The sequence below is a fragment of the Xenopus tropicalis genome, chromosome 8, assembly GCF_000004195.4.
Source record: "Xenopus tropicalis strain Nigerian chromosome 8, UCB_Xtro_10.0, whole genome shotgun sequence".
NCBI lineage: Eukaryota > Metazoa > Chordata > Amphibia > Anura > Pipidae > Xenopus > Xenopus tropicalis.
The window spans coordinates 116,169,835-116,241,923 of NC_030684.2; the positions used below are offsets into that span (position 1 = coordinate 116,169,835).

Genomic DNA, 72,089 nt, shown 5'->3' on the forward strand with positions numbered 1-72,089 from the left:
ATTATCATGAAAATGTAATATACTGCCCTGTAGCATCAGTTTATATTACAGACAAACCTCAATAATTTGTGACAACCCCTAAGCTTAGCTTCTCAACAACTGCCCAGAGCGTGTGGGTGTCTCTGACACTTTCCAAGATATATAAAATATGGCATTTCTAGTGATTTCCATTTTAAAGGTTTGGGTCTCCTTTAAATGGAGTGCCAAGGTGAAGCATCTGAGCCCAATGCATCCATCTGTAGAACTAATCCTAACACTAAAGGGCAATTTATGAAAAGTGTAATGAAAAGAGTAATTTCAGGTGAAAGGGTGGTGGTAAATGACTGCGTGCAATTGGCAAGATGAGGTGGGATGGAACCAGTGGTGCCAAGTGCAACTCAATGACATCAATTTATTAAGTAACCACGGCAAACTTTGGACAACCATAACTACACCTACAGGTCATAAATGAGCCCAAATATTATGGACCAATAAAAAAGCTGTAGATTTAATCCCAATTAATCCTGAATAATTACCCCAGACTCTAAACAGAGCTAAGTGCTGACTGGTTCCTATGGATTAAAAGGCAATTTAACCCTTCCATTAGCTTAAGTATATTGTATATGGGCCAGCTGTAAGTTCATCTATACACTAAAGCTAAACTTAGTCTGTGGTTTTTATTTAGAAGCCTTGCTGTAGTGACCACAGGAACCAAAAATACACTGGCTGAGCGGCTTCACTTTTATTGATATATCTATTTTTCATGCCCTCTGCTATTCCTCTTTCCTTTTGATTTCACAACAGCAGATTTAGACTGCAGCAGATCAAAAAACATTTTGATATTTTAAAAGCCACAAGGAATAAACAAATGCTACACCATAGCAAAAGTTAATTTTAAGGGGAACAACTTCTTTAAAACTGTGGAGTGAAATATTGATTTGTTGACCTCTGTATAAACAACCCCTTCCCCCAGCAGCAGCCTGTTAGGCTGTGAGATAAAAAGCAGCTGACAGGAAAAGGATTTTACTTTTCCTTCTCCTTTAAATAAAAAACATATATGGCAATGCCATTTTCCTAGTGATATACAAGTTGTCTGGATTATGGGTTTCCAGATTTTTTTCTAGTTAATTCCAAGCACAGAGTGTATGGTTTGCCTGGTCAGCCTTCTGCTGACTATAGTTAATATATAACCCAGGGACTTTATGAAACACACTTGGTTGGGGTTGTTTTCTCTGGAAAAGAGGCGCTTGCGAGGGGACCTGATTACTCTGTACAAGTACATTAGAGGGGATTATAGGCAGTTGGGGGATGTTCTTTTTTCCCATAAAAACAATCAGCGCACCAGAGGTCACCCCTATAGATTAGAGGAACGGAGCTTCCATTTGAAGCAGCGTAGGTGGTTTTTCACGGTGAGGGCAGTGAGGTTGGGGAATGCCCTTCCTAGTGATGTGGTAATGGCAGACTCTGTTAATGCCTTTAAGAGGGGCCTGGATGAGTTTTTGAACAAGCAGAATATCCAAGGCTATTGTGATACTAATATCTACAGTTAGTATTACTGGTTGTATATATATAGTTTATGTATGTGAGTGTATAGATTGGTTAGTATAGGTTGTGTGCTGGGTTTACTCGGATGGGTTGAACTTGATGGACAATGGTCTTTTTTCAACCCTATGTAACTATGTAACTATGTAACTATGTAACTTTCCATTTAAGATGCTTGAGTGTGGGTACGTAGGCTGGGACAGCCCAGGACGGCTAAGTGCCTGAATCAGAACTTGGCTAGGAAATAAACAGGCCACTTTGTATTGAGAGCTCTCTTCAGAGAGGAAAGAGAAGGGGCAGCGCTGGAACATTTCTCTTCCCAAACAGAAGAAATAAAAAAAAAGCGTCTGGTGTCTGGACAAAGTATTTGTGCACTGTTAGTTGGCTGTGTGTTCCCTCGCCTGCCTCCTGTTTTACAATTAGATTTATTGCCTGAAGCTTATACACTGCCCTTAAAGGGGAAGGTAACCGTTACATTAACCTTGCTTTTTTTAATGTTTTTAAAATGATTAGAGTTTTTATTCTACCCCTTTCCAGTGTGCAGCTGAGAATCCTTTCTGCCTGTCTCGTTACTGTACCTAACAACCTAAAAAAGAAAACTGACTAACTAGGAGTCTTGACTCCTTCGAACCCCGTGAACTTTCCAAATATTATATAGACCTGCCCCCATGGTGATGTCAGAGATGGGCAGTGACATGTTGTGCACATGACCAAAAGGGGACAGGGGATGGGCAATGGGCCTTCAACATGCTTGTGATGGTTTGTTGGACCGAACCTGCCTGACCTGAGGATAAACTGGACAGTTGTAGTAGATCATCACATCACAGCAGTTTCTCTTGGGTATGACTGGGCTTAACCAACTAAATTCCATACAGCATGGCGGGTAACTGGTGAACGGCAACACACTACAATCTTGGGGTGTAGAACTGTTCTTATCATGTACCCTTAGGGGCATATTTATTATGCTGTGTAAAAACGGCGTAATTTTTTACGCGTTTTTACTTCCACTGGAACTTATGGAAAATAGCGGCGTAATATCTCAGGTTTCTCCTACTAAAGCCTTCTGGCAACATCCTTCTCCATACCCTGGAGATCAAAGCTCTCAAAGCTCTACAGCAGTGATCCCCAACCAGTGACTCCTGAGCACCAAGTTGCTCACCAACCCCTTTGATGTTGCTCTCATGGAGGCATTTCCATCATCAATGAACAAAATTACACAATAAAAACAAAAACTTGCACGTAAGTTTTTCAGTATGAAGTTTAATTACATACAATGTGCAATGGCACAAACCAAAAAAAATCACATTGTTTTGCAAATAGTTGTTTGCGCATGTTTTCCCCTAAACGATTACTGTTTGCACTGCTGTGCCAGTCTTTTCTTTTTGTGAATCTCAGTGAAATGCTAATTGACCGAAAAAAATTCACAAATAAGATTGAGCAGGCCCTCTTTGCGTGTGTATTGTGCGCCAATATAGTGGTAATTTTCACTTTGTGAATATAATTTCGCAATTTGTGAAATCAGTTTAACAAACATTTTTTCTTCCACCAAAGTTCTGGTGTTATTTGGACGCATAATGTGCTCAGAAATATGCTCAATGTGCGAATATACCATATTTAAAAAGCTTTCCACTGTGAATAAAACACTTCTCAATTATGTTTGCACAGTAAATGCATCATCTTGTCCGGCTCATAAATAGAAACACGGGCAGGGCAAATATGTTCCCTGTGCGAATAATTCTGTGCTGCACGAATTTTAAAAAAAAATTCCATTGGCGGGTGGGTCACTAAATACGTTTGAGGGTTTGTAAAATATATATTAAATTCGTGCAAAGCAACAATTGTTTGTATTGCCAGCTACTTTTATTACACCCCCCATTAGACTAGATACGTCTCTTCAGCTGAAACATAATTTGATAATGGGATCAGTATGGTTGTAAATATTGGCAATGAAAGCCGTCTATACACAAGCATTTTATAGAATACAAAATGTTTTCTAAGCCATCTTGGCATCTCCAGCTGCCAGGGCTTCTTTATGCCCTGTAAAGTATACGCCATCCCCTGAGTGCTGTTGTTTGCACGCCTCTGGAATCTGTCGTGGGCGTCTTCTCCGTAAAAATGTTGTTTACTTTTACATGCCTTATCCACAATGAGACAGAAATCAGATTTCGCTTTGTGTCTGCACGCCCAAACTGCTGTGGCTATATGCCACCCCTTGGCTTGCAATCAAGGTGAAAGCCTATAAATAGAGCCAATATATAATGCTTTACAGTACACAGACATTCGCTAGTATTTAGTTCCAACTAGAAGACTTTACTTTGGAAGGAAATGTCTCCAGGGTGTTATACATAGTAAATTATCAGCTGGTAAAAAATGTGAGAGTATAAATTTATATGAATCATATCATGAAAGATAGTTATCCAACCAGCTGATGCAAAGTTGCCCAGAGTGGCAGAAGGCTGTCACATGATGCTGGGTGGGGCGGCCAGTAGTGTAAAAGAAAGGACTGAATAACGGCTGAGCACCCAGAGCATGCTTGTTGGCATAGGGACAAGGACAATTTCTACTGTAGTGACACATTAGATAAATAAGAGATGTATGTGAAAGTAAATATAACAGGGCAAGGAATATAACCTATATCTTAGCCCTGCCATTGCCCCCCAGGAACCCTCCGTATCTCTCATTATGGTAGCCCCTATTCCTAATAAGAAGAAGTTCTTCCATGCCTTAAGTCACTAAATTTGTGAGCCAGTCTATTTCTCCCAAGGGCTAGGCATAACTTTCCCTTTTGGCTGCTTGTTTGGCCGCTTACTTACTTCTTTGTATAAACTCCTAATTCTAATATAATAAGGCTGTGAAACCCCTCTATGTGCAATTGAACCAACTTATCTCACAGAGGTTCAGTTGTGCCGCAGATTGGTTATGGCAACTCATGGTTTCTATGATTGCTAGTAATGATGCCATAAATATTAGTAATTGTCAAAAGCAGGGTTGTCTTCCAAGGTATTTTTATGACCCATGGTCAGAAGGGCCCCTTTTTTAATATGACATCATTTGAACATTATTCGCCATGAAACATAACATATGAGAAATAATTGGTCCACTGCATTAAGATAAAAGATAGAGGTCTGATATTTTATCCTTTGTAACTTGTCCCTATATTTTTAGACTGATGGAGAATTGTAGGGTTTTGATTGGCAGAGGGACCTCCAGCAACAAAACACTATGGCCCCTAATATTTAGACAGTGATGGTTTGATCTTTGACATTCCAACTAAACTTCTTGGATAATTGTGTAAGGTAGCTACTGCTGTATAGTGGGCTCATCCTAACCTGTAAATGGGAAATGAGGTTACTAGTTACCAGTTTCAGTCACAGACATATATAGTAAATAATACAAATAGTCTGCATTGCTGATTCCTAAAATGAAATTCCAAGCCTTTTTGGAAAATATTTAGAGAATGTACCACTAGAGATGCTAGGCCTATTTCCCACATTATGGCAAAGCAGTGTTTATTCCTACCACATCATTATGTGTTCAGCAGTCAATGGGATTTCAAAGTGGAGAGACAATGGTAAATGTACTTCATCAGACAAACATTTTCTGGTAGGCATCATTCAAATATATGGGGCAGGGCAAAGATATTTAGGTCACTGTTCTCCCCAAACAAAGCCTCAGAGATCAAAATACCCCATGTGCAGTTATTCTATAGTATATGGGCAAAAGTACACTTGCCTCTCCAACATCTCATTCTGAAACCATTGGTATTAATATAAATTCAGTTCCCTTATTACAGCTACAATACCATCTTATAATTGTGGGAAGGCTTTCCACTAGACGTTGGAGCATTTGTGGGATTACCTTCCATTCAGACACAAGAGCAGTAATGAGGTTGGGTAGTGATGTCGGGTTCGTGGTAGGAGTTCCAAATCATCCAACAGGTCAGTGAAGTCTTCTACTGCCATAACAAAAGAACTATTCTGTATATACCAGGCTTTGTGTATGAGGGCATTACACTGCTGAAACAAAATAGAGGCTTCCCCAATCTTTTGCCACAAAATAGGAAGCTAGAAATTGTCAGGGGTGTCATTGTACACTGTAGCCCTAAGCTTTGCTTTCAGTGGAACCAGGGTTTCTATCCCTAACAACAGAAAGCAGTCCAAAGCCTTTATTCCTTCCCTACCAGATTTTACCATGGGCATTATACATCCAGGCAGGTAGTGTTCTTCTGGCAAACCCAGACTTCTGTAAGATTACAAGATTGTGAAATGCCATTATTACTCCAGCGGAAATGTTTCAACTGGACTGCTTCCAGCGTCCAATGCAGGCAACCTTTACACCACTTCAGCCGACGCGTGGCATTGCTCATCGAGATGTTATGTTTGTTTGCCTTTTGATCACCCATTAAAACCCCAGGCTTCCTATGAATAGGTCTTCTAATGACATTGCTTCTGGAGGTAGTTTGTAACTTGTTAGTGTCAGTAAGTGCTTCAAAAGTGGGCATGCCATTTATCATGGTGTTCCTAGATATGTTTGGCTAAAATATTGAAACAAAGACATTTGTTAAGAAATATCTAACGGTTAAAAAATGCCACGGAAAATGTTGTTGGCGTAATGTCTGCTTTTATTTATCCATTCGATAACAAAATAATTGGCCGTTGCTTTTGTCCTGAGAACAGCAGCCCAGTCTTTGATTCTCACTTGATTTTGTTGGTACTGAATGAGTATCTGAACACTGGAAGTCTTATCTTTGTAGCACAGAGCATTTTTGGAGAGTGTGTTCATCTCTTTGCTCTGGTCTTTATCATGACAAAGTGAAGGAAACATGAGTCATTTCCTCAGATTTTAAACAATATTAATGAACCAGGACCAATGTATATGGGAGTCAGTTCAAACCTAAGAACACACACACACAGAGCAAGTTGTTGGTGTTGTACCGAGGTATCAGATGATAGATGGACCAATTATCCTGCAGTGTTAAAGATGTCTTTATAATGGCAGGTGTGGAGCTGTGTAAGACTGCAACAGATGTTGCTCTAAATCAAGGAACAGGATAATTTAATGCTGTTTCGAGCCACTAGGCTCAGGTACATCTATTAAGTCAATGAAAGAACTTCTCAACTTCCAGTAAAACTAGATCCCAAGAAACTATTGGTGTCAGAGGTCCATGGGCCAAAGTGAAGAATTTGGAGTGGGGCTCCCTTTTTTATTGTCTCCAAACAAACTAAATCTAACCCCGTCTCTCTCCATCTACTTTTGTCTGATTTGGCTCTCTCACATGCGTGTGCTTCTATAACTGAGGTCCCCAACCTTTTTTACCTGTGAGCCACATTCAAATGTAAAAAGTTGGGGAGCAACACAAACGTAAAAACATGTTCCTGGGGTGCCAAATATGGGCTGTGATTGGCTATTTGGTAGCTCCTACGTGGACTGGCAGCCTACAGGAGGCTCTGTTTGGCAGTACCTCTGGTTTTCATGCAACCAAAACTTGAAAAAAAAGATCAACATGTTGCTCGCGAGGCTCTGGTTGGTGATCACGGTTCTATAACTACACTCCCACTTTCAACCAGTGTCCCCTCTGGCCAATTTACTACATGTGTGCCGGCACTCTGGATTATTCTGCCTATCAGTCGGCATGAAGTTGACTGCTCAAAAGGAATGTCTGGAAGGATTTCTCCGTATTCATGCCACCATATCCAGACATTAGTGAAAAAACAGGGATTCCAAAGTCCAGTTGTGTGACTCCAGGCCTTTAAAATGTCAGCAACATATGTAATAAGTTGGTGGTTGCACAGGGCTAGTAGCTTAATAGGCCTAGGCCTGGCGAATGTGGCCCTATGCCCGACAACTTTTTAAAGTCTTAGCTTCACTGCCATTTAAATCAAGGCAAGACTTAAATCATTTACTGTTTTGGAAACGGTCTTGTAATCCTTGGCTCTGCTTCTAATTTGTACAGCAAACAGTGTTATCCTGACCACAAAATAGATTCTGGAACCACATAAAAATAATTGCAGTAATGGCTGCAGCTTCCTGCTGCTTGCAATCACTAATTGCCTTAGAGGGATCAGTTAAACACAACAGACTTTATGAGCTGACTAAAATGTTTTTCTTTCCCTCCAACTATTCTTTTAGATGTTTATAGCTCCAATCTACTGTCATTTGTAAGAAAAGTTATTTAATAAATGATCAGTCTTCAGCCACAAACAACACCATCCTCCATCACAAGTGAAGCAAAGGCCTGGACTGACTCCATGATGCATAAGGAACCTGCATTTAATGTATCTGTCAATACAGATTATGATATTATGTATTAAACATTTTTGAAAATGGGGTGCACACAGTACCTTCAGATGTAGACCCTCAGATATGGTTTTGAAAGTCAAAACTCCCTGCAGCTTCCAGTAGAGCAAGTATTACACAGGGCTTCTTCTCCCAGGCTGGCCCTCATTGTACTGGAGGAGGAAAGGTGAAACCCAGCTGTTAGATTGAATTTCAGTTAACTACAGTACTTGAGTTTTCATGGTGCTCCCAACATTGAAGTTTTGAAGAATTTATGTAAATGCTTGAACTGGGGGCAGTTTATGTATTACACTGATATCTAGAGTAACTACAGATCTTAGTTTCTTGTGGTGGATTTTAAAAAGCTGCCCATTCATACACAATGGTTACAGAGGGGACATGTTTTAAAGTTAGTTGTTAAGCACCAATGTGGTAATCTGTGATTGTGGCTTCTTTACCATCCTGACTGACTGACAAATGAGCAGGTAACTAAGAAAGAGCATCACAGTACAGTATGATCAAAACCACCTGTAGGGGATGTAAGGAGCTAACCATAGCTACTGTGAGGAAATGAACCAATGCCCTGGGGGAGAATGTGTTCCCATAGGCCAACAGTGATTGACTGTTGCCTAGTCTGTATAAGGGCAGAAGCACATGGTTCTGTCTGTTTAGACTCTACTCCATGAGGGTCATGAATGCAGCAGAGAGTGTGTCAGGAAGCCTCAGGATGAAGAACTGGTAACCCAAGTCTTAATGAAATTGGGAATATGGGGCCCCATGAATGAGGTAATTGTTAGAATAGCATCTGTTATAGCACACTCTAGGGGTGATAGAGGTCAGTAGATAGTCAGTAAGAGCAGCTTTGCTTGGGGTAGGTTCGCTTGTGACTCTCACTAAGCTGTAGGGGGTAGGAAGAACAGATTGTGCTACACTGGGAGCAGACACCTGTGGTGTGAGTAATGCCCACCATGATATAGTGCTACAAATATTTGGTGTACAATGAAAATACCTTGTCTTTGGGTTTTTTTAATTCAATAAATATACTATTCCTGGTTAGGAACCACTGCTGTCCAAGTTTCTGTGTGAACATGAATGTGTGGAGAGTTATAATTAGAGTTCAGCCTGGAGACCCTTCTTCCAGTACTTCTGTGAGGGCCCAGCTGAGTTGCATTTAGCAGTGCTCTACCCTTGAAAACAGCTGGATAAAGTTATCTGGAATCTATAGCATGGCACACCTTTACATGGAAGTCTAGTTATAGGGTAGGACTGTAAGAGTATTTGCCTGGAGAAAGATGGATATATGCAAACTTACAAATATTAAATATTTAGGGTTGGACGGGTTGTAGTACTGACCTGCTAGTTGGACACTCCTCATTTATGTTTCGTACCCTCTCATATGTGAACCCCATTTCCAGAACTTTAAGTGCTTACTGACAGTAAAGGTCCCCATACACGTGCCGATAGTATCTGCCGATATCGGTCTCTTGGACTGATTCGGCAGCTAATCGGCCCGTGTATGGGCACTCCTGACGGGTCTGCCCGACAGATATCTGGCCAGATCTCGATCGGGCAGGTCAGAAAACCTGCCGTTATAATTCGATTGTTTGGCCCTGGATTCTCCCGATATCGCCCACCTGTAGGTGGGGGATATCAGGAGAAGATCCTCTCGCTTGGCGACATCACCAAACGAGCAGATCTTATGGTGTATGGGGACCTTAATATGGGTTCCATGATGATCTGAAGCTGCAGATGGCATGGCTGATATATACAGTAATGGCTGAAATACCCCTATTGTTATGCACAAGTCTAAACCAGTTTTTTTTCACTGAAATAAATCTGTTTCTCTGTCTTGGTACAGTAAAGCTCAGCTAGAATCTGTATGAAAATATAAGGCTGCTGTCTGTATTTAAATCCTATATTCAGCGAGCACTAAAAGGACGTTTTTGTTCTAAGCAGTTGTGTAATTAATCGAGTGACATTCTGGCCAGTGTTAACATGAAGTCATCCATTGCATGACATATTACGAGGAAACGTCCTGCCAACACCCACTGGGTGAGGCTTTCTGAGTCTCTTACAAAGAATTGCAGAAGTCAGTCCTACACAGGATGGAGGGCAGGAAGCCCGGAGACCTAAGCAGTCAAGTTGCCATGGTTACTAGAGTCAACAGTTTCGGCTCTGCTTGTGACACAGCCTGATATGAATAACCCTCTCTTTTACACACACAAAGCATTTTCAATTCCTCTTTAAGACAAATGGATATTGCAAAAGGTTGAAGGCATCCTGTAGGCCCCGGCAGGATATTCTCTACTTGTCTTCAGAGAACAATTTGACCGAGCGCAATGTTAAATAGACATGAATCCATGTAATGTTTGTGCGGATGTGTGATTGAAGGTTAGCTGGTGAGTGCATGGCCAGATGTTCCCTGGAAGGTTTCCTTCCTTGAATGGACAATGAGGAACACCCATAAGTCATTGGTAATGGATAAACCATTCCGCAACCTTTCCACATCCAAGCGGCAAGCAGGTTTAAAGTTTATTTGGAACTAAGATTCTCTAACAATAAAGATGTCATTGGGGAGAACAGCAACATAAACTGTGGTCAGATGCAATAAACACTGTTACTGATGTCAAATAGCCGCGAGCACCTGAAACCCTTGGCAATATAATACGTGGGGGTGGATTAGAGGACTGTCATGAGGCGGGGGCAGCTATTTCTGTCTATGTAGCCTAGTGCATTTAGGCTTAGGGTACACAACAATGCTTTCTTTTTTCTACAAGTAATAAGCAAATGAAGAGAAAAAAATGCTTGCATTGACTTTTTATTTCTACTCCATATATATGTATTGTGGCATATTGGTGCCTTACAGCATTAGGGTAGGGTTACCACCTCACTTGGACAGTAAAATACCAGCCAAGGGCTAGGGTCAATATTAACAAATTTACCAGCATTGTATTTTGCCAGTAAATTTGCAATGACTATTCCTCTGTCCACGGTGCGCCTCCCATCAGCCCCGGCACACATTCAATCTGCCCCTGGCATCTGATCCCCCCTCCCAGCTCCCTCTGTCCCACAGGCACCCACTTACTAAATCCTACTGATTCAGCTGATGGTGTCAGGACTCCACCAAGTTTACATCACAACTAGTGATGAGTGAATCTGTCCCGTTTTGCTTCGCCATAAAATTCGCTAAACAGCACGAAAATTCACAAAATGGTGAAAAATTCACGAAAACGCATTTGACGCACAATTTTTTTGTCGCCCGCGTCTTTTTTGTCTCCTGAATCTTTTTTTGGTCGCCTGCATCTTTTTTTGGTTGTACGTGTCTTTTTTGGTCGCCTGCGTCTTTTTTTGGTTGTACGTGTCTTTTTTGGTTGCCTGCGTCTTTTTTTGGTTGTACGTGTCTTTTTTGGTCGCCTGCGTCTTTTTTTGGTTGTACGTGTCTTTTTTGGTCGCCTGCGTCTTTTTTTGGTTGTACGTGTCTTTTTTGGTCGCATGCGTCTTTTTTTGTACACGACCGTGCCCTTTTTTGACGTGGCCGTGCCCATTTTTGACGTGGCCGTGCCCATTTTTGACGTGATCACGGCAAATTTGATGTGTGCCAAATTCTTCTGTGCCAAATTTTCACAGAAGTTTCGCGAAACAATTTGCCAATGGCGAAATGCAGAAATTCGCTGTGAATCCATGCCTGGTGGAAAAATTTGCTCATCACTAATCCCTTCACTCATCACTAATGACCCTTCCAGCATGGACCTGTGTTGACTGGTATTATAAATCCAAAGGTGGCACCTCTATGTTAGGGTCCTAGGTTTGACTGCAGAGAGGGTACAATCTGCAGGGAGTTTATATGCTCTACCTGTTTTTATGGTTTCCTCCAGGTATTATGTTTTCCTCCCACACTCAAAAAATATACAGGCTGGTTAATTGGCTCCTGATAAGATTGACCATAAAACTAGAGGAAGAGAGTGTGTGAGATAAGGACCTTAGATTGCAAGTGACACTGGGATAGGGACTGATGCAAATTATGTATAGTCTCTGTAAAGTGCTGCAGAATATGCTGGTGATGTATAAATAAAGCATAATAATAACAATAATGTAATGGAGTAGCAGTAAGCAAAAAAAATCTTAAAATAATCTTATAATAGAGAATCAGGGGTTTTCATTAGTGTTAATGGTTGGCCCTGGGTTCAGGTTCTACACATTGTGCTATGTATATGGTTCTGGGATCCCGTCACACATACTAGTAGACTGGTTGCCTTCTAATGAAGCCCATGTGTGTATGTGCATGAGGGAGGGTCATAAGAATGTAAGCTCATGTTCTCACTCTCTCTTATTGGTTTGAATTCCATATTTACTGATATCAATATCTATTTAATATTCCCTGCATACTAATTTACCGTGAAGCACTCCATAGTGACAGGAGGTGTTGGTTTAGCTCTGACCTATCATACAGGCTAACCCAATCCTGTTTCCCTTGTACAGGAGAAATACTTCCTACGGGTTACTACACCACAGTAAAATTAACACCTGTTTTGTGAATTTACTGCCCTCAAGTTTCATGGGGTGTGCACTGAAGCTTTGTGCTTTATGTTATTTTGGCAGATTATTAGCCCCCAGGGCAGTTTAAAGCAGGACTTACCAAAGCTCTGTCCCTTCCGAGTGTTGGGATACAATCTACTTCACAGAAGTTAATAATAATGTTTTCTGCTCTTAAGACTAAAAGACCCTTTTAGAGGAGGGGTAATATTAACCTGACCTTCATACTTTCCATTCTAAGCAATTATTCCCTAATGACCTGACTATTTTCAGACTTGGCCTCTGTCGGATCTCATAAAGTTGCAAAGAAATCCAACTGAATATAAATGTAAAGCAGCTTGTACATATCAACATGTATAAATAAATGTATATCTGTATAAGTAAACTGAGTGTTTTCCATTTTATTTTTTAAGCGTTTTTATGGGAAGTTACTTTAAGCTCAAAAGCAACCAGGGTAATAGGACATGGAAAATTTTAGTGACTTATACTATGTAGAGAGGATCAAAATGCCAGATTTCTCCATTGGTCACTTCATAATGATGGCAGGGGGTAGCGCTAAGGTTAATGGCACCCAGGGCTGAGGCTGAGAACAGGCACAGTGTCGGCCTGCGTGCAGATACACATATTGGATTTAGGAGCACATGCATAAAACCATGCATTACATATGCACAGGGTGGAATGGCCCAGGATGTTGGGCAGTGCCACATGCCCACAAGCCAACCGTCCCCCGGCCACCACTGTTCTACTGTGCTACTTACTTTGTCCATTGGGAGGGAATGGTGTTAGCTGGAAGCAGAATGGGAGTGAGCAACGTCGGTGACTGGGTGGCTAATAGGTGGCAGGGTGGTCGGCCATTGGGTAACCAGTGATCCCCAGAAACTCAGTCTGACTCTGCATATGTTTTGTAGCTTCCTTTACAAAAAAGGGGCAAGGGGAAGGAGGCAGTCCATGCTGCGAACCAGAACATTATATGTAACACAAGGCGAGACCTACAATCCGGCAATGATCCAAGACATAACCAGCCAATTTGGTGCTAAAAAGTGGGGCAGTGTTTCTCTATGCAGTGGAGGAGGTGCTGGAAGTAAATAAATGCTTGGAACCATTTTAGACACTAAGGGCCTCATTTACCAAGAGTGGATAGGAAGCATAGAGCAAAAATCATAGCAACCCATCATGCTTCTTTTTGCCCCAGAATCACTGCCTTAAGTGCCGCTAGTCAGTGCAAAATGTTACACTCACTTGTGTTTAAGGAATCTTGAGCTTTATTACAAATCAATTGCAGATGTAAAGTACATGGTTACTTGGCTGTTATGGCACTCTGTACCATGATACACAAGCTATAAGGTGGAGTATTGGGAGGTATAGGACGTATAGATGCTAGGTACCACCTTTCTATATGATCGTTTGAGTACATTGGCATGTATTATATTCAGTGAGCCCTTTCCCTAGTAATAACAAACAAGACCCTCCGTCTTAGCTATACTTGCACTTCCTAACTGCTCCACATTCTTTCTAAGTGCCTATCCTTGCATGTGTCTATGGTGAATGTCAGATGGCCAATTCCTTCTCATATTTCAAACATATTGCAATATCTCTGTAAAAAAGACATTTGTTTCTCCCCATTTCTTCCTTATGATTAGAGATAGTGCAAAGGCTTTACTCCTAACACCAGAGTATACATCAAAAGCATGCAGCCTGGCTATGATCTCTGTGAGACATAGTGAGGGATGGTTATTGGGCAGCACATTATTGCTTCACACGTTATTAACTTGCTTTACCTTGAAGCATTATTTGTTTGAGCTGGGGTAACGACCTAAGGCAGAGGTTTTCAAATTTTCCAGCTTAAGTCCTCCTTTGAGGTCCAACATTGGTCATGTGACCAGTGTCCCCTTTAGCTCATAATGAGATCACATAGATATGAAAACACCTCGGTATCCGCGATCCAGTTATAAATCCAAAACTCTACCAAATTATTTCTTAGGCTTCCAGGAATGTCTGGGAAAGCAAATATGCAATATCTACAAATGTACTGGCCTTTAAACTGAGACGGCATGTAACAAATTAGCACCATGTAACTAGATCAGCTCTTCTATTACTGTAGCTTTTTTTTTTGTTTAACCTTCACTAACATTTCTCAGGCTTTCGCAAGTTGGACACCATTGGGCGAAAAAACATATATTTTGTTCCATGTCCCATGTTCTCAGGCCGGTGAGTGGAGTCAGATGTTTATCTGCTGTACAGATGTTGCACTGCGGGAGCTCTTCTTTTCTAGAATGAACTCCCCTTTTTATAGAAACACTGATCTTTTCAGCCAAGTTCTTTCCTTAATAGAGTGAAGCCTCTTGTCCTTAATCAAAACACCTAATCCATACTGGCATGAACATGATTATAAATACAGGTTATTCTATGTTCTTACATTTATGCCACAATCTCTAAGGCTGATGTCCCACGGAATGTGTTAGCCATTCACGATAGATCTCTGCTATCGCGGGAGACTAAAAGCCCTGAAATGACCTGCCATTGGCACAAATAGCAATCGCTGGTGGAAAGGCCTTTGCATCGCTTTGGTTTTCTGAAGTAGCACAAAGATGCCTTTGGAAAAACAAATAGATGCAAAGGCCTTTCCAAGTGGTTAGTTGTCCACGATAAAGATATTGTGGGCGACTAGTACGCTTTGTGAGACATTGGCCTTGGGTGAAGACACACTAGTAGCAGCTACTTGTCATGGCTACTAAAATAGACAATGCTGATCATTTACTGATAACTGTCTCTGTGTGTTTTAGCAGAGGCGATTCCCAGTATTGTCTATGGCAGGGTATTTTCTGGCGTTTTGTAGCTGTAAAAAGTAGCTGCTACTAAGTAGTGGTTGCTATTGGTTACTGCTCCTGGGCAAACTTAATGCATGTAGGGGTTTTATTTTGTATTCTTCTAGTGCAGAGGAATATATATATATTGTGACAATTTAAAAATGAAACTGGGTAAAACAGATAAAAAATGTTTTCAATATAGTTAGTCAGGCAAAAATGTAATCTATAAAGGCTGTAGTGGGCAGATGGCTTACATAATAGCCAGAACACTACTTCCTCCTTTCAGCTCTCTAACTTCTTAGTTAGTCAGTGACTTTAGGTGGGCACACATGGGACATAACTGTTCAGTTAGTTTGTAAGCACGCAGGTCAGATTCAAATGAAAACCAACTGAACAGTTATGTTCCATATGGCCCCCCTCAAGTCACTGATTGGTTACTGACTGCTAACAGCTTAGAGAGTTGTAAAGGAAAAAGTAGAGTTCTGGCTATTATGTTAGACATCTGGCCACTCCAGCCTTTATCGATTACATTTTTGCCAAACTAACTATATTGAAAATATTTTTTATTTTGTGCAGTCTGTCTGTTTTACCCAGTTTCATTTTTACACTGATCCTTTAATATAGCCACTAGATAAATGTGAAGGGGAAACAATCTGCCTGATGCTGCCGTTGCAGGAATTTATGCTGCACTTTTGTCCCATGTGACATGTGGGAATTTTCCTGTTGTGCACTAGAAAGACTTGAGGGATTTTTCTCTATGTGAAAAAGCAAGAAACCAGTCAAAAGAGTGGGAATTTAGATTCCAGGTGATTCCCTCATGAAGCAATTCCTTTCTGGTAATGTTGCAAAGCAATGTTTGTACTTGGTAGTTGTAACCAAGGCAACAGTATATTTTTCTACATTCTCCATTGATTATATTTAATATATATTCTTAGAATGGAAGAGTTCCAATGATTAATGATTGCTGCTGTCAGTTACTGCATGCATAGTATTGTATTCCATGGGACTGGAGGCTACGTGCGTATGAAGGGACCTGCAGTGTAGAACAGTCAGGCGTCTGGACAGCTGAGTTGCAATGGGCTGTGGGATGTTACTAGGGGATACAAAGTTGTCCATGGGCCATCCAAAAAATGTCTTCGTAGGGTGTAAATTAATGCATGCACAAAAGAAAGACTGATGCCCCTTTCTCCTTAGAAATAAATGAGAATTTTGGAATTTATTTATAGTCAAGGGTTTCTAATAAACTGCTGTGACCATAAGAGCAATGTGAGGGACATTCCCCAATAGGAGGTGACCGCAGGAGGCTTTGCATTGCTGCCACCTCTCCCCAGTCTCCATGGACAGTACCTATTTGGGGCTGGCAGTCTGTTACAAGTAAACCCTGACCAGAAGGTGAATAGAGAACATTTCTTGATCATTATTGGCAAAAATGACAAAATCGTGAAAAATAAATATTTTAGTAGATTTCCATCTGTTTGGGGAACTTTTCATTCCTGGCAATGCTTTTTGCTTAACCTAATAAATGTCTATGTCGTAGCAATATGAAGGACATGCTACAGCTGGAGATGACTGCAGGAGGTCTATTAGAGGGGTTTTTTTAATTCAAAAAGGTATATCGAAGAAATTCCTTAGCCTTTCTGACCTGTGATAGTGCCAAAGATTACCGTAGGCAAAGCTTTTCCCATGCTTTTCAGTGGGAAGTGGTGGAGGTGACTTACTGTATGGGCAGTTCCAGGCCTAGTCGTAAAAAGGAGGATTCAATTGGCAAGTGATGAAATGTTCTGGTGTGGCCTCCATTTCCTTTACCAAGATCCTGAACTAGTCACGTCCCTCTTCTGCCTAACCCGGTTATGGCCATGACTTTGAGTGTTTGGACTGAAACAGGTCATCCTTAGAACACCATGGCATCCAAAATGCCATTTACCAGCACCCCAGATGCAATGGCTAATTCTTGAAAAAAATATTTTAATTGTTTCCAGTCAGGTTCTGGTGAGCGGCTGCAGCCTAAGAGCTTCTAAGTGAGATAGATATTTCAGCTTTGGTACTTTGTTCAAAAGGTTGTTTTTCTTGGCATTAATCTTATTTCACACGTGCAAATCCCCTTCCGTGTTTTCTGCTTGGAGAATTGCCTTTGTGTTTATAGATGATACGGGATAAAAACAGATGCTGAGTGCAACCTATGTGACTCCATGGAATCTGTGATATATAGAAGCAAATCTGGCAATGCTCCAGCAAGGGTAGGGTGAGCACTGCTTCGCTTGAGATGGACTCTTCTGTATAAATAAGTGGCGGGGCTGGGAACTGTAAGAATGACGTTATATTGTGAAGTCTACAGGCCTGCCGAATGTCACCAAAGCCACCAGGGAGTCACCTCCTCTTTAGCCCATATCTGTTTTTGCAGCCATGTGGCTCAATGATAATGATAAGATCTGTCTCATCCTGAATAGAAGACCCATCCTAATGTCCTGCTGGTACTATCACTTCAATCACACACTAGCACTTACCTGTGATTTCTTCACACTGATGAGTAAGAGAGCAGTGGAAACATGGTGCTGCTACAGTGGTTACTGTATTCATAAACAGTCTGCACTCAAATGTAATATTCCTGCACTCTTATAAGGAATAGTTTAATACTTTATGACTGCAACCTGCAAATGTCCCATTGTCGCCATTCATTAAAGGTACTTGTGTCAAGATGCGCTCCTGCTACTTCATACATATTGCGCATGAATAGGCGCAGCACAATTGAGTAAAAAAAAAATTGGGCACGTACATCATGCCAACAAGGAAAAAAAATACAATTGCGAGCACAATTGCATTAACTATGATGCATCTGCAACAATTGGCTCAGATGCAACTCCCTGATTGCAACAGAACTGGAATTCTGCGGAAGAAAACATTAAACTGCACTTTGCACCCTGCGCTTATTGTAACTGACCCGTTACTGTGTCCCATTACAATTCAATTGGGTATATTCACCTACTTAGATGCAATGTGCAAAGTGGAGTTTTTAGAAAAATCATCCTTTTTTCCCACAATTCCGGTGTCAATTGATGCAATCCTGCAATCGCTTTGTGCCTACCGCAGTTGCATTCAGTTTGATAAAATAGACACAACAGTGCTTGTGCTTTATTACAAACCTAGTGCAGTTGTGTCAAATATTTTCGAAGTCATTTTGCATGTTTAGCATGCAAGTGACTTGTGCACTCTATTCTTCCGACGCTAGTGTGCTGCCCCTATTGACGCAGGGCACTGAGGGAACTACCACCTAGTCAGGAACTGGCATTAGCACCAGGGTTCCCCTGTCAATAGGCGCAGCAGCACCTGATTCAGAACAAAAGGCAGGAAGGACTGAGAGGAAGTGTGAAATGGGCATTTTGATGCAAGTACCTTTAATTAAAGTGGTTTTAGGTGTAACTCCCAGTGGAAAAGCACAAGTTGGCCACTGCTCTTGTGACGATCAATGAGCCCTAATGTATGTTTAGCCAGTAGGAAGCGCAATGCTGACTGGAATAAGTCACTTGCACAGAGCGGCCCCTAAAAACTTCTTTAGTATATAATTAGCCCCCCATCCCATGCACACCATCCGCTTGGCCTCTGCTTCTTCTGCTAAAGGCACAGAACTCAAAGAATCCAGCCTGTACTCATTTGACATCTTGGTGCGTAAGTTGCAGTAGACTCAATCCCTTGTTCTAGCCATGTTCCACGGTTCCAACTATTGTTGGAGCTAGTTGCTTAGCATTTGCCCATCAGAAACATGGTGGCACTCAGTGGCAAGAACAGAGCAGCTCAATGCTGTACCAGGGCTGTTGGGGATATTTTTGAGAAGAGTGATGCACCTTTTTGCACACATTAATAAAATGTTAAAGGGATACTGACACCAAAAATCATAATGCTTTTTAAACCTCTCATTGCTATATTATTGTATTAGCTTTCTCATTTCAGTGTAAAACTACTTGGCTATTACACTTATATTTCCTGTACTATCCCCTATTTAACTGCCTGAGGGTGCCGCCATGTTTGTGCTGCAAAAGTCGGTTGGTGTTTAAAGCAAGACTTTTTTCTGTCAAATATCTACAGCAGGTCGCAAAATTGACCTCTTACAGCAAATCGTTAGAGGCTGTGGTTTCTCAGAGCAGCGTGCAGGACATTGTTCTGGGCTGCGTCCGGCATTAAAGTATGTGGGAGTGGGGGAGACAGCGCAGGTCGCACAGGCACGAGCAGATAATAAACAGCATGATTAATAGACAGCAAACTCACAGTTCAGATCTGAAGGAACAGATCACTTGTTTAGGTAATGCACGGACTGTCTAGAAGTAAGGGGGGGAAAAAAAGCAGGTCCTGCCTATGTCATGTGATGTCAGTGAAGAGATAGATAACAGACAGGGAAAGAAGTGGCAGTCGGGCTGTAAAACAGTCGGGATCAATCTTCAAGGTACTGGCAAAAGCAAAAGTTTAAACAAAAAATGGTCAGCATGACCTATAGCTAACTTTTGATGCACATTATTATTTTGAAAAGTCATTTTTTTGTGTCAGTATCACTTTAAGGGGTAGTAGAAAAAAAAAATAGCAATTTACATGATATTCATATGCTAAATAAAGACACATATTACTGTTAAAGAGACAATTTATATGAGAAAATGTATAGTAAAGCCATGGGTTTCCGCTTTATTATGAATGTTGAACTAATACAGACCTTCTGGGTGACTGATTCTCCCTCTGAGGAGAATCTAAGCCACCCATAAACATAGCATTACGTTCCCATTCATCCTAAATCCTTCTGGCTGTGATGCACATTCTGGCCTCTGCTGAAGGCTAGCTTATTCTACTGTACTAAGTTATATCTGCACACAGAGCTGCTATGCTTGTTATTTAGAGCCCCTAATGAGATTCCTTGAGTTATCATACACAGACAAATGTTCAGATGCTGGATACAGTTGTAGGTATACATGTGCACTCATATTATCCAGCTGTGCATAATACACCAGCCTACATATTTTGGCCAGGAGTGCAAAGAAAATCTGTTTTGCAAACCTTCTCGTAAAACAGATGATGCAAAGTTCATGTATACAAAGATTTACCAATTCGGGAAAATGTTTAAATAGGTAATGATATGTGAAGATGTCATACTGACATTATACAAGAGTAGACTGTTTACATGAGTGCAATACCTTTTCCCAAATTAGGTATCAAAGACACAATACATCAGAATGCGCTGGAAGCACCTCCGGACTGATAACAGCTGCACAGTCACGACATAGAACCATTGAACTTTTAAAACCACAGCTGTTGAGCAGGACTTTCAGACCTACAGTATCCTCGGGGCAGAGTACAGGAGGAGCAGCAAGGGAGTGATTTAAAAACCCCAAGAGCCATGACTGGGCAGGTAATAGCATTACCCTTAGTCAGGAACCGCCAAAATGTCTGAATTACTAAAGGCCCACCTGTAGTCAAGACTTTATATGCATTGTGCAGACCTGTTAACGTCATTCAGGTTGGAGTTAGACGGCTCTGTTCTATTGCCTTTTATCATTCTGATTAATGAAAAGAGCTTCATTCAGTCAAAACATATATTCAAACGGTATCAAAATCCAGACAGTTCACCTTAAGTTCTGATTCAGACAATTCATTGCATGCAGACATGGTGAATAAGAGAGTTCAGTTAGCAGGGATCATAATGCATTCATCATCTTTAAAGAGATACTGACACCAGAAATTAAACCTTTTTTTAACATCTAACATAACATTGTCTTTGCATGATATTTATACTTTTGCCTTAAAAGTATTTGCCAATGTGTTTACTGTACCTAGCTGATCCCCCATTTTGCTCTATTTGTGCAGCAGGAGGCCGTTAGCATTAGAAGCTATAACCGACAGGCTGAGAAGGGACAGTCAGGTTGGCAAAACAGTCAGGTTTAGGAAATTCAAGTAACAATTACTTACAAAATCAGCCCTATTAGCGAAAAATGATCAACATGACCTATAGGGAACTTTTAATGTACGTTCATATTTTGAATTGTATCACTTTAAAGCATGATCCAACACAGGCCAATCAGCTAATTTGGTACCAGGATCAAGGCAAAAATACCGGCACAATGTGGCGATTCTATACAAGGTATCCACCCTTGCAGCTTTATTGGAGAAAAAAATGTAATTTCTGACGAAGGGGACAGCCCCCGAAACATTAAATTTTTTGTCGAGAATCCATATTGGTAAGGGGGTGCTGTTCCCCCATTATTACTAAGCACCAGGCGGAAATAGGAGAGGCCAGGGTGTGCAGGTGAAAAATTTCTTACTATTGTACCAGGATCAAGGGCCAGATCACACAGGGGCAAAGTGCAGATCAGGAGAGGGCTGAACATATGGCAACATTTTCTAGCTGTCCCAATTAATATCTGGCTGAGCCTATACTGCTTGACCAGGATTCATAAAAGAACCCGTAGGCAAAGAATAATGAAGATTTTTTTGAAGATTAGCCTCTCCAAAAAGAGATCAAATGCTATATGTACATTAGAATTATAGGTTCTCCAATAAATCATTAGGGTTGAGGAGACTGCCTCATGCAGATACAAATAAACAAAAGGAATTCTGGGAATAGAAATCCATATATTGGCAGCCTCCCCAAACAAAAGGTTTACCCTCCTCCAATTGATGGCTATGTTAACAGTTCCAGTATACCACTTGATCAACTGTGGCAGCCAATATCAACCTGGGTATGGACTGCTTTATTATAGAGTAGTTACCTTTAGCTTATTGTGAAATCCCTCCTTGAGAAAACAATTCAGTAGACCCAGTCTGCCCTTAGACCAACCCCGCCACCCTCAGAATCTATAAATATCAATGCCACAGTAAGGTGATGAGTGAGCTGAGCGGAAGTGGGGGATAACAAGCTGTTGTGCAAATTGTTTTTGCTAACAATTCTTCATTTCCTCTAGCTCTTTAGAATAATTTTAGAAGATTCTGAAAGATTTTCACTGGGGACTAAATAGAGCGCATTTTACTTCACTTTGCTCCCTTTCTTTAAGGGGCCATAACAGAAATTCTCACCTTGCTACATGCCCCCTTATTTACTTGCAATCAGTCTGCATCATCTGTCCTTTCCTCCTACAAATTAACCTCATCCTCCACCATCCCAGCCTTGACCCTTATTATGATCATATGGCAGATGCTACTGCTATTTCCACATTAGCCTGGAACACATTTTCCACCTTCTTCTCTAAGAATAATCCTGGTCCATATGAATAAGTAGAAGGTGTTGTGCCCATGTCGATATAACTTTCAGCAGGTTCCTCTCCTTTCCCCCATGCATACCTGCAGCAAGGAACCAATTATTTGTTCTTTGTGCAATCTAGCTTTCCAACCACCCCTTTTTATATTTATTATTATTTTTACCTTTTCTCCCTTCCTATAGTTAGAGAAAAGTTTCTTTAGGTATCAGCTCACCTTATCTTAGCCCCTAAGAGAACCTACCAAGATAAGGTGACTGAGCATTCTGCAGCTAAAGTACAAGGACAACTGGGGAGCCTCAGACTGGTTGTCTGTATCTAACAACAAACATTGTTATGAGAACTCCCTATTGTGGAGCACTTGTGTCGTTTCCTGAAAGGTCCGGAAGATAGATCCAGCCAATGAAATAAAATTTTAATGCTCACACAGCAATGATATTTTGCCAAAAAGCCGACATCCTGTGTCAACTGATCGTTTTTAGCAGTGTTTACTATCCAGAAACTACACTGGAATCCTGCCATCAAAGCAACAGGGATTTCAGTGGCTCTTAGCATCAGGTTATTGGTTTATTTTGCTTCTCCGTTGTCCAATAAAGTTGGGATTATCAGGAAGAGAAGTGAAGAAGCAATGGAGGTTTAAAGCAGCCATAACATCTGGAAAAATCTTACTTTCCATATTAAGTTACAGGTCTAATTGGAAGATTGCTTGCTACGTTTGTACCCAGGAGCATTTAGACTATTGCAGCTGCCTCCAGTATCATTGAAAACATTTATAGCCATTATTGCTGTAAAAGGAATAGCTATGTGTTGCTGGTATGTAATTTACACTAGAACATGTGTATGCTGCAAAACTACAAGTTTCCCTTTTCCATAGCTTCTGTTTCTTTCGTTATCTCAGAATCTTCCTTATCTAAACTTGAAGACTTGCAAACGTGTCAACAACTAACCAGTATAAAGATATGGTTTAGCAACCAAGGGAACAGGAGGAATAGCCAGAACTAATTGGTGTAAATATGGCTCTAGAACAGTGTCAGGGGAGGGCTAAGACTAGAGGCTCATTAGGATGAAGTTTTGCTCTCAGTTATACGTAAGGGTAAGAACCCACTGAGCGGTTGAGTCGCCCATCTTTGCTATCGCAGGCGACAAACTGCTCTGAAATGGGTTTCCACCGGCATCAATAGGGATGCCTGATGGAAAGCCCTTTGCATCACTTCAGTAAGCCGAAATCGCGATAACTTTCCCCCTGCATGCAACTTTGCGCGACTTTGGAAAAAGAAGCGTTTCGAAGGGCTTTTCATGGCCGACTCCTATTGTTGCCTGTGGAAAGCCTTTTCGGAAGCTGTTTGTCACCCGCAATACCAGAGATCTATCGCGGCTGACTCAAATGCTCTATGGGTTCTTACCCTAAAAACCAAACTTTAGGGTTTGACGAGAATGCATTTGCTGCCCTAGATATTCTTGGATCTATGGATGACAAGCTGATGATCCAGTGTTTTCCTCTATCTGTAACATCTGTATCTGTTTTAAAATGAGGGGCCCGAAACAAAGTTTGGATCTCCAGGTGGGAACAGAAATGTCTGACAGAGACTGAGATAAAGATGTGCAACTGACCTGTCCTAGGCATGCACAGATAAGGGGAGAATAATGGCACCTACTGGCACATATGTGAATGCAACAGAGGGCTTACTACATCAGAAAGAATGGTTTATGCCAGCTAGTTTATCTTGTAATCTTAGCAAAAAAAAAGTACCTTGGCTACTCTTGTATGCCCTATTGAGCTATATATACACTGGTGTCCTGTTTCTCGTTGTCATTAAATAAAAATGTGATTGTCGTTCTTCTATTTCTGGGAGTCACATCACTGCAGAGCTTATCTAGAAAGATCTGTCCAACTGCCTATCCAAGAGCAGGACACGGGAATGATGAAGCGGCTAAAGTCAATATTTTTTTCAGCATTGGGTTTGGCTCGCTCACATAAACCTACAAATAGGTGACTGTAATGTAGTAGTGTACGTAAGTAAAACTGTCTCAGGCTAAAATTTGCCAATACTAGGTGCTTTACTGATTTTAGATCAGATTTTTGCCTGATGTAGACTGTTGATCAGACACTTCTGCCTGAGTGGCTTCTGCCAGAGGGGTCAAATAACTGCACGCTTGGCCAATCAGGTACAGTGATTAAACACTATCCTCCATATGTAATAGAACAAACATTTGTAGCAACCCATTCCTATTGCCGATGCAGCAGTGACTGATGGATCTGACTAACCTAGTAGCTGGCACCCTATAAGAACTGTTAATAGAAACCCACTAGGATCTCCGATGATGAAGGTAAATAAAATACATTCCAACTTTTAATCACTTTTCATTATGTTGAATGTGTTAATCATGTTGTACCCTTGAAGCGCAAATATTCTCAGACACAAAGACACAGACGCCTCAGTTTACATGTGTATTCACTCTTTACATTTATTTAGTAGACATAATATATACCTGCTAAAATTGCTATTTTATGTTTTTTGATGGAATATTTCATATTCATTTAGTGCTGTTACATCAGTGGTATTAGAACAAAATGACCAAGTTTCTAAACATTTCTCTTACTAAGCACACATAGCAGTGCATCTGGTAGTGTGTATAGCACCATTCATCAAGTCAATTACATACAATGCTCATGGAGATAGTTCTGGATCATAATAAGGCAGGTTAAAACAAAACATTTTGCTAGTAGGTATCCATCCTCTATACTGTGCTCAGTTTCAGACCTAGAAAAAACAAAAAAAAATGTAAAATGTTAATACAATGTAATATAACGGTACTCTGTGCTCCCTTAGAGAGTCTCTTTTTAACATCCCTTAAACAGTGGCCTTCAAAAATAGGTGTTGGTCTTGGGAAACCCTCCTCTATAAAAGCTAATAGGTGAGGGTCCAATTCTTTGGTCAAAAGACATTTTGCCAAGCAGGAAAAAAATATGTGGTAAATAGTCAGGACCATCATTTGGGGTTTACCTTCATGTGGTATGGTGGCTTGCCAATGTTATGATCATAAACTAAAAGCAGCTTTTGTCCATTGTTAGGAACTGAGCCCCAGTGTTGGAACCTTCCCTGAACCTTACCATGCATGGATACACCTGAAGTATGAAATACTAACCTTTTTGGTGTCCTCAGTGGAGTCTCAGACTACTCTGCCGGCTACCCTAGTCTGCCCTTCACTCCTAGTGTGAGCTAAAGGCATGAGCTCTTACTAAATTGTCCTTTTTTAAACTGATTGCCATTATCATTGAATGTTCCCTTGTCTCTCATCAACATCCATTCCTCCCCATGAGTGGTGGCCAAAGAGGTCACACCTGGCTAAGCCCCCAACTTTTATATACCCCTAGGGCAGTGATCCCCAGCCAGTGGTTCAGAAGCAACAAGTTGCTCCCCAACCCCTTGGATGTTGCTCTCAGTGCCCCCAAACCAGGGAGTTATTTTTAAATTCCTGACTTGGGAGCAAGTTTTGGTTGAATAAAAACAAGATTTACTACCAAATAAAGCCCCCTGTAAGCTGATAGTGTGCATAGAGGCTGCCTAATAGCCAATCTTAGCCCTTATTTGGCTCCTCCATGAACTTTTATGGTGCTTGTGTTGCTCTCCAAGTCTTTTTACATTTGACTGTGGCTCACGAGTAAGAAAGGTTGGGGACCCCTGCCCTAGGGGAAGACAACCTGACATGCTTGGGCATTTTCCATCCCATCCTAAAAGGGGAAAACCTCTTCCCATCCATACCGCTAAAGGGCTATATAGTAAGCTAACAATACATACCTATACTTATCCCTATCCTTATACCTGAATATGCTATTGAACTGTGTACTTACCTATGCTTTATTTGTAAGAGTGACTTTCTGTTCCACCACGGCCAAACCCTGCAAAGGCAAATACATATGACTGGTCAGTCTGGGCAAGTGGCAAGGTAGACCTGTGTAATACCATCTGACAGTTGTACAGTAATCCAATCAAAACAGAAATCATTCAGTCTTACCTTTTGGTCCAAACAATGCTGCATAGCAAGGCTGATTACAATAAGGTTTCCCATCATGCTGTAGAAAAAAAACAACATTCAAATTAGACCATGCAATGCTAAGACATGTATATATACAGGTATAGGGAAAATATTTTACAGCCTGACAATTCTAAATTCTAAAGCTACTTCTCTTAGACATTTCATTGTGATCTTTAAATTCTAATCCTATCTGTAGCCACTCAGGGTCCCTATGTAGAAGGTAAAAACCAGAGTTCTGACTTTCTACACATCGTATCCATAGTGATGAGCAAATGTCTCCCGTTTTACTTTGCTGCAGAATTAGTGAATCTTTCAAAAGATTGGTAAAACAGTGAAAATGTTGCATGTCAAAAAAAAAATGTCTGCCATAATTATAAAATTCATGCAAAGACAATGTTATGACAGATGTAAAATAAGGTTTAATTTCAAGTGTCAGTATTTCTTTAAGGTAGAGACAGAAAACAATACCCTACCTCAGCATGGCTCCCTGGGGTAAGGGTCTTGCTGCACTTTTCACACTTCAGGCATGGTCTGTGCCAGTCTTTTCCCAGTGAGGATACCTTCTCAGCTGCAAGAAAAGAAATGCAGGGGTGAGAAAACTTTAGGCCTAGCACTTGTACTAATTTAACTTTATCAATGTATTGATTCAACTGGGAGCAAATTGATTTGATCAGCCTATTTTTTTGGGTTGTGAACCTACCACCCTTCACAGGCCCCTAACCTGAGGGCCATACTCAGAGTAGGCCCAACACGTGGGTAGTCAACAATCTGGTCATTTTGCAACCTAGTCCATGAAACAAATCTTTCAGTGTACTGTATATCCAGCATAAGCTATAGATTTCCTTAGTATGGTAAGTATGACCTGTCCTATGTGTTGCATTTTAGGGGTTATAAATCATGACTGGGCTCATTAATACTTTATTAGATGCAAGAGCAAGTCCCTTTTGCCTCCTTACCAATCTACAGTATATCTGATGAGTAAACTTGGGCTCAAGAACAGGGGAACAAGAATTAGTAATTGAACCACAGTCATATTTCAAATCATATAGGCAAAAAGGGGCCACGCTGAACTTTACCATGAGATATATATATATATATATATATATATTATATTCTTATATATATATAGATATTCTTATATTGAGATGTGGTTTGCTTGGTGCTTATACACAGGATTGCACTAGGGATTCTTCAGGGGGGTCCAAGCCTTAATGGAGGACAATTTCAATGCAGTCATTCCTACTCCTGCCTCTGAGCCATTCATACCGTTTAGCTAGTTTTACAAGTTAGGAGAATAAGCCTTAGATACCAAGGTTCCCTGGGGCCCTAGGAGTACCAGCCTGCCATTGCTTTTCTGAGTGGTGGTTTATCTCTCACTGTCAGGCTTATGCTTGTGTATGTGCAATAGTAACAGGTGGATAGGAAAGTATGGAAGCTTGGAGCACAAGCAGCAGCCAAAACACACCCCATGTCCCACTGCTCTACATATTATGGTGACCCAAATAATAGAAATGTCTATTTCCTGGGTCTTTTGTAAACTATGACTTTGAAAACCAAGAACATAACTAAACCATTGCACCCTCAGCCCTTTAACTGCTATATATTTTATTACTGCCATATATCTCCACAGTGAAACAAAGTTCAATAACACCACAATATAGCACAGATAGACTAAATAGACTATATTATTGCGTGTTAACAATTAAAACCCTTACTGTTGCCAATATTGCATGTTGTAAAGTAGAACTTTGGATGACCCAACTGGAATGTGTACAAATGACGTCTGGAATATGAGTTACTCCTTGTCTGCCAATAGATAATGCTGGGGCAGGGTTCCTAATTACAGGGGTTATGTAATAAAAGGCATTGGTCACTATAGAATGACAAAATAAACAAAGGAATAACACTTACCCCCATATGTAATAAAAGGCACTAAGTTTGCCCAGGAGCAGTAACCCACAGCAACCAACCAGCAGGTAGCATTTACTGGTCACCTGTTTAAAAGCAATCATCTTATTGGTTGCTATAGGTTACTGCTCCTGGGCAAACTTAGTGCCTTTTATTACATATGGGGGTAAGTGTTATTCCTTTGCTTAATTTGTTATTATATAGTCACCAATGCCTTTTATTACATAACCCTTGTAATTAGGAACCCTGTCCCAGCATTATCTATTGGCAGACAAGGAGTAACTCATATTCCAGACGTCATTTGTACACATTCCAGTTGGGTCATCCAAAGTTCTACTTTACAACGTGCGATATTGGCAACAATACAGGTTTTAATTATTAACACACATTAATATAGTCTGTAGTCTAGTCTGCTTGTTCTGTTATCATATAAACACCACTGCCATAATGGTATACAGTCCTGTAGGCTACTATGTGTTGTACATGGACTGGGAGGAGAGCCACTAATATAGAACAACATTCTATGAAGACAAGAAACAGAAGACAATGTGGGCACGTAGTGTAGAAAATCCAGCTTCTTAAATAACTTTATCCCCAGAGTGTCTGTATAGTTATTGGAGCCTGTGTGTTCTGCAGATAACTATGAATAACGTAAATGATGATGACTATGATGATACTGATGATTACACATTGTCAGGTTCATGATTCATTAACTAGTAGCTACTAATTCACCCCTGAGGCAGACCATTATCCATTATGGGGTCCTAATTGTGTTTTAGATAAACCTGAACAGTGATTTGAAAGGTTGAACTAGCAATTTAACCATGTAATATCACTCCAAAGGATGTAGAGCTCCACTCTTAACACAGGGTGCACAGAAAGTGTCACCCATGTGACAGGTATTGAAAGCCGAGAGAATCTCAGGTGCAGAAAGTCATGGACAAAAGATAACACTGTCAACGGTTTTCTCTGTGTAAATGTAATAACACGGTTGCAAGGTATGACCTACAGTCTTTGTAATACTCATTTGTACATCCAGCCAAGGGTTGTTATATCTGGAGTAGTAGGGATTCCCTCTGGGCTCCTCATTCTCATTAACTCCAAAGGAAGAGAGAATATTATATGTAAATACTGTATGTAACCAGATACAAGGGGCGCATATATGAATGGAGCTCAAAGTGCTCTGTTTTATCAAGAGCATATCAGTAAATATCAATCCCCCAAAAGCATTTACACATAATATTCATTAGTTACTCATTTAGTCAAATTTTAAATAGCCATATTATTATTTTAAAGGAGAAGGAAAGGTAAAAACTAAGTAAGTTTTATTAGAAAGGTCTATGTAAATACAGCCATAAGCACTCACAGAAATGCTGCACTGAGTCCTCTATCAAAAGAAACAGGATTTCTTGTCTCCTTTTGTGTATACATGTATTTTGGTATCAGACTTCCTCTCTCAGAAATATCTTTCATTCCCAGGGCCATAGTTTGCACAGCTTTCTCCTCTCTCCCTTCTCCTGCTCCCTCCCCCCATAAGAATTCATAAGTATTCACTCCCCCTCCCATCACAATGTGTGATCTGAGCTACCAACGGCTAGAGCTACAGAGGAAGCTACAGAGACCAAGCTAAAATGGCAGCTGCTATCTTAAACAAACAGATGGAGCTTCTAGGGCTGTTTATTCAGGTATGATAAAGCTTTCTGCAGAATAAATATAGCTTTCTAGCTTGCACTATTGTGGTAAATCTATTGGCAGTAAAATGCCAACATTACTTTCCTTCTCCTTTAAACTGACAAATAAAAATTCTTTAGATGATTTACCATACAATTTATTCAAACTCATTTGTAAAGATCTTTTATTTTAGGACTATGGCCCATAAGGAATTTTCTTGGCCAGTGTACTTAAGTGTCAGAAAACACCCTTGCTGCTGCAGTTGGGCACAGTAAGTACTGGTGATCAACCTGAAAAAGTTCTAGTGCATATTTTGAGACTGAAGTCAGTGGGAGGCAGCAGGAGTATTTTGGCTGCTCCTCTATATACACAATGGACAAATGCCCAGGTCGCCATTCATGACTGATAAAACCTACTGACCTTGCCCCCCCAGAGTGTCGGCAGCTTATTGGCCCAAGCATTGGGGGTGTTGCTCATGGCCTGTCTGACTAATAACTGTCTGGAAATTATCTAGATGCTTATTGTCAAGTTAATGTAACCTGTTTGTCCGGACTAATTTGTGGTGTTAATGAATTTCCTACGGGTGTCCATAGGTCCCCAGTATGATTCAACCAAACAATCTGGGGGTGGGTGGAGCTTTGTTAAGATAAGATGGCTGAACACTGTTAGTAAACACAATTGAATGGAAGATAGATCTTCAAAGAGAACATTTTTATAGGCCATAAGTAATTTATTTCACATTAGATTCATCATCTTTATGGTGTTACTGGGCTCTTTCACCACAGGCAACAAGTGCAATATGCCATAGTGTGCTGTGTAGTGGAAAGCGGCCAACTACCTACCCTTTGGCTTTTATTTTTATGTTTATGGCAAAAAGCCAATGCACAGCTTAGCAGGGTGCAGCCATGGCCCTATAATTACCTGAAGCAAACATTAATTACAGGGTACAGTTACCTATATGAGCCAGGTTAGGTGATGGGCACTGATGTGCCTGCTTTTTTACTTAGTATTAACCATATATGAATGGGACCTCAGCAGTGCACCCAAGCCCTCACTATCCACTATCCACGGCTCAGACACTTGTTGGGTGTTTAAACTGATTGATTTAAAACCTAGGAAATATGAATACACTAAGCAAAGCACAACAAGTCCAGCACTTCCTTCTGTTGATTCAAAACCGAGTCCCCCCCCTTCCTCCTCTTGCAACTAATAGTAGCACCAGCACCATCTGGCTAAAGTGGAAATGGCCGAGATGTCAAGCGTCAGTAATTGAGATAGAACGAGGGAGTAAAGGGAGAATTAATGCCAAAATTCCAGCAGCCGATGAGAGAAAAACAGCTTCATGGTTTATGAGCATGTCACCGAGGAATTAGGCTTTCATGTGGCTGTTATACTGCATCCAATAGGACTCACTGAAGTTTCTATGCATTTTTTCCCATTAGGCAGACCTTTTTCCATGTATATTTTTGCTGACAGTGAGGAACAGGCAGCAGTCAAATACATTATAGGCTCCAGAAGTGACTTTAAAGGGATGACCCTCTCAGGCTTCTGTTTTCTCCAGAACTGATTTTAGTGGTTGCACGTGGAGCGACAATCCAGGGCCACAGTCGGGTCCCACAAAGCGACAACAGCATGGAGAGTTAGATAAAGGTGCTGTAATTCAGTGCCGTAACTACCGGGGAGCAGAATAGGTTCTTACTATGGGATAGTGTGTATACACGGGCAGGAAGGTGTGAGGGGAGAGGGCTGGAACTGTGCACAGTGAGTGTGTATAGTAAAGGAAGCCCTGAAGCTATAAACGCAGGGGCTGCATGACAAGGGATCCGAATGACCAGCAGCCAGGTTACACTGGTTTATGTTTAAAGATTGAAAAATTCAGATGCAGTTGTGATTGGGTGAGAAGCAGTATGTTAAGGAGGGGGAAAGCTGGGCTGGGGGTGGAGAAGGATAGGGATATGATGTCACAAAAGAAGGAGTTCACTTCCTATCTTCTGAACAGGTAGAAACATGAGGCAGAGCTCTCTCTGTAATATAATGTTATAGCTGCAGTATATACACACTAACCCCTCACTATACTGCTGGCTTTGGGGGTAGAACTATTTGGGCAGGCTGTTTGTTAGTCTCTTGCTGTTTGTTTGCAGCTTTACAGCAGTTAATCTCACTGTAGCCACTCAGGCAGCATGGAAGTCAGCCTGGGCCCAAAAATGTACCCTCTCTATTATATAGGAATCCAGGCTGGGACATTGAGCTGCAGCTACTGCAACTCATTACAGTATACAGAGAGCTGTAGTTGGAGTATACAGAGATAGCTATAGTTGGAGTATACAGAGAGCTATAGTTGGAGTATACAGATATAGCTATAGTTGGAGTATACAGAGAGCTGTAGTTGGATTATACAGAGAGCTGTAGTTGGATTATACAGAGAGCTGTAGTTGGATTATACAGAGAGCTGTAGTTGGATTATACAGAGAGAGCTATAGTTGGATTATACAGAGAGAGCTATAGTTGGAGTATACAGAGAGCTGTAGTTGGAGTATATAGAGAGCTGTAGTTGGAGTATACAGAGAGCTATAGTTGGAGTATACAGAGAGCTGTAGTTGGAGTATACAGAGCTGTAGTTGGAGTATACAGAGAGCTGTAGTTGGAGTATACAGAGAGCTACAGTTGGAGTATACAGAGAGAGCTGTAGTTGGAGGTGGGGCTCAGTTGGTAATAAGGCAAAGCCTGAATTCAGTAACTTTCCTGGGCTTTGTTTTACTAACACTACGTATTATACAGTAGTTCTATAGATATAATCATTTGATTCAGCAGCCTGCTGTCAGAGTTTGACCTCTAAATTTACTGGGCCTTATCCAGTTGCGGATGTCATCTATCTATATATTATTAACCCATGCAGAACCTGCCAGATAGCCATCTAGTTATTTGGACAACATTCCTGTAGAGGCTACACTCAGGCTGTGTACCTAGGGCAGAAGTAGTTCTACTGTGTTTCGGCACACACACACATATATATATATAGAGAGAGAGAGTGAGGGAGGAGGGGATTACAGTACAATTGCCCCTGTGAGTGTATCATGGACCATGTACAGACCTCTCTCTTTTACATAATGTTATTAGTTGAAGTATATACAAATTTACTCCTCATTATACTACTAGCATTGGGGGTAGAACTATTTGGGCAGGCTGCTCAATAGTCGTTTCCTTGTTGTTGCTACAGCAGTTAATTGCACTGTAGTCACTTGGGCAGCAGGGGAGTCAGCCTGAGTCCAAAAAGGCATCCTCTCTATTAAATATAGAAATCCAGGCTGTTACACTGAGCTGCTGCTACTGCAACTCATCAAAGTACACAGAGAGCAGTAGTTTGAGTTTACAGAGAGGAGCTTAGTCAGGAATAGGGCAAAGCCTGAATATAGTAACTTTCCCAGGCTTTGGTTTAAGAAGTCTGTACATTGCATGGTATTTCTATAGATATAGTTCTCGATTTAGCAGCCTTTAGTAGGTTCCTTACCTCTAATTTATTGAGTCACAGATTTCAGGTCATGCTCAGAGGACAATCCGCTGCTACTGCAGACAGAACCTACATATAGTATAATCCTCTATTAGTACAACTAGTAGGAGTCCAGATACTGATGGGTAAGTATAAAAAACAGAGCCTGCCTATTGTAGCTTAGCTGGGATGCAGCCGACTGTTAGCGAGGCAGGTGCTTGATGGGCTTGGGTCCCACAGGAGTGTTGACAATTGGCTGCCTGGTTACACTTGCCCACCCAACCCCTAGCGGTTGGGTGGCTGGCATGCCAGGTAGTCCATGAAGGCGGATGGTGGTTTATTACTGGCAAGCATTCCCTCTGAAAAAAGTTTTGTATAAGAAAGCCACAGCGCCTGTGAAAATACCATACGCTTAGCACAATGTCGCTTGCAGTTTCAGGGCACTCAGCTTGCAATTGGGGGGTAGATACAATTTCACCATATCTGTGCAATTATATAGAATTAGCAACCCCAAGATTATATGATAGAGGCCTGCTTACTGTAGCTTATATGTGTATATATGTATGTATATATATGTATATTTAAGCTGATCACATAGCTCCCTGGCACAATGCTAGCCTTTAATTCATAGAACTTATTTTTAAATTTTCTGGGCAGAAAGCAGTTCCCCACTGTCAGTATATGATTTGATCACCTGGGGGGGAGGGCGTACAAGCAGGCAAGAAACTAATAGCCCCCATTCTCGACAAGGTTATTATTTCTTTCTTTCTGTGGCTAGTTGTCACTACAGTGACTATAATATCAAAGCCTAAGAAAAAGTGGTTGGTTGGCCTTTTTTTTTCCCTGAGCTGGGCCCTTATGAGCTAGGCTTGCAAGGTTGGATGGAGGTCTCTGCACAAAGGGATGGGCTGTGGCAAAAAGCACAGTAGTCTGTACGGGAGCAGCGACAGGAGCAGTTTGGCCTTACCCTCAAAGCTGGGCATTCACAACGTGGAAGGGCTGCTACGGAAGCAGCATGGTGGAGTGGTTGGTTGGCCTTACCCTCAGAGCTGCGGTAGTGTGTACAGGAACAGCGAGTGTACTGGAGCAGCAACAGGAGCAGTTTGACCTTTTCCTCGAAGCTGGGCATCCACAACGTGGAAGGGCTGCTACGGAAGCAGCTTGGTGGAGTGGTTGGTTGACCTTACCCTCAGAGCTGGGGTCTCTGAGCTGGGTCTCCACATGTGTGGAAGGGCTGCTATGGAAGCAGCATGGTGGAGTGGTGGTTGGCCTTAACCTCAGAGCTGGGGTCTCTGACCTGGGTCTCCACATGTGTGGAAGGGCTGCTATGGAAGCAGCATGGTGGAGTGGTGGTTGGCCTTACCCTCAGAGCTGGGGTCTCTGAGCTGGGTCTTCACAGTATGGATGGGCAGCTACCGGACCAGTATGGCAAAGTGGTTGGATGACCTTACCCTCTGAGCGAGGCAAGTACAGCCGGAGGGAGGTCTCCACAGAGAGGACAGGCAGCTATGGAGCAGCTTGGTAAGTGGTTGGTTGATCTTGCCCTCTGAGCTAGGCGTGTACAACTGGAGGGCATGGTAAGTGGTTGGTTGACTTGTGCTCCATTGTTATTAATAGAAGTGCAAGTTTGGTACCCAGGATGGAATCAGATTGCCTTTGAAAAGCCGTGTTTGCATCCTAGTCTACCACATGGGCAGAATACATGGTAATTTGCAGCAAAATAATGCTACAAATTTTTAGTCTCTTGGCCAATAGAATGCTCCAGTGGGAAGTTTTGCCTTGCTGTAACGTGTCCAAAAATATACATCCATAACTGGCCATGTTGGTAATTGCACATGGTCATGGATTTAAAGGTATTTCAATAAAGGAAAGTATTTATTTATGTTTTGCATACACATGATATTTAAAAAAAAAAAAAAAAAAAAAAAATGATTTATATTTATACCATAGAGCTAATGGCCAATTTTATTCTATCCTGTGGTACAGTATGTGTGATACAAAAAGAAATGTTTTATAACATAGTTATAAATTTATGGTGGGGACGAACCCAACCGAAGGTTTTCAGTTGGGCTCGTTGTGGCGGTAGGACCTTGCCAGAGTACTGCACAGGAAATTTTAGAAGAGGGAGAAAGGAGCTTCTCTCCTTTGACTGCACGGTGGGTTGATTGATACAGACGCTACTACTGCTTGTGCTAGGTGACAGCCTGCTTGGATTTCCTATCATCGAGGCACTGCAGATTCAGGACCGGCAGCAGGGCTGCTGAACTTCTCTCATGGTGGGAGATGCAGCTCCTGCTGGTAGCAGAGTTTGGGGCCATCCTCTCTGTAGGTAGAGGCAGCCTAATACTCAGTGGTGGATATAATGACATAGTGCTGATCTCAAGTCTTCAGTAAGGAACAGCAGAGCATAGTAGCGATCTCTTATGGAATTCTGGCTTTGAATATTGCCTTGGGGTGAGGCTGGCAAGGTCCTATTTATTTGATAAAATGTAAATAAATGCTGTGGCCTCTTTTTACCCATTTCCGTCTCCTGGTGTTTTATTAATGTATGTAACAATGGGGTTCAGAGGGATGGCTGAAGGCGAAGGGAAATTGAGGAGTCCCCTTGTCAAGGAAGCCCTGAAGCTATAAACGCAGGGGCTGCATGACAAGGGATCCGAATGACCAGCAGCCAGGTTACACTGGTTTATGTTTAAAGATTGAAAAATTCAGATGCAGTTGTGATTGGGTGAGAAGCAGTATGTTAAGGAGGGGGAAAGCTGGGCTGGGGGTGGAGAAGGATAGGGATATGATGTCACAAAAGAAGGAGTTCACTTCCTATCTTCTGAACAGGTAGAAACATCCCACCCACCCTCCCCTCTTTTTTGCATATTTTGTAAAATGCCAGGATATTTTCTTCTTTATGCTCTCATATTATCTGTTGATAACAGAATGTGAATGTTTTCCTATATGCACTGTTATATTGTGGTTTCGGTAACACTATACAGTATGAATGGGAGAGTCTGCATGGTATTATTTATGTTAAATAAAAGTCAAATCCTTGATCCAGGGAATTTTCCGATCGCCAGGTGGGGTCAGGAAGGAATTTTTTCCCTCTTGAGGCATAATTGGCACAGGCTTCAGGCTGGGTTTTTTGCCTTCCTCTGGATCAAAACAGTGGATATATGTTAATGTATTTTAAGTTGTTTCTGTCACAGCAGCAGTAGGACCTTGCCAGAGTACTGCACAGGAAATTTTAGAAGAGGGAGAAAGGAGCTTCTCTCCTTTGACTGCACGGTGGGTTGATTGATACAGACGCTACTACTGCTTGTGCTAGGTGACAGCCTGCTTGGATTTCCTATCATCGAGGCACTGCAGATTCAGGACTGGCAGCAGGGCTGCTGAACTTCTCTCATGGTGGGAGATGCAGCTCCTGCTGGTAGCAGAGTTTGGGGCCATCCTCTCTGTAGGTAGAGGCAGCCTAATACTCAGTGGTGGATATAATGACATAGTGCTGATCTCAAGTCTTCAGTAAGGAACAGCAGAGCATAGTAGCGATCTCTTATGGAATTCTGGCTTTGAATATTGCCTTGGGGTGAGGCTGGCAAGGTCCTATTTATTTGATAAAATGTAAATAAATGCTGTGGCCTCTTTTTACCCATTTCCGTCTCCTGGTGTTTTATTAATGTATGTAACAATGGGGTTCAGAGGGATGGCTGAAGGCGAAGGGAAATTGAGGAGTCCCCTTGTCAGGCAAGATGCTGGCTCTATGCGTAACCACACACTGCACTGTGCATACGGAAATTCTGAGACCTTTCAAGGCAAAATATTTGTGGTTGTGTTTTGTAATGTAAACAGTTAAATGAATTAACATGCAGGCAGGGGCCAAACATCTAACAGAGAAAGGAAGTAGGGGATTATCAGCAGCTCAGCCATCTTCCTCTCACAATCAACTTCATCTGCAGAACAACAACAGACTTTATGTCCAACTTCATTTTCCATAATCAACTCCAATTTTACAGGAGGAAAGGCACTACGGAAGCTTAAACAGTGCCCTGGGGAAGATTTACTAACACACTGCATGCAAACTTCCATAACTAACTGCATAAGAACATAACTGCCTGCACAAGAACACAACTGCCTGCACAAGAACTCAACTGCCTGCACAAGAACACAACTGCCGGCACAAGAACTCAACAGCCGGCACAAGAACTCAACAGCCTGCACAAGAACACAACTGCCTGCACAAGAACACAACTGCCTGCACAAGAACACAACTGCCTGCACAAGAACACAACTGCCTGCACAAGAACATAACTGCCTGCACAAGAACACAACTGCCTGGTTCCTGCAAACTTCCTGTTTCACAGAAAAACCACCAAATTTGCATTTGAACTCTCAAAAGTTCAGAAAGTAAAGTACTACTCAAACTTAGCAACCACCATCAGATAGGAGTGAGAATTAGATGTGCTCAGCCCAACTACAGAGCTAAAAAGAATATTTTCCATACAGGCAGGGGTGCTGTTACCATGAGGTGAGTTGAGAAACAGCAGCAGCAGGAAAGATGCCGCTCCTGGTAAATTTAAGAGCCAAAATTCAGATTTTTAAATTGTAATTTCAGCTCCCCCACAGGCCCAGTAAATAGTGACTGACTATGGCATCTTACAGCAGCCCCTCTGGCATTTGCCAGAACCCACAGATTGCCAGGCTGGGCTTGAGTGCCACTGGGGCAGAGACTGGTGTAAATGATGTACAATCTCTGTTAATCAATCTGGAACATATATATGCTATATATAAATAAATAGTAATAATAATAATGTGATTGAGATGAAATAAAAATGTCCAAATGTTAGTGGGTGGGGCTACAACCAAACTGTACTTAGAACAATTATAGGAGCAGTTCCAACAGTAACAAATCAGAGCATACCAAGCTGTAGCCAATAAGAACATAAATGGAGCAGATCCAACTATAGCCAATAAAAAACATTTGTGGAATCAAAAGAGAAGCTGTAACCAATAAGAATATTGAGCCGTCACAAGGGCAGACCTAACTGTAGCCATTAAGAGCATTCCAGCAATCAAAGGGGGCAGACCTAACTGTAGCCAATAACAACAACTGAGCAACCAAAAAGGAAAACCCAGTTGTAACCAATAAATAAATCTGAGCCATCACAAATTGCAGACCCAACAGTAACCAATAAAGACATTAAAGCAATCTCGAGGGGAGACCCAGATGTAAGCAACAAAACATTTGACCAATAATAAGGGCAGACCCAGCTGTAGCCAATTTAAGCATTTGACCAGTATTAAGGGCAGACCCAACTGTAGCTATAATACTAATACTAATTGTTGAAAGGAAGGTTGCATAGTGTTAACAGTTATATTGGTCCTGAAAATATCAAGTTAGTTGCAGCTGCTGATAAGACTGAAGGTGACACATGATTGGACTTTTCTTTGGTGATACATAGGGCAGTAACTGATAAGGTAACTTAATGGAGGGGCCCTGATATAAGCTGGTGACGCTAGCGACAGGTTCTCTAGCTGACAGGTTCTCTAGGCAACAGGTTCTCTAGCCGACAGGTTCTCTAGCCAACAGGTTCTCTAGGTGACAGGTTCTCTAGGTGACAGGCTCTCTAGGCGACAGGTTCTCTAGCTGACAGGTTCTCTAGCCGACAGGTTCTCTAGCCGACAGGTTCTCTAGCCTCATTCTGACTAGCACTAGTGTATGGGACAGATTGTCTCATGACGATATTCGGCTTTTGCTTGAGAATCATTACTGGCCTGACCCCAAACACCTGCATTTGCCTATACTGAGCAGTCCAATGGTAAATGTAATCCTACCAAGCAAGCAATATGGCAGCCCCAATGTGTGTACCATTGCAAATAAGCATTGTTTAATATAAACACATAGGCAGTAAGTACGCAACCAGTTAAACCAGTTAACCAATAAAACTTATTTTCAGGTCTTTACTGGCCCCACGGATAAACAAACTTCTAAATTAAATGTGTGCTTTTAAAGGAGGGGTCATAATTTGCTTGATATATTGATAAAGACAATGTTTTTTTTAACAATTTAACTTTATTTTCCAGCTGTGCGGTTTGGAAATGAAACTGCTATCCCATCCTTACTAATTTAATTAGTTGGTTTGATTTTATATTCCCATGGCTGCAGAAGTCCCTGTTTGAACAAGTCTCAGCTTAGCTGTAGAACCTATTGATCTGACACAGGGATAAATAGTAAAGTGCAAATAAGGGTGTAACTCACAAAGGGTGCAGGACATTTCTTTTCTACGTAGTTTACCTTTATATAGTCAAGTAGAAGCTGCCATGTTGTTTGCTTCATCAGAGCACTCCCCATAGACAAAATGGACACAGCAAACTATGCAGATACTAAACTGCCTTATACTTAACATCACTTATGGATTGTCCTAGTGCCTGTTCTGACTGTGTCCTGCTCATCCAAATAATTAGCACCCAGAATCCAGCCAGCAGGGGGCGCATCTCTGTCTGTGCCTTCCAGTTTTAGTCTCACTCTGAAAATCATTCTCGTTGTGGTTTGAAACTCAGCTCTGCAATAAACAATCCTTTCCCAAGGGTACAAAAGAGGCAAAGAATATATTATTTACCATCTCTGCCAATACCAACGCTGGCCTATAATTTAATCTATAAATAAAGGTGAACAACAGAAAGTGACTAAGACTATGCTGCAAGCATGCCATTTGTTAAAACTCCCAGCAGCCCCTGATAGCCAATTAATGGTATATGCAGTTCAGCCGAAGATAGCATACCACAATATATATATATTTTAGCTGCAACACACTCTCTTACTCAAAAATGGCTACAGAACTAAAACAACAGATGAGTCACAAGAAGCTAGGTCTTGTTATCAAAGGTCAGTGAAACACCCCCCTTGGATTCCCTGGTTCAAAGTCCTTTGTAGACTATTAAGTTGGGCTCTTGGAATGCTGGCATTACACTAGTTACTCATTACTTCATACCAGGGAACACCCTTGGCTGCTCCTACCTGCGCACAACCTGCCATGTTTATCTTTGTAAGCAATCAATCTGAGTAATTCATAGGATTTGACAGTCTGCACAATAGTTATTGCTTCATCGCTGCCTGTCCCCCTCCCACTATTATCTGATCATTATTACATACATAGTCAATGGCTGTCAACACGGCCTGTATAGACATTCCTGAAAGGTCACTATACCCCAACATTGTAACTGCTGATTAGTATTTTTAAAAAAAAAACAATATCTATGTTTGGAGTAATTTTAGCGTATCCCTCTGTACTGGATATAAGAATTAAATTTTTTTCCCTTGTGCATGAGCGGTCTCCATGTTTTAAGGCCACACCCCATAGGTCACTAGGACATGCCCCTCCTAGTATAATGTAAAGGCAATATGACAAAAGATGGCTTTGAGGTTATAAAATGGTTGTTGACAGTGAGCCTAAGTCAATGGCGGCTTCAGCAAGTCTCAAAGTAGTTTTTAGTTTAGACATTAAAGAATAAGAACAGTCTTTCTGAGTGCACAAAAGGGAGCGAGAGCTGCTGTACTGCTTGCCCCCGAGAAGCAGCATTTGTAGCCTTTAGTACTGTCTATATGTAACAGCTAGGAATGCTAAGCGACAGTGGTGTGAATGCTATTGCTAAACCTAATCATATGTACAAATGCAAACACAGAGAAGCAATGTACACAATAAAACCACCCGTATGGAAGATAAACACTACCTACAGATGGAGCACATTTTAGTGCTACTCATGACATTCCCAGGCATTTTCACTGGAGCATTACAATGAATGAGTGACAATGGGGTACACTCGCATGTATACATAGCAAAGGAGCAATGACTGCATGGATGCACTAATGGCACATTGAGCTCCATCTGTTAGCAGCTCACTTAATTCCCAGTTTATCTGCACAAGATCATGCAGAATGACCAAGCATTGGAGTAACTTTTAAAACACAGATGTACAGATACTCAATGCAAAGCTTGTTAAGCACCCGATTTCCTTGCAGAAGCCTAGTAAGTAGGAAATCAGAATTCTCAAAGCTGTGATTCTCATTCTCCTTTGGGTGGGGCAATAGCAGTGAGAAAGAGAGTGAGTGACAGAATGGGAGTGAGTGTATAAGTGAATGGAGTGAGTGATAGAATGGGAGTGAGTGTATAAGTTAATGGAGTGAGTGACAGAATGGGAGTGAGTGTATAAGTGAATGGAGTGAGTGATAGAATGGGAGTGAGTGTATAAGTTAATGGAGTGAGTGACAGAATGGGAGTGAGTGTATAAGTGAATGGAGTGAGTGATAGAATGAGTGTGAGTGTATAGTTGAATGGAGTGAGTGATAGAATGGGAGTGAGTGTATAAGTAATTGGAGTGAGTGATAGAATGGGAGTGAGTGTATAAGTGAATGGAGTGAGTGATAGAATGGGAGTGAGTGTGTAAGTGAATGGAGTGAGTGATAGAATAACAGTGAGTGTATAAGTGAATGGGTGAGTGATAGAATGAGTGTGAGTGTATAAGTGAATGGAGTGAGTGATAGAATGGGAGTGTATAAGTAATTGGAGTGAGTGATAGAATGTGAGTGAGTGTATAAGTGAATGGAGTGAGTGATAGAATGGGAGTGAGTGTGTAAGTGAATGGAGTGAGTGTATAAGTGAATGGAGTGAGTGATAGAATGGGAGTGTATAAGTAATTGGAGTGAGTGATAGAATGTGAGTGAGTGATAGAATGGGAGTGAGTGTATAAGTGAATGGAGTGAGTGAAGAAATGAATGAGTGAGAGGCTAAGTATGTAAGTAAGTGGTTAAGTGAGTGGCTGAATGAGGGGCTAAATGAGATACTGAGTGAATGAATGGAAGAGGAGGGGTAAGATAGACAGGGGAACCACAGAGTGGGCCAGTTGCCTGACTACGCACAGGGAAAGGAACACGGGTGCGGTTTGTGTGCTTACTTTGAAGTTTCAGAGCTCCTGGCTGTCAGTCATTTTCAAACAGTTACTTCTCACCATACACAGAATAACAAGTTCTCTCTGGCCCATAAAAAGAATTCACTTGGTGGGCACAGCAATAAAGGGAATAACTATATAATGCATCATATTTACTGGGCTCTAATTCCATCAGAAAGCTGTGCATGGGCAGGGACCTACAGATTTAGTTATAATATACATTTTCTGTCCAGCTTAAGATCTGTGCAACTTTGGCACAAAGTTGAATTGGTTGTAAGCTCTATGGGTCCAGGACTCAGTGCAGGTGTTTTCCTTTCCAGAGGGGACCATACAAGACTCCGCTAATCCAGAGTTGCAGTGGCAGTAGAAGGCCTACACTTCATAGTATATAGCAAGGCTGTAACTAGTGTGTGTAGTAAGGCAAGAAGGAATCAGATGAAAGGGGCTGTTAGGGTGTATATAACTGTCTAGAACTCTGACCAAAGCAAAGCAAAGTCTGAGATCAGAACTGGATTATACCCATCTGCGATCCAGGCTATATTTAGCCAAAGGGCTTTATAGAAAGATGTTCTACAGGTTCACAATGGAAAAAATGCATAGAATGCTGCAATGGAATCTCATATACCCCACACATCATAAACATTCCCTTTCAGTGGTGATCTGTGCACGAGTCCCTCGTCAGGAAGCTGTGCATCAGCAGGGGCAAGTACACCCCGGAGGGGAAAGCAGAATCAGCTAGTAACTCCAGCAATGCAGAATGGTAGTTCCATACATGTGTGCCAGCCTTATTGAACCATTGCACTTACATTATAGCCCCCTCATAAACCAAAGCCCACCCTGCAGACTTGTCTCAGACTACAACTCCCAGCAGGCTTTGTGGAAAGGATAGAGGCATTTAGTGAAGCAGCAGCTGCAGGCTATAGCGCAAGTAGCTATCTTGCTATCTCCATCTCCTTCTCTCTGAAATTTATATCCCCTACTGAAATATTAATTACAGGAGAATTTAGGAAACACAACGAATGATTGTTCTTGTTTAGACTCCGGAGCCAATATGTTATTCCTTTCCATCTATAAAAATGTCAGTGAAACACAGATGCACCACTATTCACTTCCCTAGTGCAACAGTTAGTAGAGCAGGAGTAGTGATGAATCAAGTACAAGCACCCTGAGAGTCTGTGGGCGGCAGTGAGAGACAGGCAGAGAGACAGAGAGAGGGTGCTGCTGTGCAGGGTGCTTACCAAAGTAGACTTCTTTCTGGCACTTGGGACACTTGGGCATGGTGGTGGTGGTGCTGATGCTGCGCTGGCTTGCTGTGTGTGTGTGAGTGCAGGGCTGACTGGCCCCAGGCTTTCACACTGTGCTGGGAGGGACCACTGGGAGGGGGGAGCGAGAGGGGAAGGTGCTTTGCACACGGGTTGAGGCAGAGGGGAGAGGCAGATAGGCAATGTGCGTAAGATATAGACACAGGATTATTAACCCTATCCAGGCAGTAAAGTAGTGCCATAAAGTAGTAGTAGCAAAGTAGTACTTCTGGGTATTGAATATTCTGAATAAATACCTGCCTATCTAAAGGCTTGTGTTTGGGGGTGCAAGAGAGGGCCATTATATTGCACTGCAGAACAGCAGCTGTATGCCAAGTATGCACAAACTCATGGTGTAAGTAATGCCTCTAACATGCAACAGCCTGGCACTGCTGAACTACAACTCACAGAATCCCCTGCAGCTGGGAGTTTGCTACATTACTAAAGGTTGGATTGGAAATAATACAGCCTAGTGCTGGGTACTTTGCCTCAGACCCAGTGTTAGAATTATAGAAGGGGAGGCCTGGGGCATTTCAGAAAGGCTGGGGTCACAATTAGAGTAAAAAAAAAGTATGTTATCAGCAGTGTGCAAACAGCAGTCATGTTGTTGTACTACAACTCCCAGTTTTTTTTAATACAATGCACACACACACACAAGCCGTGTCCCAGGAGGATAAGGGAGAGACAATTTGGTGGCAAGTCAGGAAGGAAAGGATACTCACTGCTAAGTACAGGCAAAATAAACATATTTCCCTCAGACACAGGCTAATGGACATCCCACCCTTCATATATTTACATATATCATCACTTATACAAGGACTGTGTAAATGACAGAAGTGATGACTGTGCGCCTATGGGCCCAGCTGTGCTAGTCTGTACTCACAGGGTGCTACTGATGTGCCGCAACTGGCAAACGCCACGCTTAGGTCTCTCACAAACAGTTGGGTAACTCCCTGTCAGTTCAGAAGCATGGGTGGCCCTAGCGGAAGCTCAGTAACTCACCATCAACTGCTCTGTGTGTATGTTGCTAGGATACTAAGGGACAACACAGTATGACGGTAAGTTTTTGGCTCTGGTGGAGGAACCGTTCCCACTCCTAGAGATGAAACACTGGGTGTAGCAAGTCAGTGCAGGAAATAAATATACAATATATGGTCGGTTACTTATAATACACAAAAGCCATGAATATCCCGTAAATAATATCATTATAAATGGTGCTTAATGATGTCATCAGTTCTAACTGGTGCTTAGTGATGTCATTTCTTTCACATGACTCATGTGTATTATAATAAAAAACTACCCCCTGATGTAAAATATTAAGATATTAGAAGTCACAGAGGAGTTCCATGGCCTAAAAGCACAACACCTTTAGCTTTTTGTCGTTATATGGTCATTGAACTCCTCAGTGACTCATAATATCCTTATATTTTACAATAGGGGTACAATAAAATGTGTCTTTTTAACTTAAAGAGACATACACACTATTTAGCGTGTATATCGTAGCACCCACTTCCACAGCTCTGGTGTAACGACTCTTGCCTTTCCTGCTTCTCCTACCCTGCATTCTGGTGTCCCACCGCATGTCTCTCCTGGATTCTTCCTCACAGCCTATGTCTCCTGTCATCCCTTGCCTCTTTCTTATTGCTTGCCTCCGCCCCCACCTCTGGTCCATCCGTCTGTATGCATGCACTCAAACGCTACTCTTACCTGCTACTCTCACCCACCTGCCCCGTGCCCCAGTATAGCTTGTAAATGATACCAACTGATTGGTTGCTATGGGTTTCTAGACAAGTAGCAAGCTTAAGAACATTTATTACACTTTCCTTTGAAGACTTTTGTTCCAGGCCATGGCAGATCTAGGGCAGACCTGCTTGCCATACATTTTAAGATTTGCTGTTTTGGCAAGGTCGCCAAACATGCGGACCTTTCCCCCGATATGCCCACCTAAGGTGGGCGATATCAGGTTAATCTGTTCTTTGGTCCTAGGGCCAAAGGATCAGATCACAAAGATGGGCATACGAGCTAGCAGAACAAGGACCACATAGACAAGCCCATATGGCCCTAGACCCGACAGAAAAGTCATACATACTTTCTTGACATCTGGATGATTTTCGGCCAGATATTAGTCGGCTTAAATCTGCAAGTGCATGGTTACCTTAAGGTGTTAGAGATTTTAAAGAATCTTTTGTACACTAACCCCCGTATGTAATAAAAGGCAAAAGTAACCTATAGCAACCAATAGGATGTTTTCTTATAATCAAGTGACCAGCATATGCTACTTACTGATCGATTGCTGTAAATTACTGCTCCTACCTAATCCTTTATGGGATTTTAGCTTTATAAATCCTCAGCCAGGAAAAATATTTTGCTCTGAAACAATCAAGGTTCTGTGTATACCCATAGAATGCCATTTGTGGTTTGTTTCACCCGACTCCTGAGTCTGAGTGAGTACAAAACCTAAACCATTTAGCTGTGGCAAATATCTCATGACATAGCAACACAGTAACATAGATTGAAAAAAGACATTACTTCTGCTAGGGATGAAGGATGCCTGGGTTCTCCAGGGTTACCGCAGGGAATATCTTCTTTTAAGTCATCTGGCAGATTTGCAGCTGAATGAGGCTGTAGCAGAATAGCACAATCTATAAAGCATATTGTTTTACATGCTGTTCTGATGTATTTAACTTACTGTAGATGTGCTGGTACCCAGAGGACTTGTGGTTAAGCTTGAGGTTTGTTGGAGCTAACAGTGAGAAAGCTTGTCTGAAGCCTGATCCCACTGATGGGGGGTGGCAAGTGTTAAAGATTCTATTTGTCCATCCATTCTGTCAGAACAATCCAACAAGACTTTATTACAGCCTTTATTACAGTTATTAAAACTACTCACTAATATAATTGCACCATACGGCCAGGTAGATGACTCACTGTGATAACATGGGATAGGTGGTAGGCCCATTAAGCTAAGTCTTATTCCTTCATCATAAATTACTGCTTCCACCCTCATACTTTATGTTCTCACAAACTATTTCCCTACACATGAAAGCTCCCATAGTGTTCTCCCCTTTTCCCAACCTCTGCCTGGCAGTGGGGCATACACATACATGCAAGGAGTGATATGGGCTTTTATCATGGACTGAATGGATATTCTTGAAGACTGGGATCACATGGGGCTCTGGTCAGCACTAGCCAATTTAAGAAGCTCCTCCTACATTAGTGGCATAACCATAGGTCTTTGATTGCTAGGCCTGGCCAATTCTCTTACTGAAAGTTCTAATGAGCAGTAGACATATTTAATAAAATATTTTTCTATTTTATTGTTATAATTATTACATTCTACCTAACATCACTCCTACCTTCAATAACAGTGTTATTGTCTTGATGAAACTCATATTGATCAGAATGCCCGAAAGCTTTTTCTACCATTGACCATAGCACTCCTATTATGTTTTAATCTTTTTATAAGAAACAGCCAAAGAAATTGGTTCAGCAGTCCAATGGTTTTGATATCATGTCTGAAATGTTAACCATAATATAATTAGTAATGGTTTTCCATAGACTATACTTACACTTACTTAAACATTGCCAGCATGGGTATTTCTCCTTATAAAGGACAAAGGAGATGTAAAGACACAGTGGGCGAGTAGACTATGCACATGTGTTGGTCTGTTTCTTCTGTATTCAAATTTCTTTTTTGAATATTGGCCTGTACTGGGCACCTGAATCCAGAATTGGCTGCTGCCATCTATCTACCATCATTCTTAGTATTTGGGCACCCCTAATATTGATGTTCTAGCAGATTTAGTGTACATGGCCATCTAACCTATATATTATATATCTAACCTTTATACATTACTATATAATTTAAGGCTACATAGAATAATCAACTCAACATAATGAAGATCCTTTCTTCTACCCCTGACCTATGGTCTCTGGACTCACAGTTCAGTGTGTCAGAAAACCCAAGGCCTCTCTCTCAAGCTGATAAGCCAGGGCTGTTAATTTATTTCTTATTACAGTCAACTAGTTGGCTTGGACATATTTATAGGGTAATATATATGTATTTCGATGATGCAACGGAGAGGATTGTGTGCTTGGTATCTGCAATTTCTGATAAAACTATCTGGGTGTTTAAGTTCAGGGATCTAATGTGTGTGTCAGTGTCTCTTCTCAAAGAATCATATACTTTAATTATAGGTGGCTTTATCAGCTATCCCTTCTCCCTTACTAAGATACTGTCACCATTCATAAAAATATAAGTACAGAGATCTGTGGTTTTGTTTGCTGTACTGGAAGGAGTAGAGCCTCAAAACCTGAGCTTCAAAAGTGCTGCAACTTGTGCTGGCCTCTACCAGAGCACATATCTAAATGGATGGCCAGACATTTTATGCTTTAGGGCAAAGACTGATGGGGCAATTAGATGCTGCAATTTAAAAAATCTAGTTGTGGGGACTATTTACCACCACTAACGTAGCTGTGACTTGTACCCACGCGGGTACCTTCACACGCGCCAACTTGCATGTTTGAGAATGCAGAAAAATTGCTGTGACTAAGCACCCCATCTGTCTTCACCATAACTGGGGCAGGGATTGGTGTGATTACACACCAATTACACTCTTGGTAAAGCAGTGCATAATACGTAGGTGTAATATAAATACAGAAAACTTGTAAAGCTCTTCCTTATCTAATACTAAATTGAAAGCAAACAATGAATGTTAATAGAGCAGATTATGATGCAATAAAGGACAAACAAGCCCACATCTAACTTGTTAAAGTAATATTTTCCTGCCAGATATCGATAAAGCCTTGGCCTCTGCTCTCTATGGGAACATCCCCCTTGGAGATACTGGATTAGGTTCTCACAATGTAATTTGCTAAACATCCTGTTTTTACTGCTCTCCTGTAAACTCCCTAGGCCAATAACTTATAGTGCTTTAACATTTCAAATATTTCTCACTAGTCAAACCAAAAATAACAATTTTTTAAGCTTACATACCAGTCATTTCAGTGCTGCTCAGTCAGCCATCTTTTATCTATTTATTGTAGTATTATTATTATTATTATTATATCAATTTTATCTCTAAAAAAGCCCCACCCAGCCTATTGTTTGCAATGTGTAGATAATATATATTGCCATTTAAGATGAGCACAAAGTACAACTTTTTGTGCACTTTGCACCTTCACCCTCCTTAAATCAGCTCCTCCCACCCAGCTATTTACAATAGTAATGGCGCACAAGGAGTTGCTCCTGGTACAGGGCTCTTTGGCACTACGTCTTGCCCTGAATTTTTAAAACAGCCCAAGCCGGGTATAATACAGCACTTATATTTGCCTATTTGTATCTGTAAGTTACCCTCCCATATAGATTGTAAGCTCTACGGGGCAGGGACCTCCATCCTCTTGTGTCTTTGACTCTTAACTCATTGCAACTGTAACTGTATCTTGTATTTATTTGTATTTATTGTTATACTTTGTATTTATCTATTATCTTATTAACCCCCTGTTTGTATTAATGTATTCTACTGTACAGCGCTGCGTACATAAGTAGCGCTTTATAAATAAAAATATACATACATACATACAATACGTACCCACCATGGGTATAGGTGCTATTGCTTTGTGTATGGGCTCTAAACCTTATACCCATGGTAAAAAAGGCCTAAAATCAAAATTATGATGCAGATTTGTTAACATTTATTGCAGTGTCAGGATCGTGTTTAATAAAATGATTGGCTGCCAGTAGATGGCTTTCCATGGGAGAACTATATACTTCCTAAAACTATATTATTTGCTACCTGCGGTCCATTCTCTTCCATCCGGTAAAGACTAAAACTCCGCCAAATCAACAGTCTACAAAAATGATCAAGCATTGCATCATTAAATGTAAGTTAAATGTAAGTTAATAGGGGGATTAGTGAATTGTTATTGCTTGGTAAAAAAAAAATGGTGTTACTGGCCCTTTAAAGGAAAATTATATCCTTAAGTACCTATTTGGAATGCACAGATTCTAGAGAAGTGCATAGCAGGGCGGGTTTGGCGCTCAGCATATTACACATTTATTATACGCATGTCACAAAAACTACTAGATTCTTTTGGCCCCAGTGATTTAATAGTATATTACCCCTTAGTTTTCTTATGTAAAAGCTTAAAAAATCATAATGAATAATGGTAAGTATATATTTAGGCAGAGGAAGAGATCATAAGTGCACATCAGCCCCAGAATACATTACAGACCTACTTTTGCGAAAATTGCCTACATATTAAATAAACACTGATCTCTTTAATTCCATAACATAATCACGGTATGTTAAGCAGAACAATCTATCCTATAGCTTACGCATTTCTTTACATAGCAGATAAGGATAATAAGAAGAAATGAGAAGGTACATCACCTAACGCATTTCACACTGGTTTACCGACGAAGATAACTGATCCTAACAATTGTGGCTGATACCATTGATGAATAAACACAGATATTTAGATAAATAAGTCTCCCTGCACATAATTGATGGTGGCTATATATTTTCCTGAAGATTTATCCCTTTTAAAGGAAAAGCAAAGCCTCTCAAACAACCTGCCCTATTAGGTTAGGAATGAATGCCTATTAGAGAATGCCTATTAGGTTAGGAATGAATATCAGAGCAATGGCACATGGACCAACGTAAAGGGCAGGCAGTAAAACCATTCATTTCAGAGGCCATTGCCTGGACTCGTAGATACAAAAATAGAAATGATATGTGGAAAAGTGAAGAGGAATCAAGATGACATAAGGGACATTAAGTAGATCTCTTTATAAAATGAGGAATGCGGTGGATACTGTTGCAGCAGAGGACTATGCAGTAGGTCTACAGTAAGGTATTTACACTGGACGCATGGTATGTATCTTCTGTCATTTACAGGACACCTCAGTGTGTTGGGTACTGAAACCCAAGAACATAAGTTTTCCACCAGGTTTCCATCAATGTTCTTCCTGATTTCCCTCAGGCCTGCTTCTCACCAATGCCTCATCTTGTAATGACTTCCTTGAGCTGCTATACAGAGTGATGGATTTGCTACCTTTTTCGGAACACTCTCCCAGACTCCCAGAGCTATTTTTACCCTTCTAATCTAACACTAAAATAATAGTCTGTTTTTAATAATAAGCAACTTTGCAATCATGCTAACATGTTATGTAATTTTCTACCTCATTTGCTTTCACTTACCTTTCCCCAGCATCAGAGAGCTGGCCCCATCCAGAAGAAAAAGGAATTGGAAGAGAGAAAAAGTGAGCATTTTGTCGCAGCTGAGCTGCATACCCAGGGCTTTAGTGATAATAATAAATAATAATAAAATTTTTCAATGGATGCTATGGAATATTTCTCAGACTTGATTTGTATGTATATATACAGTGTTAGGCTGGCCCACCAGGATACCAGGAAAACTCCCGGTGGGCCCAGGTGTCAGTGGGCCCTCTTGCTTCTAACTATTTAGACTATTCAATGGCCATTCCCTACTTCTGTATGGGAACAATGAAGCTTGATAGATGGAAGAATAGAATATAGTATGTAGAGAAAAGAGACTAAGATAATAAAGATTTTCAGGGAGGAGAGGAGGAATTAAAGTTTTGGGAGTGGGCCCATGGTCCAAGGTTTTCTGGTGGGCCCTTACCATCTCAGTCCGACACTGTATATATAATAAACTATATATAAGTACTTTCACACATTTGTAGCCAAAAGACTCTGGAAACTCCGTCTAAAATGACATGTTCAGAAATGTGACCATAAGAAATGCAAGAATAAGAACTATATGTATGAAAGAGAAGGGTTTCATGGGCGATCAGAGGCACTCAGACCTAATGTCACTGTGTGTAATGTTAAGCATTATTTGGTTGAAATGATGTAAAGGTGACAAGCATTGGACTCTTCAGCAGTGGAAATGCACTCTCTGCAGTCAAAAATAGCCTTTTACAGGTATCGGATCCTTTATCCGGAAACCCATTATCCAGAAAGTTCCAAATTACAGGAAGGCCATCTCCATAGACTCCATTGTAATCAAATAATTCACATTTTTAAAAATGGTTTCCTTTTTCTCTGTACTTGATCCCAACTAAGATATAAGTAATCCTTATTGGCAGCAAAACAATCCTATTGGGTTTAATTACAGTTTAAATATTTTTTTTAGTAGAGTTGAGGTAGGAGATCTGAATTACAGAAAGACCCCTTATCCAGAAAACCCCAGGTCCCGAGCATTCTGGATAATGGGTCCTATACCTGTATCTGGCAATCTGATGGAAAAATCTGGGTTTGGCAGAATGCACAATGCCAACAATTGAGGAGGAACAAAAACAATGGCCCAGGGCTGTTTCCATGGTTTATTTTAGGCCCTAGGATTCCATTGAAAGCAAGTCTGGCTACATGCACAATGACTTGACTTGTGCATGACTTGACAATTACATGTCCTACTTTGTGGCAGTTTGGGGAAGGCTTTTACCTGTTTCAGCACAACGATGCCCCCATGCACAAAGCATGAATGGGTTTGCTGAGATGGAAGTCGATAAACATAACTTGTCTGCACAGAGCCCTGACCCAACCCATCTAAACACTTGTAGGATGAACTAGAATGCCGACTGTGAGCCAGGCCTGCTCCCCAACATCATTTCCCAACCCCACTAAGGCTCATGTGGCTGATATTGGACAGGCAGGTCCCTGTATATTTTGGCCATATAGTGAGATATTAAAAAAAAAAAACAACAAAAAACAACTTTATGCATTGATGGAGATGTTTGTCAGTCTTGAGACCTTGATATAAAGAATACTGACTGTAGCGATGGATACAATGATAGCCTGATAGGGCTACTGAGGTAAGCATTTGCTTTGCTAGCAAGACCTTAAACAGCCTTCAAGTTTTTGGCTTTTAACAACTGTAGCCACAACAAAACTGTAAGAAAAGCAGAATTTCCAGAAATTGTTTAGCACATTTATTCCGCTGGAAATGGAGTGATTAAAAGGGTACGACAACCATAACTCGGCTAAAAACCGGAGCTAATATACATGCCAAAAAGGGAAAACATTGCCATTGTTTGGTCTAGCTTGAATAGCAATGTTTGGTCATTGATTCCAAATGTAACAAAAAAAATAAAAAATAGCTGTACAGAAAAAGAATATAGGCAAATAGACAAAATGACATTTTCATTTGAATCTTAAGGGCTAAACTTATGTGACCTGACCTATTGACGTGAAGGTTTATTGATTGGGTATCTCTAAACTCAGTCACTATGTCCAGTTTTAGTGCCATATTTTGACTGGGACAGTAGGGATCCACCAAAAACATACTTTTTGGATTCTGCTGAATGTCAAGTCCTCCTTAAAAGAGTCGGCCAAATCCTAAACCCTAAGTTGCAGATTCTGCATGCATAAATAACATATATTTAAGGTTTTATATTCCGTTTCACTGAACACCTAGAATTTGCTAAATCTTAATCTTACAAATACCACTGAGATTTAGCAGAATCAAAAAACAAATCCTGGTTTTACCACATTCCTACTAGAGAGTTAGCTGTGGAACGAAGGAAGGCACCATAAACAAGCCAATAAGCTGCTTCTGGAAGAGTCATGTCAAACCTTGTATGGCTAAATTTACTTTCAAATGCCCACTGGTTGAAACTCAAGCTTCTGTACCAGCCCAAGGCAACCCCAGCCCTTTAGCAGGGAAGACCTGTGCCCCTAAAGATGCCCCTGTAGCCCCCCATCTTCTTTTCTGCTGGTTCCCTGCACATGCTCTGTGCTGCTATCACTTACCTGAACTTAATGTATGTACAGAATCTAAATTTCAAAGTGCAAGGTTGATTAGAAATGAATTCAAATTTTCATTACATGGCAGCTCAGAAATCAGTGCAGTCTGCATTGCAATTTAATAATAAACCCTGTAATATCAGCTTGTATGATATGTAAGCTTCATTTACTGCTTCATAACCCCTAAGTGTAGCTTCTCAATAGCTGCCTAGACAACACTGAGCACGTGAGTTTCACTGACTCTTACTACAACCTACAACCCACAGTTAAAGTCCCACAGGAAAATAGCCAGAGAGCTACATGGCACACTACTAAAATATGATACGCTAAATAACATATTTCCAGATCCACCTTTTCTGGCATTTAGACAACCTTCAAATCTGATGAAACCTACCATAAAAAGTTCCCTTTCAGGACCCAGTAGTAGTGGGACCCACCCATGTGGAAGGAAGATATGCCAATACAGCTTCTCCTAAATTCCTGGCACAGTAGAGGAATACAATATCCATGGGCACAAACAATAAAAAACTGGACACAACATTTGGCTAGAATTTTTATAGCCCCAACCTCGGCCTGGACGACTTTAAAATTGTGCTTATCTGTTATCTGCTATGTAACCTGTGCCTTTTCTCCTTTTTTCCAGCTTGAATGGCTGCCCCCATGGCCCCATGGCTACACAGCAGCTTATTTATATAAACTATAGTAGGTTTCCTGAAGCAAACACACAACTTTTACCAGTGCAGGGCAACAGTACATTATATTTCATTTACTTTAAAAAGCTTTAATTTTTTGGTGTTACTGTTCCTTTAAGCATTTTAGCCATAGGCCTTCTTAGGCCTTAATTCTTATTTAAGTCAAAAACGTTACTTTTAGAGATGGAGATTTTTGGATTGCGGGGCAAGCATGGGCTATGTGTAGCCTAATTATACAAGCAGGAACTTGATCTGGGTCAATACCTAGTCTGGATTCTGTACAATAACTTAAAGCAGCTCTATAAACATAATCATATCAAAACGTTATCATTCATTCTCCCTTTTCATTTAAATATTATGAACCCCTTCTCAGTAACACTGCCCTGCTTTTCTCTACATTTCAGTAATTTTGCAAAAGGAAATACACCATTTGTACTAATGAATGATTCTTTTTCAAGTGGAATATTTTTTTCTGCATCTGAGAAACCAATGCATTTTTCATAATAAACCTGATATCCCGTGTTGAACAGCAAAAGTGCAGACAGGCATGGGGCACGTCAGTACAGTAGCCAGAGCCATAACCCGATATGGGGCGCTGCTTCTGTACATGTCACAGATTATTCCAAATGATATTCACAACCCTGGTATTAATGCCCTAGTGGGTATAATTCTACTACAAAGGAGGAACATGGCTGAGGGTGATTTCCCCATGGTGTCCTTGTGTTATTGGTAAGGGCCTCTGTCATTAGTGTCTAGCTACATAAGCCTCGGAGTCATGGCTCTGTATGTAATTATCCGCGCCAATGATATGGTCAGAATCTACAGGGAGACACAACACATTGTACATGTGTCAACAACACGTAATGAGATATTCAAATGGAATGTCATCCATAAGGAGCAGATCAAAGTTCTCCTACAGTTTTAAACAAGCAACATACACCCAGATATATATACAACGCCAAGGATTTGTAAGCTGGGGAGGACAAATATCTAAGCATTCAAGACAGCTGATGGCTTGTGAAGAATTTGAAACACAGCAATACAGTTCTCGTGTCGGCGATGTGATTATTGCCCTTATTGATGTTTCCTGGTTATCCTAATTCATAATGGAGAATTGATTCAAACAACTGAAAATTGTATGACCTAATACACACAGTCTTATATCAGAACATGTTTCTAGAACATTCCTCCTTTTTTTAAGCAAAATTTGAATGGTATTATTTTAGTAACCCCATATTGTGCCTCTTCCTGCCAGGTACATATTGATATGTTTGTTTGAGTAAAAACCAGGAACAGCCCTCATACTTGATTTCATTTGGTCCTATTTCTTGGACCATCTGTTAGTTGTGTAAGTAAGTGGGTATGGAGCTGCCACTAGAAGACTATCAGAGCAGTGCTACCATGTTAACTACATAGACTGTATGAGAAGTGCCTCAAAAGCAACTGATTTTGGGGTCATCCTGCATGGCATATGGTTTTGTATCTTTATGCTGAATTCAAATTTTATGAGAAGAATGGTCTGCAGATCAATAGGACCAGGGGTTACAGCTTTTGGACATTGCTATCAGGGCCCTCAGAGAGAAGCATTTTTTAATGTGACAAAATTGACCACAAATGCTTCTGGTTACAACTCTATAAGATAATTATTAAACCAAGATGGTGTCAGTGCCTGTTCATATCAGTCCTGTGCAACGTGTCGCCTTCAGCTGGTGCTAAACTATAGCATCTGGTATCTACTGACATTGGAGGATGAAGGCTACACTGGAAGTTTGTAATATAAATACTGGGCATTATAGCATTGATCCCCAAGCTGTGTCTCATGAGCAACATGTTATTAGCCAACCCCTTGGAAGTTGCTTTCCATGGCCTCAAACAGGTGCTTAATTTTGAATTCCAAGTTTTGGAGGCATAAAAACACTGGTTTACTCTAAGAAGAGCCTCCTGCAAGCTGGCAGTCTAAATGTTGCTACCAATCACAGCCCTTATTTGGCATTCCCAAGGAATTTATTTCATGCTTGTGTGACTCCCCAACAGTTTTTACATTGGAGTGGCTCATGGATAAAAAAAAAAGGCTGGAAATCCCTTCATTATTGTTTGCTCTGTGCACCACCACTACTAAGCAAGGCCATAATTTGACTGACATGCAGTGACATAACTATGGTGGAGCAGGCCTGTGGCTATAGTGCATGACTGAGGGGGCACAGTAAAGAAACATTTGCTGCTACAACCCTCTGCCTGAATCCTGCAATCGTGAGTCACGGAGAAGGATCCCAACATTTTCCTGGAGGCCTGGACTGATCAACTTATACCCCTGGCAATCCATACAAAGGTTTCCTTAGTAGTTCTTCACATTTGTACCATCTAATATTTTTGTTGTCCACACCATGTCATTACATGAGAAAGACTTGTGAGCGTCTGTCAACCAAAGTGTAGAAAAGTCTATAAATTACAGCCAATTAAAGCTGCGTATTCTTTAGTGCCAAAATGATTGCTGAGAGCAAATTTACTTGAGTTTGACTCTCTTCATTTGTCTTGTGGGAGATGGCAGTATTTGCGTAAGTGTAAGCCTTATTGGCATTAATGCTGAAAAATAAATTAGCTCAATGCGATTTACTGCAAATTGCAACACAAATTGGCACAAATTAATTACAGAAGACAAATGAAAAACCCCAATGTACATATAGAAACAACATTTAACATAAAGAACCTTACATGTGAGCTTACAAATAAACACTTTCATTAGAACCATAAACATAAAACCAATAGATACTAGTAGTTTAAAAAATGGCATCATCAGACAGTTTTCAGCTGATATGTCATATACATGCCATGTTTTAGGTGGTAATAAAGCATGGCAAAAATGTTGGCACTGTGCAGTAATCATTTTGGTGTTGGGTCATTTATATCAGGGCATGGTGTAAAGTACAAAAAAATATGCCATGCTTTTTGACTCCGCAGGCTCCAGAATAAAGTGCAAGGGCCTGCTCATCCCTAGTGAAATGCATTGGGCAGCACTGTATTCATGGGTGTGGCTGGGGGAGGTTTGTACATGTCCCCTATACTCCGCAGCTTGCACATCATTAAAGTGGGTCACTGGATGTTGCTTGGTGTAATGGAGCCCAGCACCTGCAGGACCGCATATCTTGCAGGCTCTGCACAAACCTTCTACCACAGGGATCCCCAACCTTTCTTACTCGTGAGCTACAGTCAAATGTAAAAAGACTTGGAGAGCAACACAAGCATCATAAAAGTTCATGGAGGTGCCAAATAAGGGCTGTGATTGGCTATTAGGCAGCCTCTATGCACCCTATCAGCTTACAGGGGCTTTATTTGGTAGTAAATCTTTTATTCAACCAAAACTTGCCCCCAAGTCAGGAATTCAAAAATAACTCCCTGGTTTGGGGGCACTGAGAGCAACATCCAAGGGGTTGGTTGCCCCTGAGCCACTGGTTAGGGATCACTGCTCTACCATAAGGGCTCTGTAGGAGATTTTGTAAATGTCCCCTCTTGTTTATGTCTATATACTTACCTCAGACTTAAACCTTCCATCCCGCCATTGCACTTCTGCTGCTGCAACTGGAAGTGTTTGGGCCCCTCAGCATATTTCTGTGAAGCCTGCAAAACTTGTAGAAGATTATTTTCTTTGCATAGTTACTTAAATGGGCATTAGTGATGTGTTCCTATTGGCCACTTGATACTCTAAACCTTTCAGAAGATGCCGGCCTGCTTGTTGCCCGTCTCTACGTTTTCCTAGTAAACGCTGGCTGACCCATTTCTGCCCTTCTACTGCCAACAAACTGCTTTTTTATATTAACTGCAAGACAAATTGGCCATAATAGTATTAAGGAATATATTATTTTATGTACAGAGATGAAGTTTTTGTTCTGCAAATCAGTCAACTGTACTTAACTGAAACATTTGATAAAGTGTGTGCGGGGAAAAGCATTTTCATCGCCAGTCTTGGCATTTTAACCTTAAAGTGAATGGCACACATCTAAAGCACATGCAATGTTTGTAAAAAGTTCCACAGAGCTAAGGGGTCATTCACAAGACATTGTAGATTTCTGTCAGGCTCAGTCATAGCAATGAGGTGTGGACATTGTTGAGAAGTAATGTTCTACATGTGCAATGGATCTGATGCAGCTGCCGGTTATTGTTTCACACAGAGTTCATTTCTTATAGAATTAGAAATTTAAGTAACTTTGGCCACATGAGCTGGAATCTCCAACCCAAAATCTGACTTCCCCTTGAGTGCCCTATGTCATAACTTTCAAAACTTACCATCACACCCTGGCCTTTCCACATACGTTCATACGGTACATAGTGAGGCATTGGCACCTTCCAATCCAGGCTTGAAAATGGCAAAAATACTGGCACAATATGGCAATTCCAAGCAAGTTTAACCCTGCGTGTTTATTTAGTGCAAAAAATCTCAAGGCACGTCCCTTCATCGGACATTTCTGAAGAAGGGATGTGCCCCAAAACATTAATTTTTTTTCACTAAATAAACAGGCAGGGTTAAACTTGCTTGGAATTACCACATTGTGCCAGTATGTTTGTTATTTTAAAGTCTTCCCTCCGTCCCCCTGTATTTTGCATGAAAAAAGTCACTGTGATCAAACGCCCATTGGCTTTAATAAGTTTTGTAAATGTTGCCTTCCCGTCAATTTCTCTGCTAACCCAAACAGGACATATTCACTTATGGCTAGTCACCAGCTTTTCCCATTAGAAAAGTATTTACTGCTTTCCTACCCGCTATCCAGAGCCAGTCCCATTACCTGCCCATCTCACTTGTTTAGCTTCAGCAATTTACCTTACACCTCCAACTCAACTCAACTGGCAAGTGAAGCTCTGTCTATCCGAGAGACTATGTAAGGTTTCAATAATACTGAGATGAATTCTTCCTTACTGAGACCCTGAGTCTGCACCATTGAATGCTGCCTATTTAAAGTCTCCTGCTCAAGACTTGATAAAAAGAACATGCTTTTGCTGGATTTGCTGTTACCTTTTCAACAAGCTCAAAATAATCAGTATAGCAGCTCTGCACTGGAACTTTGCACCCAGTTTTCAGATGGGCAGCAGCACTATAGGGTTAATGTCGTATGTAATGAACCCTAATGTGCTTGTAGTGATCAACGTGCAGTGAGAACTAGAGGCAGATTTAAAGGGGGAGTTCACCTTCAAATTAACTTTTAGTATAATGTAGATAATGCTATCTAGTTGCAGGGTCACACTGGGTACCGGGGCACTGGGAAAAAACCCGGTGGGCCCGACGGCCCAGACCCCGCAGGGTGCTCCACCGATCCTCCAGTCTCCCTCCACCGACGCGCTGCAGGTATGTTTCATCTATGGGCGCTTCGGGAGGGGGTCAAACAGGTGGGGGGGCCCTGTGGGTGTGTGTGTGTGAAGGCCATGGTCAAGGCCATTGGGGGGTGCAGGGGCCTCTGAGGCAGTGACACAGGCAGTGACCTAAATTAAAACTACATTCAATGCTGTATTCTCCTTTGGAAACGGAATAGTCTCTTCTGCCATTTGAGTGAACCCTTACAATGTGCATTCTTTATTGGAAGTTGGTAATTCCTTTTGGTAGCACATTTGCTACAACTATATTTATATGTACACATGCATGCTGTCCCTTAGGAAAGCCAAAGATGGCCAAAACTTTAGACTGCCAATTTTTCCCAAATAAAAGTCTTTTTGGTTTTGACCTACAGAATGCAATATTGTGGGCTGATAGATGGTAAAAGTACAGTTCATATAACTTGGAAATGTCCAAAATGTGTAAATCCTAACTGGCTCTATACATGCAATAATACAGGAGTCGCTCTGACGTTATCTTCATGGATTTAGTCAACAAAAGAGCAGCTCTGGCAAGTTTTTAGAAACCTAATTGCAAATACTTTCCACTTGGTCATAAAAGGATAATATGGGGTTGCGCCATCTGCATTATTAGACATGTTTAAAAACACTTTCTGTCTGATCTTCCCTACAGTCCATCAGCCCCTGCTTTCAGTAGGCTTTATTATAAGCTCCTAAGAGGAGGTGTAGGGTACAGAAGCAGAATGTTGCACTTCTTTGTAGGAAACTAACAGGATTAAAATGGTTATTTTACACAGCAGCATTGTTTCCACAGGATAATATAGATGACGTGCATCTGAATACAGCAGACAAAAGCAGCATTAGAGCTGTAGCCTGCCCGCAGATTCCCTATAATTGTGCAGGTCTTCGATGTTGTTGAAGTTGTTGTAATCTCTAATAATGTCATGCTCGGAAAAATCCCTCCTCCTGTCGACAGTGGTTGTAAATAACAATTATGGCTGTTGTGACTTGTTTCATAGCAAAGCAAACTGTGTTTTTTAGTCAGTCTACACCTGATCTCACTTGTAGACCTATTTTGGCCAGATCTATTTGGTTATGGTTCATAAGTTAAAAGAAATGGCCTTTGAACAGAACTGACTGCTTTGGGTGTATTAGAGAGATTTACACAACCAGCTTATCCACCCCCCACACCCCATTTGGGTTAGGACCCCCTGACATGCTAAACTGTGTGTATCACTTTATGATCAATAGTGACTTTGTTAAGAGGAGCAAAGAAATAAGAAGACTCATGATTTGGGGTCAATCTTCTAGAATCTCGGGTCCAAAATGCAGGGCCGCCATCAGGGGGCACAGGGGGTACAGTCGTCCCGGGCCCGGATGTTTTTAACTTTAAAGGGGGCCCGGCCGTACTAGAGTTTTCCTAGCTCGGGCCCCCTTTAATCAATTCCGGGCCCTCTCACTGCCGACATCCTTCACTACGTCCTGGTGTTCCCCGCTACATCAGCGCTTATATAAGGTTGCGCCCTGTGCGTAGTGACGTCACACGTACGGGGCGCAACCTTATATAAGCGCAGATGGAGCGGGGAGCTGCAGGACATGAGTCTTCCTCATAAACAGCGGCCACTGGTCTGCGGGACCCCAATGGGAAAGTAACGCAGGGGGGGCCCCACAAGTGGTTCTGCTCTTCCTTATGTGCTCTGCAATCTCACATTTTGCTGGGATGGGGGGGAAGGGGGGGGGCTGCTATAAAATCTGCACCTCTGTAAGGAGAAACGGGACATTAGCTGCTCTGCTTGTGGGCTGAACCCCGGCCATGGCTAGGGAGATGTCAGTGGGGGGGCCAGGAGGACGCTCGGGGGGGACTGGAGGATGCTTGGGGGGCCCTGGGGGGAGCTGAAGGATGCTTTGGGGCCCTGGAGGATGTTGGGGGGAGCTGAAGGATGCTTTGGGGGGGCAGGAGGACGCTGGGGCGGGGGACTGGAGGATGCTTGGGGGGCCCTGGGGGGAGCTGAAGGATGCTTTGGGGCCCTGGAGGATGTTGGGGGGAGCTGAAGGATGCTTTGGGGGGGCAGGAGGACGCTGGGGTGGGGGACTGGAGGATGCTTGGGGGGCCCTGGAGGAAGCAGGAGGAAATGGGGGGAGCCGGAGGATACTGGCGGGGGAGCTGAAGGATGCGTGGGGGGAGCGGGCCATAGTATTTGGGGGAGGACCACCAATGTTTTAGGGGGCCCTGGGCTGGCTAGCAATGTTCTGGCACCAATGCAAAATGTAGCCCCTGGCCACAAATGTTTTAGGGGGCCCTGGCTACCAAAGTCTCTGTATCGTTTGTATTGATGGGAGGGGTCAATGAGGGAGGGGCTATTGGGGGCGTGGGAGGAGGGAGGGCCCAGAAAATTTTGTTGTGAGGGGCCCCGAGATTTCTGATGGCGGCCCTGTCAAAATGTGACATTTGTATATTTAAAATGGACAGATGTATTGTGTGTCTGTCAGGCTGTTGAGATAGCAGCTGTAGTACCTCAGTCATTTATTAGTTATTTAAAGCACACTGTCAGCAAATGAAAAAGATGTATTTGTGCCTGTAAGACAAGTCTGATGTAAATAGTATGATCTTAGGAAAAAGTTGTTTTTCAGAGAAGCAAATTTCCCAGAAATCAGCTTGTCATATTTCCTGACGTAATGGGGAGATTTGCATCCAATTGCAACGACTATCCTCCCAATGGGTTTTGCTTTCAGCGATTCCAATAGTTTTGAATGACAATGCTTTCTTTGTAACATTGCCCGAAAAAGGGTCTCATAGCAATTAGAAGTAGTATCGTAAGTTTAAGAGACAAAATGAATGACTTTTCGCGGGAACTTGCTTTATAAAAATTGTCTAATCTCTCCATGGAACATTAGCCTAAGAGTCCAAAGGGTCTTAATGGGAGGGATGTTGGTCTCTTGGCCTCCATTTATTTGTAAAATAGTTTTTCTTCTTTAAGAGGGATTACTACTGTATCTGTACTGTTCCAATCCCTATTCTGGGCTCTATGGGAAATGCAACAGACAATATATTATTAGACATTTCCTTGATTCTTCAAACAATCTGGTAAATGTAGTTTTAAAGAACAAAGCAGCAGTGTCAGAATGGGCTGGGCCTCTCCCCATTGTACAAGTCCTGAGCTAGGGGCAAGTCACAGTGAAACTCAGCAGGTATTACTCATTTGTTAAATGTCACTTTCCTGTGACAGTTATTGAGAAGTTTCTCCCTGGTTCCCTCAAGGGATCTGTGCAGTAGCCACTGAATGTAAAACACGACACTGATAAATGAATGGATTAGTGTATGAAGTCCAACAATTCCTGAGAGGACGACTGGTGCAGTTGGAAGGACATGGAATTCAGGAAAACTGTTATGGGCTACTGAACCACAGAAACATTTGGGTCTTAGAAAGCAAACATTTGACTGGTGACCAGACCTGGATTGAACTTGTTATGTCTGTTATTACATTACCTGACTAAGCAATAGAAGAAATTCACCCAAAAAGGAATCCCCAGTGTGCTGGGATTCTAAGAAAAGTTACTTGCCTGTTGTTACTTGTCGGGATTTGAGCCAGAAATTCTCTGAAATCAACAAAGATCCGTCTCTGAGATTTGAACTGAGATAAAGAAGAGAAACTGGGGATAGATAAGAGAAATAAACTGGTATTAACATCAACTTCTTTTTCTACATGTCATTACTATGACAGCATTACCATCATATTTATAGTATCATCTCATCATCATCAGCAGCTACATTACAGGGCACATCAAGCCATATGCTGGGCATACAGACCTCTAACTAACCTTCTATATTGAGCTTTGAGATGACTTAAGCCGCTATTATTACTCTGCTGATAGCCTTGTATAATTCCACTAGATTGGCCTTTTTTCTTAAATAACTGCATTACCAGAAACAGACATAGTTTCGCTACTACTACCAGATGGGAACAATCCGATATATTCGCTAGTAGTACAAATCCGGTAAATGTTACAGAAAATATTCCACTAACATTCCATCTACAGCAAAGGTATAACTCACAGACATCATGCAATAATTCCAGAGCATTTGGAATGAGTAGATTATGTGCTAGAAAATTATACAAAGATTGCACAGCTAATAGCCAAATCCCTTAAGAAAACCCCATAGAAAGCAAATAAGAACACTGTACTGTTGGTTTAAAGGTACAAATGTTCTGAGCTCAAGAGAAAAACATTTACCCATTTTATTAATGCACTCTGAGAAAAGCAGTATAACAATACCTGAGTCTTTAAATTAAACGCCAGAAGGAACTGTTGAGCAACTGATTTATAATAAAGGGAATGTCCAAAGACTGACTCAAACATAAAATGCACATTGAAGGCCAAGTATTATACAGAGACAGAAGGCAGGTGTCCTTTCAGTGGATTCTAATTGTTCCCATGTGAGTGTGGGGCCAGATGAAACTGAACTCAAATATTCTTACAAAAGACATATACAAAGTGGTTTTGTTGAATCTGGTTGGGCTGTAGTCTATACTTCTAAGGCTAACTGAGGGCCTTACCATGAACTGAGTTACATGTGTCCAATCCAGTTGTTTAATTTTGGTGCCATATTCATCTGCCATGACAAAATGAAATGCACTATGACATGACTGCGTTCAACTATTCCAGCATGCAAACATACAAATTTCTTACAAAGAAAGTCCCTAAATATTATATTCCACGGCCCAGGTCTCAAAATTAAATCTATGTAAGTTTAAATTGGAATAAGTGTGCAGCATGCAGTCATGCTCCTTGGGTAATGTACAATACCTCGTGGCCAAGAAGGTCAATATTTGGCTTGTGCTCCAGGTCTTTCAGCAACCTGGCAACATCTCTGCTCTTACAAGGTCTAGACCCACATCCACCTTGTGTAAACCTTACAAACTACCATTAATTTATTATTATTATTTATTTATTTATTTATTAATTATAATGCCCTTCTTGTACTGGAGCACAGGGAGCTGCTGCTTGCCCCAGGAATAAGCAATGTATTGGTGAGGATGGAAAGCATATAGGTGTGCCTTTGTGGCAAGCATTCTAGTTATAAGGTGTCATTACAAAGAGCATGCAAAGTGCAATTTCGGAGCAAATTGCTAAGTTTTTTACCCACATTGTAGTGATTTTCCATAATTCCAGAGTACATGTGGCTGATCTCCACAATCAGTGGCAAGTTGCGACTAGCATTTTCAGAGTGGGGGTTGTGTTCTGGAGCACCTGTGCATAATGAAGTGTGCATCTGATTCATTAGGTGAAAGTGCGCTTGTTGGCAAAACCCACTGTGGGGACCCTGGAGCTAGTGCCAGGTCAAGGCTGATAGAAGCACCAGGGTTGCCCAATGTGAATAGGTGCACTTGAGCAACATTCAATAGAAGCAGAAAGATAGACCCATTGGTACCCATGTAAAAGTGCAGGAATTTGTTTGGACCTTTATAAATTGTGGTATGTATATCATATACAGTCAATGCCATGGCAATTTGGTTATAGTCTGTTAACAACTTATGAGATACAGTTAATATTAGTGCCTCTTGGGTCTTTGCATTTCCTCCAAGGCCACTGCGACAGCTGAGAAAAGCCAGAGTATCCAACACAAACAGGTACAGGGTGCTGGGGTTAGGGCAGGCATAAGAATTTGTAAAAAAATGGAATGTTTTTAAAGTTATAGACATTTTGGAAAAAAAGATAATTTTGTAGGTTGCAGAAGCAATTGTATTTTTATCTCAAAACTTTGTAGAAACAGTGTGCAATACTGATGAGCCAAACCCACAGGATGCACTGGTCAGGCAGGTTCAGGTTGTAAGCAAATATTTCCTGTGTGGTTTAGACTGCATCGAGATCGAGTGTATGAACCAGAGTATGGAATTGTTTGTTATGAACCAGAGTATGGAAGTATTTCTTATGAACCAGAGTATGGAATTGTTTCCTATGAACCAGAGTATGGAATTGTTTCCTATGAACCAGAGTATGGAAGTATTTCTTATGAACCGGAGTATGGAAGTATTTCTTATGAACCAGAGTATGGAAGTATTTCTTATGAACCAGAGTATGGAAGTATTTCTTATGAACCAGAGTATGGAAGTATTTCTTATGAACCAGAGTATGGAATTGTTTCCTATGAACCAGAGTATGGAATTGTTTCCTATGAACCAGAGTATGGAATTGTTTCCTATGAACCAGAGTATGGAAGTATTTCTTATGAACCGGAGTATGGAAGTATTTCTTATGAACCAGAGTATGGAAGTATTTCTTATGAACCAGAGTATGGAATTGTTTCCTATGAACCAGAGTATGGAATTGTTTCCTATGAACCAGAGTATGGAATTGTTTCCTATGAACCAGAGTATGGAAGTATTTCTTATGAACCGGAGTATGGAAGTATTTCTTATGAACCAGAGTATGGAAGTATTTCTTATGAACCAGAGTATGGAAGTGTTTCTTATGAACCAGAGTATGGAATTGTTTCTTATGAACCAAAGTATGGAAGTATTTCTTATGAACCAGAGTATGGAAGTGTTTCTTATGAACCAGAGTATGGAAGTATTTCTTATGAACCAGAGTATGGAAGTATTTCTTATGAACCGGAGTATGGAAGTATTTCCTATGAACCAGAGTATGGAAGTATTTGTTATGAACCAGAGTATGGAAGTATTTGTTATGAACCAGAGTATACAAGTATTTGTTATGAACCAGAGTATGGAAGTATTTCTTATGAACCAAAGTATGGAAGTATTTCTTATGAACCAGAGTATGGAAGTATTTCTTATGAACCAGAGTATGGAAGTATTTCTTATGAACCGGAGTATGGAAGTATTTCCTATGAACCAGAGTATGGAAGTATTTGTTATGAACCAGAGTATGGAAGTATTTGTTATGAACCAGAGTATACAAGTATTTGTTATGAACCAGAGTATGGAAGTATTTCTTATGAACCAAAGTATGGAAGTATTTCTTATGAACCAGAGTATGGAAGTATTTCTTATGAACCAGAGTATGGAAGTATTTCTTATGAACCAGAGTATGGAAGTATTTCCTATGAACCAGAGTATGGAAGTATTTGTTATGAACCAGAGTATGGAAGTATTTCTTATGAACCAGAGTATGGAAGTATTTGTTATGAACCAGAGTATACAAGTATTTGTTATGAACCAGAGTATGGAAGTATTTCTTATGAACCAAAGTATGGAAGTATTTCTTATGAACCAGAGTATGGAAGTATTTCTTATGAACCAGAGTATGGAAGTGTTTCTTATGAACCAGAGTATGGAAGTATTTCTTATGAAACAAAGTATGGAAGTATTTCCTATGAACCAGAGTATGGAAGTATCTCTTACCCTCAGCATTCAAACTTTTGCCACTTCCTGCCCCCACACTGTGGGATATCAAGGACAGGTTAGAGACCAGTTTTTGGTAAAAAAATTGAACACTCTGCCGAACAGGATGTAAATAAGTGGGCTAGGATCAGGTAACGGTTTTATTTTATCTGCTAATCATTGGTGTACATCTGTTTAAAGGGTCCAAGTAAGGTAGTGAATTATACATCAAACATGTCTGGAAACACTCACTGTTCATTATTCTGACATCTTCTCTTTTGGCAGGAATCATTTGAGTATGTGCATACAAAATGTTCTGCAGGCCCCACAATATATAGTGCGGCTGATGTCACAACTGGTGTAGGTACCCAAATGCATAGCCCAAAGGGTACATTGACCGAAACCTTATTATTATTCTCTTCCCTTGAGAGTAACAGTATGACATCTGGAGCACAGTGGTACTTGTACATAGTAGCAGTAACTGAAAACACCTGGAGATTTCATCAAGATAAGTTTTGCTTTGCACGAAACCTGTTTGAGATTGTACTACTCTCCATCTTTTCCATGTAGCAGGCTTATTATTCCCATAGATGTGTATGATTTCACACAAAGAAGTCTATGGACACTTTGGGCTAGCTGCAGTGTCAGAAACATCCTCTTGTGATACCACAACTGGTCTGTGGGCCTCCATTTTGACTGACCTGGATTCGTGGATTAGTTAGGGTAGGTAGCATAAAGAAAAAAGTTACTTGCCTTTTTTACATGCTGACTTTTTTCTATGTTAGTCCATGTGTTGGGCAAATGATTTTGGGCATTTTTTTCCTTGAGTTTTGGCTAGCCAAAAATGCCTGCATTAGACCATGGTTTACATTAAAGATAAAACTAAGGGGCACATTTACTTATCCATGAACGCTCCAATCGTATTTTCGTATTGGAACGGTCCAATCGTATTTTCCGCGACTTTTTCGGACCTTGCGTGACTTTTTCGACACTTGCACGACTTTTCCGGTGCTTGCACAACATTTTCGTATTTTTAGCGCGAAAAAATCAGATCGGTTTTGCCGCTGTTTACAATCGTTTGGTACCAAAATTTTGTCACTTTCGGATTGCCAATACGATATTATCGTGACTAATACGATTTTTTCGGAAGCAATTTCGTGAAATTTGCGATCTTTGGAAATTTTCGTTTCCAATCCGAATTTTTCCCATTCGGGATTCGAACTCGTGTTTTGATAAATCTGCCCCTAAGGGGCTGATTTACTAATCCACGAATCCGAATGAGAAAAATTTGGATTGGAAAACGAACGTTTTGCGACTTTTTCGTATTTTTGCGTTTTTTTCGTCGCCATTACGACTTTTCCGTAAATTGTCGCGACTTTTTCGTAACCGTTACGACTTGCGCGAATTGTCGCAACTTTTTCATAGCCATTACAAAGTTCGTGAATTGTTGCGACTTTTTCATTGCCATTATGACTTTCGTGAATTGTCGCGACTTTTTCATTGCCATTATGACTTTCGTGAATTGTCGCGCCTTTTTCATAGCATTACGACTTTCGCGAATTCGCGAAAAAGTCGCAAAGTACAGATCATTACGAAATAAACGCATTCGGACGCTTTTCGGACGTTCGTGGATTAGTAAATGTGCCCCTAAGTGTTCCAAGAAAATTGCCATATTTCCTAAAAGACCTGTTTCAAGCATATGATCAAGCCAAATAAGGGGTAACTGATAAAGACACTGTAAATAATATAATTATATCATATTTTTTTAAACCAAATGTTATCCTACAGTACTTGATGTCAAAATAGGGTTTAGGGCTGTGACAGATGGGGTGATTAGTCGCCAGCACCAAGGAAGATTTGTCACGGGCGACTAATCTCCCCGTCTGTCACAGCCCTTAAGGAGTATAAAGGTAAGAAATTAAGTATTCTGTCCCAGGTTGAGTCGCCCACCGTTTCTTCTGGACCCCTAAAGGTGGGAACTACTCAAAAGAAAGCCCTGAATAATCAACCTCTTTTCAATCAAAGCCTCCATCATAAGCAAAAGATTTATCCAGATCACCCATTCAGCAACCCTTGCAGTACAGTTCCCTGTAATGGGAAATATCCTGCTAGGAAGCTGCTGCAAAACGTCCAATAATTTTTCCCAGTGGAGAATAAAATCCATCTGACTCAAATCAGACCCACCCCCAATATATATCTCAAGACTTTGTATACTTTCTTGGCTTTCTGCAGTACCCAGGAAGACAAGCTCCTGAACTAACCTGTTCCCAGCAATCACCTTCTAAAGGGATCATATCAGTATTGTTCTTATGATTTTTGTACTTGATCTCCTCCTCCCCCAACAATTTTGCTTTTGTTCTGCATGCCTCCCAAGCCTCATCTTTAATTGTACTATTTGAAACTGTTAAGATATTGGTGAATTCTAAGTGGTAGACCTTCTGCACCCACAACTGGTCAATATCACCTAATGTATGCCATTCAATATATGACAAAAAGGATAGTACTCAAGTAACTGCCTTGGATATACCATTCCCAGCACCTGTAAACCTGAGGGTTATAGTCCTCTCCAAACATTTACACTTTAAAGGCTACTGAACTTTCTTTATACTGTAGTGAGCCCTGGGCATATGACCATGATTTGCTCCCCAATACACATATAACATGAACATGGACATCTACTTTGGTAAAGCACTGAATTATTTCCCTCTCAAAATGTTAGTTCTTTTGTATCATCTGAGTTTTTTCCTTTAAGAGAGCAAGATTAGAGAATGTCTGTGTCCTTCCCAGACACAAAAATGCATGCAAAATTCCCATGCTTTGCAGTGGATAACCACACATTTCCTCTTGCGCCCAAAATAAACCGTCGTTTCGAGATGGGAATGCCTCGCTATTCAATAACATTCTTTAATGGGTTGCTGGTGAGACTGAAAAGAAGCCTAGGAATGTGACATTTTGTAACCATGGCAACGGCTCTTGTTTTTTCCTCTTTACTAATGTTATGGTTGGTAGCGATGCAAAATTCAAGAACAGCAAATGACTGCTGATAGATATGGACTGCCACTTTATCCTTATTGAAGAAAGAAAAAGACTGTAGCCTTTCTGTAGCACTGCTGTAGGAATGGATTTCATTATTAGCCTGCTCTAACTGCCAACTCTGTATAAGTCTACCTCATTGTGACTATTCTATGAAAACCCCTGAAAGTTGAAGATGTCCATCGCCCAAAATAAATGTTGCATGACTTCAGTCGTGTTCTATAACAGCTGGATTTATCAAAGTTGTGGAAAATGATCTTATTGGGTATTGTAGTACCAACAGGTTATCTCTCTAGTAGAAGTATTTATAAATATATGGTTGATCAGATCTTGGACACCAGCGGAGTACATGATGCATGCTGGTATTTTTTGATGTAGTTCTTTTAAGTGTTTGCTATTCAAGTACCATTCTACATGAGATAAAACATCAAATACATGGCCTAAAGAAGTAGGCTAGAAATGCTGTACATTATGATTTGGGCTTCTGTACCAGCCCTAAAGAGTCACAGCCCTCTAGCAGGGAAGATCTGTGCCCCAAAGATGCCCCAGTAGCCCCCCATCTTCTTTTCTGCTGATTTCCTTGCCATCTCTGTGCCGCTGTCACTAACCTGAGCTTAGGGACCCACTCACAATATACTGTATATATAGAATATAAATGGCACACTATACTGTATATATATAATATAAATGGCACACTATACTGTATATATAGAATATAAATGGCACACTATACTGTATATATATAATATAAATGGCACACTATACTGTATATATAGAATATAAATGTCACACTATACTGTATATATAGAACATATATACATATATGTATATATATGTCACAATATAAGGCTGATAAGTAAGCAATACAGACAGAGGTGTTTCAGTCCCTAGTGCCCCTGTGAGACAATAGCTCACTCTGCACTAGAGAAGCCGCAATTTCAATTTAAAAATCAGAATTTTGTCTCTTTAAGTTACCAGGAGCAGAAATTTGTCACCCCTGGTAACTTCAGGGGCACTGCAGCCTCAGGAGAGTTTCTTAGTGCTCCTCATTGCAGCAAAATACAGGTTATTAGGGTACGGCAGCTCTGCAACCAGTGAAATTAGCATGAGAATTTAATAATCAGCCCTGTAGCATCAGTTTATATGACAGACAAACCTCATTTTCTGCTTATTAGTTTGCAACAACCCCTAAACTTAGCTTCCCAGCAGCTGCTCAGGGCACACTGGGAGACACTTTCCAAAATGGGGATCATTGCTGGACCTGGATCATTGCTGCTATTGAGAGGATGAAACTTTAGGCCGGTTCAGTAAGTTTAGTATATAATATACAGCATTTGTAGCCATATTCATCTTTAGGGGCCCATTTACTTAGTCACGAACGGGCCGAATGTGTCCGATTGCGTTTTTTTCGTAATGATCGGTATTTTGCCATTTTTTCGGAAAATTATCGCATCTTTTTCGTTACCAATACGATTTTTGCGGAAAAACGCGAGTTTTTCGTAGCCATTCCGAAAGTTGTGATTTTTTCGTAGCGTTAAACTTGCGCAAAAAGTTGCGATTTTTTCGTAGTGTTAAAACTTGCGCAAAACATCGCGCCTTTTAAGTTTTAACGCTACGAAAAAAGCGCAACTTTTCGCGCAAGTTTTAACGCTACGAAAAAATCGCAACTTTTGGAATGGCTACGAAAAACTCGCGTTTTTTCGCGCAAATCGTATTGGTAACGAAAAAGTCGCGATAATTTCCGAAAAGTCGTAAAGGCGCCGAAAAAATCGCAAAAAATACGAAAAAGTCGCAAAATGTTCGTTTTCCAATCGGAATTTTTCCAATTCGGTCGGAATTCGTGTCTTAGTAAATCAGCCCCTTAGGGTTCAATTCTCCTTTAATGCCTAGCACACCCTCCCTTTTCTTTCCTATATAGTGTGTAAATAATTATCTACCCCACTATATCTTCCCATCTCCTAATGGCAACCCAAGATGGTAAGATGTGCAAGAAAGACTGCAGAGTTCATTTGGTTTTCTCTTCACCCATTGGATGTTCTGCTACTAAGTAAAAATGTTGTAGATGCAAGTTCTTTTGTTACATTCAGTAATCTGGTTGATAATAAACACAAGCTATAACTGTAAGGGACTTTTAATATATTAAAAGCAGCGTTTCTCTTAAAATACAGAGAGTGGAATCCAAGGGCAATTTGCAGTTGGCCCTGATCCACTTTCATTATTTGTGGTTTTGAATTAC

General features: G+C 41.0%; 1 protein-coding gene across 1 annotated transcript; it reads right to left on the reverse strand.

Annotated features, from left to right (window-relative positions):
* Positions 1-24,803: 24,803 nt before the first annotated feature.
* On the reverse strand, positions 24,804-43,683 carry crip1 (cysteine-rich protein 1 (intestinal)). The gene is made up of 5 exons (NM_001171648.1): positions 43,637-43,683; positions 26,875-26,969; positions 26,381-26,438; positions 26,217-26,264; positions 24,804-25,125 (listed from the first exon to the last, which is right to left on the reverse strand). Exons 1-4 carry the CDS (start codon positions 43,674-43,676, stop codon positions 26,224-26,226), a joined length of 234 nt encoding a protein of 77 aa, NP_001165119.1. The 5' UTR covers positions 43,677-43,683; the 3' UTR covers positions 24,804-25,125; positions 26,217-26,223.
* Between the last annotated feature and the right edge of the window lie 28,406 nt (positions 43,684-72,089).

Coding starts and splice junctions, on each gene's coding strand:
- crip1 (NM_001171648.1), bottom strand. CDS start 43,676: ATGCCCAAGTGTCCCAAGTGCCAGAAAGAAGTCTACTTTG. Junction 26,439..26,874: donor CCCCAGGGAGCCATGCTGAG/GTAGGGTATTGT, acceptor TTTTTTCTACAG/CATGATGGGAAACCTTATTG. Junction 26,265..26,380: donor AGCATTGTTTGGACCAAAAG/GTAAGACTGAAT, acceptor TTGCCTTTGCAG/GGTTTGGCCGTGGTGGAACA.